This window comes from Plectropomus leopardus, chromosome 15, assembly GCF_008729295.1.
Source record: "Plectropomus leopardus isolate mb chromosome 15, YSFRI_Pleo_2.0, whole genome shotgun sequence".
NCBI lineage: Eukaryota > Metazoa > Chordata > Actinopteri > Perciformes > Serranidae > Plectropomus > Plectropomus leopardus.
Genome location: NC_056477.1, coordinates 4,133,852 through 4,205,940, shown reverse-complemented (window position 1 = coordinate 4,205,940; position 72,089 = coordinate 4,133,852). Strand labels below are relative to the sequence as shown.

Below are 72,089 nucleotides of genomic sequence, written 5' to 3'. Positions count from 1 at the left end.
GTAAAGTGCTTTTAATGCTTGAATCAACAGTTGACACCTGTCAGTCAGGTACTCTGTCACTGTGTTTACATGCACCGTTTTAAATATGTCAGTATTTTTTATTTAAAAGTCTTGTAAATGGCACGTTCAGCGACTTGTATCAAATGCAGATTGTTTACTGTTTTTTTGGAATTTTTTTACCGAATCAGGCTTTTTTACAAGCAGACAAAAAAAATGGAAATACAGATTTTTGAATGAATTGCATTTTTTATTTTTCGGTCATGTAAACAAATGTAAAATGTTAATGTAAAAGAAAAAGTGTCATTGATTTACAAGCAGACAAAAAAAACCTGGAAATACAAAGAAAAATAGGAAACCTGTGTGTCTGTGTGAAAACAACCTGATTTGCATATCTGAAAAGGAGTGGGAACAAGTGCAAACGTATTATTATACACACTTTCCGATGTAGTTGTGTGGAATATGCTGGTATTAGTCCGGTTTTAGGAGCTTTCTATGTTAATGTACACAGGATATGCAGAATATGTGGTCATAATTTGGATTTTTTAAATCGTAAAAATGTGTGTGTCTGTGTGACACACCTGTGTGTCATGAACAGGTTGTGTATAAACCAACAGATTGCAGACTGAGTAGAGATAAATGCCAAAAAAATCCCTCGTTTTCAGTCGGCTGGAGAAACACGCCTGCTGTTCAACATAATGGAGAGTTTAAATATCGATCTTTTTGATGTGCACTGCAGCACCGACCTTTTCGAGAAGGTGGTTTAGGGAAGAAAGGAGTTGACGTGATCCAGCACGGCTGCAGCAGTGCTTTAGGATCCAGCACAAGCGGCTCCAGCTGCTCCACTTTTCTAAATTTTGACATCATAAATGACGTGACGTGGCGCGTTAATCAGAGTATGACTGCTGCATGTTAACAGGATATCAGTGGGATTTTAAGTTTTATCAGCCGTGTAAACAGCTTAGTGGGAATATTGTCTTTTTTTGAGTAACGGTCAGAGCCGGGCTGGTTCGTGCACATAGTCAGAGTTTTTCTGCCTGTGTCGTCCTCTCTGCAGGTATCCCTCCTGATCAGCAGAGGTTGATCTTTGCTGGAAAGCAGCTGGAGGACGGACGCACGCTGTCCGACTACAACATCCAGAAGGTGAGTTTGGGGCTGAAGATTACACGTTTTTGTCTCAGCTGAATTAAATCAGTTTTGAGTTCGAGCTATTGTTCGTACGGTCATTAAAAACCTGGAATAGTAATGAAATGAAGCCTGGAAACGTTTTGGAAAAATGACGGTAATCTGTTTCACAGACTTGTTTGAAAGACATTAATGATTGCCAGAAATTAAGGAATTTGGAAAATGTTTCTTAAAAAAATCGCCAAAATCTTAGTAAAGAAATGCAACATGTTTTTCTTCAAAAAAATGCAAAAATCTATGTCAATATATATGCCAATATATATATTTATATTACAAATATGCAAATATATATGTATATGTATATATATCCTTAAAAAATTTGACAAATTGCCTTTTTTAAATGCATTTTTTTTTTTTATTTATTTAATTTTTTTAATGGCCAAAAAAAATTAAGAAAACATTTCCTCCGAAACCATGTGGAAAGACATGCTTTCTTAAAAAATCTGCTGTAAGATAAAAATATAAATTTGGCCATTTAAGTTGCGTGTTTCCTCCACAGTGCTTACTTTTTTTTTTCATCCCCTCATAAATAACAAACAGTGCCTTAGTCATAAATATTTAGTTCTAATCCTTGTCTGAGTTTCATTTATTTTCTTTATATAATTATATATTTTTAAAAAGCTATTATATAATAATAATAATAATAATAATAATAGCTGTTAAAGAGTATCGATTAAGGTCGCGATCAGAGAATGAATGATCTTAAAAATTTTCCTGCGAGTCGTGGAAATGTGTCGGTGAAATATCTGAACCGTGTCGGCAGCTGAAGAGCTGAATGCGTCTCCTCTCCTCTGCAGGAGTCGACCCTGCACTTGGTGCTGAGGCTGCGTGGAGGTGCTAAGAAGAGGAAGAAGAAGTCTTACACCACCCCGAAGAAGAACAAGCACAAGAGGAAGAAGGTCAAGCTCGCTGTGCTCAAATACTACAAGGTACAAATACCTCAGTGCCTCACGTGTGTGACGGCGTTCAGTATCGACGTTAAACGTTTTCAATGTTAAAGAGCCGAAAATGCCGCCAGAGTTAAAGCGGACTAAACATCCAGAGTTAAATCAGAGTTTATTAAATTTTAGCCCAAATTAACTTTTGCTTCTGTCCTAAACGACAGTTTACATTTCCACGCTTTTCTTTAATTTAAATAATTTTGGTTTTTATCAAAAGCGATTCAGAGACAGAAGTATAAAATATCGTCACCTCGTTTTGCTGCAGCAGCTTGAAAACGTTTCTTTTCTCTTCAGGTGGACGAAAACGGCAAAATTCACCGGCTGAGGCGCGAGTGTCCCGCTGACGAGTGCGGCGCCGGCGTCTTCATGGCGAGCCACTTCGACCGTCACTACTGCGGGAAGTGCTGCCTCACCTACTGCTTCAACAAACCCGAGGACAAGTAGACAGGGACAGACTGAACGGCGCATGTAATAAAGACGAAACTGTTTTGACAAAATTCACAAGACTGCGTGTGTTTTCTGACGGAGAAATGTTTTCATATTGTGTTAAAGTGTGGAGTTTAAACTTTATATTAAATTTATGTTAATAATACGTTCGCTGTTCAGGCTGCGAATGGCAGCAGCTGCAAGTTTTTTTAATAAAGGTTAAATGTGTCAATAAAATATTTTAAGAAGGAAGGCGTGTGGAGCTGCAGAGTCGCTCCGGCCTGCAAACCGTGTTTCCAGACGGAGCGTGTTTGAGACAGACGCCAGCAAAATAAAAATATAAAAATAAGATATATAACTGAAAGCCTTTGAGCTCTATAATAGAAACAGTCTGTCTGTTTCTGCATTATTAGATATTTTTACATCTTAAAATATCTTAAAATGCTTCATATCCCCAAAAGTCTGCAGCCCAAACATGATGCAAGTCAACATGATGGTGTTTTTAAAAAAAGAAAAAGTTGGCCATTTTCATCAAATTATGTAAAATAAATTAAAAAAACGAATTAAATGAGCATGAGTCATTTTAGTGATGAACATTATTCCGTTTTGCATATAAACGCTCGTCTTCATGAGCAGACTGCTGAGTCATCGTTTCTCTGGCGCCGCCTCGTGGTTTAGCACCGCGCGATCCCGCGAGATGACGTCATCACAAATGTCCAAAATAATGACACCAAAGACACGAGCCTCGACTTTCTGCTGCACGAGGACAAATGTCTCAACTTCTGTCTTTTTGAAAGAGTTCAAACATAAACTCAGTATACTTTGTTCAGGGGACAGCCACAGCAGCCCCGTGTCTCTGGGATTTTAGGACATTTCAGGAATTTAAGGACATTTCTGAGGTTTTAGGACATTTCAGGGACTCAAGGACATATCTGAGGTTTTACGACATTTCAGGAATTTAAGGACATTTTTGAGGTTTAAGGACATTTCAGGAATTTAAGGACATTTCTTAGGTATTTCTAGAACTTAAGGTTTTTAGGACGTTGCTCAGATTTTAGGATGTTTCTAGAATTTAAGGGTGTTTCTGGGATTAAAGGACATTGCTCAGATTTTAGGACATTTTTGGGGATTTTGAGATGTTTTGTAGGACTTTCAAGGATTTCAGCTTTTTTTTTTTTTTTTAACTTAAGGGTTTTAGGACGTTGCTCGTATATTCGGATGTTTCTGGGACTTTAGAGTATTTCTGGGACTTTAGGATGTTTCTGGGATTTTAGAGTATTTCTGGGACTTGAGGACATTGCTCAGATTTTAGGACATTTTTGGATGTTTGTAGGACTTGAGGACATTTCTCAGGTTTCAGCATATTTGTAAAACTTTAGGGTGTTTTATAGGATTTTAGGGCATTTCTGGGACTTTAGGACATTATTCAGATGTTGGGACATTTCTAGGATTTTAGGACATTAGAGACTTAGCAGGGACATCTGTTGGCCGTGTGGAGCGTCCTCTGGTTACAGTTTATAGTTATAGTTTTTGATAAACAAACTTTATTTTGATGTTTTTGACGTTTTCTGGCAACTTATACACACTTAAAGTACTAATACAAGACCCAGCGTCAGTAATACTGCGTTAGCCACGACCCAGTTTAATCTGAACCACTGACCCCAAGGACAGCATGAGGACCTCAGAAATGTCCCCATAAGACCAGATGTCCAACTATCTCTGAGGACACACACACACACACACACACACAGAGATATACACACTCAGATACACACACTCAGCAGGTCACACAGAGGAGCCTTTGTGTCGGCTGGAGGCCTCAATCTGTGAATGACTCTACACACACACACACACACACACACACACACACACACACACACACACACACACACACACACACACACTCACACCAAACCACTCCCACCAGTCCATCAACAGAGGCCGACTGTTTACCCAGCATCCTCTCTGTCCGTCTCTTCATCATTTCTGTCTTTAGTCGCTTTTTTTTGGCGTTGACTCGTTGCTCGGACGACACTCAGACGGCAGCGTCTCGGTCTCCAGTCGCTTCTTTCAAACTGGTTTCTGACCCTTTCCAGTCCTGCTGGTGGTCCTGTCAGATTTAACCCTTTGAAACCTGAATCGATGCCAGTTTTCTTGTTCTGTGTTGAGACTCTTTTCAAAAACTATTTAACAGTTATAAACCTGAGCAGATTTTTAATTTTATTATTTATGTAATGTTTATTTAAAAGGGACACTATTTTTACAATTACTATAATTTTAAATTTTAAATTATGTTACGGAAAAAAAATAATTAATGCATTTTTTTAAAATGCATTTTTTGGCAGTCATTTCTTTGTTTATTCTTGCCTTATTTTTTTTTTTTTTTTTAAACTATTTTTTCTTTTTTATTTTAAGGTAATTTTCCTGGGTTTTTATTTTATTTTACTTATTTTGTTATTATTATTTTTTATCAATTTCTTGCTCATTTTTGGGCCATGTCTTGTTAAACTGTTCATTGTCTTCTCCCCATGTTTTTGAAAATATTAAGACCAACTGGTCCAGGTTTTAAAGGGTTAAAAACACAAAACGTAATACAGAACTCCAGATTCTGCTCAATCATTCGAGAGAAAATGTCGAGTCACTGTACATTAACGAAAAATGCGTTGACCTTTGCTGAGCCTCCTCGACACTCAGCTTCGGTGTGATGATGGAAATAAACCAGCAGGTGTCTCTGTGACTTTCAGCAGTTTGTCTTTTCGGTTGTCCTCTCACAGGAAGTCAGACTGCAGACACAGCTCTGTGAGGAGGGACTTTCAAAGGTCGGCAGGTGTTTTCAGCATGTTGCATTTTCAGAGCTCCTGATGCGCAGATTCATGAAAGTTTCTGCAGAAATAAAGATCTAACAGAGGTAAAACATTTTTTAACATGCTCTATAAAACGGTTAATTTGGCCTTTAGTGACGCTCAGCTGATGACATTTATATTGACTGTTTTCTAAGAAATAAAAAAAAACATCTGAGTATTCATTGTTGTTAATGATACATTTATTGTTATACATTATATATATGGTGGAATATTTTTGTAAATTTGATTTCTAGCTTTCCAAAGTTATGCTCAAAAAACAGCTGAGTTGTCCCTTTTGTTGTAGAGGCAGCGATGCAAAGATGATTCATTTTTAATTTTTATCAAATTTAAAAAAGGATGTTTACACTATACACTGCAGAAAAAATTACCAGTGTTACTGTTATACTGCAATAAGAAAGCTGATGATTATCATACTGTGTACATTTGCTTATCTAAGATATTAAAAAAAAAAGAGAATCTAACAAATATTTTAGTTATTTTCAAAAGGGAGACTTTTTACACATAACTGCATAAAAAAATGCTTTAAAGTCTTAATTATAGTGATAAAAACATTTGTTTAACCAACCTATTTTTATGTCTTTAAGGGTCTTTCTGACTGCTAACAATAATTCAGTAATACCCTGAAAACGTGATATTTTCTGAGACGGTTATTTTAATGTGAAAATCTCATGTTGCAGCTGTAATTCACTGTTGTTAATATCATTTATTTAATGTTATTTCATTTCATATTTGATGAACATCAGAGTTAATTTATCAAAAGTAGTGTATAATAGATATCTAAAATACATATGTGGAAATAATACTACTAATTCTACTACTAATACCATGGTTACCACTGATTTACAGTATGTTGGTATACTAACATATCACAAGAATTATAACAGTAAAATTGAATGTTTTTATTGTTTTTTTTTTACTGCTTTACAAAAACCATTAACTCAGTTTTATATGTTTAGCACTTAGGGTTGCAAAAGAGTATTTTTACACTGCGGTACTGCTACTTTTACTTCAGTAAAAGATCTGAGCACCTCTCCCACCGCTTAAAAAAATAGCCACCTCTCGTGTTTTAGCGCCTTATTATTCAAAATGTCACCAAACAAAGTTCTTGGATAATTTGGATGCACACTATATAAAAAAACATAATTACTAAAGTAACTCAGCGGTTATATTTACGCTTTAATGTTTGTGTTTTTAAACTGTCGGCTTTGGTTTTGTGAGGAAAATAATTCTGTCACAGTTTTGGATTAAAGGAGCAGAAACGAAGAGAGAAAGATGCAAAGATTCAGTGCTGACTCACAACCGCTGGCTCCGTCACGGCATATTGATCTCCTGCAGTGTGTGTGTGTGTGTGTGTGTGTGTGTGTGTGTGTGTGTGTGTGTGAGATGCTGGCCCAGCATGACACAGCTCCTTTGATTTTCAAACCTCATCTTTTCTCCCAGGATATTAAAAAAATACCATCATTGTTATTCAAGTCTGTCTTCAAACGATACGTGATGATATCAGAGTGAAACAGGAGATAGATCGATAGATAGATAGATCGATAGATAGATAGATAGATAGATAGATAGATAGATAGATAGATAGATAGATAGATAGATAGATAGATAGAGATAGATAGATAGATAGATAGATAGATAGATAGATAGATAGATAGAGAGAGATAGATAGAGAGATAGATAGATAGAGTATTTTGATGACAGTACAAGATCTGAATTCTTCTTCTGCCACTGGAATTTGCGTCATCGAGTGTGTTTACATGGTCATTAATAATCCGTTTCTGATCAGTTTTTTTGGATTATCCTTTTTGTGTGTTTGAGCATCTAAACACTGTTTTCTGTTTATGAAAAACCTGAATACAGCCGTCAGAGGATTTGAAAAGTATGAATGAAAGAAAGAAAGACGGACTGTAGACGGGTGTCCATGACAGATTTGCATAAAACACAACTGCGATTTGACTGCGTTTCCACTGAGCGATGTTTTGCGACTTTCCTCTCGTGATAACATCCAGTAACCATGGCGATGGATGTTCAAAACATAAGCAGGTTTATTTCTTTTGCAGCCGATCAAATATCGCCGTAATTTCTTTGTTTCTCAGACTTAGGAAGATCTCGGTCTCTTCCTCAGTCCACTTTTACCGAGTCATGATTGTAGAAGGTCGTGTGACTTTGTTGGACTTTTTCTTTTTCTTTGCATTTAATGATGTTTTGCATCCACAAAGTCACATCGCTGCCCCCCGGAGTTGCACATCTTATGAGCTAAAAAGCAAAAAAAGTGTTTCTATTTTGCGAAATATTCAGATCACCTGATTTACCACCTCATGCAAGCGGAAAAAAAAGATTTTTTTTTAGAAATTTGACATAAAACATAAATTATAAACATAAGAAATTGACAAAGCATAAATTATTTTACTCTTTTTAGTAGTTTTTATCAAACATTTTAACGTTTTAAATCAGGCACTCGATTACATTTTATAAGTATTGCACTTTATTGTCTGTTTCATTTGTATCTTTTTAAACTGTCGCTGTCTTTTAAATATCTGTTTTTATTTGTTTTATATATATTTTTTTGCACGCTGGTCCAGAGGTGTGTTATTTCGCTCCACCGTACGTGTTCTCGCATACGAGGATGGAAGGACAATTGATACACTTGAACTTGAACTATTTGTGCATTTTGAGGGTTAATGGAAACCTGCAGAGTGACTATTGCTGTGTCACTGTGGTGTGAACCTTTTCCTCACGTAAACAATGCATTAACACACACACACACACACACACACACACACACACACACACACACACACACACACACACACACACACAGAGTCATGCCTCGCCCACCAAAGAAATATTTCCCATGAGCCTCAGGGCAGCTCTGCAGAATATTTTCCACCAAACCAACAGCAGCAACACCTTTAATCCATGGAGATATCAAACCAGAGTCATCAACACACACACACACACACACACACACACACACACACACACACACACACACACACAACAGATGCCCATTCCTGATGTAATACGCTCAGTCAGTGTGTGTGTGTGTGTGTGTGTGTGTGTTATAAATACTCAGACAGCAGACATCAGTAGAGAAAGTAAAAATGCTGCGTAATCCTCCCCTCCTCTGTCTCTGTCTCCCAGTGCTGAAGCTGAGGTGTGTGTGTGTGTGTGTGTGTGTGTGTGTGAGTGTGTGTGTGTGAGTGTGTGAGGTCCACTTTGACTGTCAGACCTTGAGAGTGAGGACATTCAGGGTTTAAAATCAGGTTACAGTTACAGTTATGGTGCATGTTTAGGAGCTGATTCCTCGGGATAAAACCTGAATATATTTGGTATTTCGAAGCCTGATTGAAATATTTTTAAGTATTTGATATTAAGGTTGACAAAAAACTAGAAAAGAGTTCACTATTCCTACTTTTTGTGCCTTTTTTTGTTTTTGGACATAATTTACTAAAACAATTTTTACATCATAATTTTGGATTGTCTTGATGCCTTTTTGACTGTATTGAACATTGTTTGTTTACGTTCATCTTGTTCTTGTAGTTTTACTCTGAACCATTTATGATGTTTTTTAATCTGTGTGTCGTCGTCTGGTCAGGTTCTGGGTTCAAACCCGCCGCTCAGCTGAGGCCCATCTCCCCGAGTCAGCGTTGGTTTTTTCAGGGTTTGGTAATACTGTTAATTTATACTTTGTATTAATACCTGACCCTGTAATATAACTAAAGCTGTCAAATAAATGTAGTGCAGTAAAACTACAATATTTCTTTCTGATATGTGGTGGAGTAGAAGTATAAAGTAGCATAAACTGGAAATACTAAAGTAAAGTAACTTAAAACTGTACTTAAGTAACTGTAGTAAATGCACTATTGTATATGTTTGTATATGTAAATGAGAACAGCGAAATGGTGACTCTGCGTGTGTGTGTGTGTGTGTGTGTGTGTGTGTCTGTGTGTCTGTCTGTGTGTGTGTGTGTGTGTGTGTGTGTGTGTGTGTGTCACAGGCTGATGACATACAGAGTTATCTTTAGTCATCCAGCAGGGAGGCTGAGGATGATTGCAGCTGCTCGGTTGCCTAGCAACGGTTTGTTTACAGTATGTTTCAGTGGAATTAACCTTTTGAAACCTGGAGCGACATCGCTCTTCTTGTTCTGCTTTCAGACGACTTTCACAAGTATTTAAAGCTTTGAACTATGAGCAAATTGGTTCAATTTGTGTCTCTAAAAAACACAAGGAAAAAGGCAATAAGCAGCATGGATAGAAATGTTATACAAACTGCAAAAAAATAGTCAAATTACAGTTTAAAATAAAGGGGAAATGTCAAGGGAAAAAAGAAAACAGCAAGAGAAAAAACAGTTATAGCTAATTATCATAATTACATATTTAAAATTATGTAAAAGAATCATTATTTTTAAGCACTTTTTGCAGGTAATTTCCTTTTTTATTTAATTATTTTTTAAATTAATTCAGTTTTTTTTCCACAAATTTTCAGATCATTTTTTTGTACTTTCTGCTAATTTCTTGCCATTTTTGGCTCATTTCTATTGCTGCTCATTGCCTTCTTCACAAAAAAAAAAAAAAAATCTAACCAGTTGCGTTTCAAACGGTTAACAGAAAACAAATCAGCAACTATTTTGATGAGTGAAGTCAAATGTGAAGATTTGCTGCTTTTCCTTTAAATAATGTTAATCATTGTCATGTTTTAGTAATAATTTAAAAGTTTAGACTGTTGAGTGAACAAAAAACTTTTTTTTACTACTTTTACAATCTTAACAATTAACTGATTAACAGAGAAAATAATCAGCAGATTAATTCATAACGAAGATAATTATTAAGTTTGAAAATGAGCTCCAACTCAACCAACTGAAACAGTAAAATGCTGCTTTTACGTTAATTCATGAGTCACAAGGGACATTTTTTTTTAACATTTTCCTGAATACATACTTCTATTAAAGTAACATCTTTAATGCAGTACTTTTACTTGTAACAGAGTATTTTCACAGTTTGGTGTTTATACTTTGGATCTAAATACTTCCTCCATCACTGCAGCGAGTGAAGCAACAAAGACAGAAAGCGTCCGTCCACTGACAGTCAGTCAGCTCGTCCGCCCACATCCTGTTTATCACAAACATGTTGTTCTGAATATTTTCATCTGAATGATGATTAAATTAACTTGCAGCAAATATTCAAACAGGCTTCAGCCTTCGCTTCTCTCTGAGCCTTCTGTAGGTCATATGCTAGAAAAATAATGAATCATTATGTAATTTCCACTCTTACAAGTCTGTTTCCCAACTTGTTTCTGTCTTTATTTATGTGCTCGTCTATTTATTTTTCTTCTTCTTTCTGCTCTCAGGCTTTGCTTTTTTGTTTTAAGGTGGAACTGCATGTCAGCTTTCCTCTTTCGAGTCACTGATAAAAACCCAAAAACATACAAAGGAATAAATGAGCTCATCCTTTACCAGCTGCAACGTTAAAGAGACGGATGCATCCGGCTAATGCAGAAATAAATATAATCCAGTACATTATTCTGAAATTGGCCATTCTGCATAATGAGTCCTTAACCTTTGGTACTTTATTCTGATCGATGTTAATACTTTTGTACTTTTACTGGAGTAAGATGTTCAATGCAGAAATCTTATTTGAGTATTTCTACACTGTGGTATTAGTATTTTTACTTGAGTAAAAGTAGTCCGGTCACTTCTACCGCCACAGTTAACCCTTTGAAACCTGGAACTGCATCACTTTTCTTGTTCTGTGTTCAAACGCCTTTCACACGTTTTTAAAGCGTTTAACTCTGAGCATATTTGTGCGATTTCTCTCAGCAACATGGGAAAAAAGGCAATGAGCAACTTGGTGAAAATGTTCCACAAAAAGCAAGAAATTAGTAGAGTTACAAAATTACCAGAATTATGTAACTGAAATTGTGTAAAAGAATTATCTTTATTTTTAAGCACTTTTTCCTGGTTATTTGCTTTTTTTCAATATTTATGAATTAAATTTGATTTTTTTCACAGATTTTCAGATAACTTCCAGGTCATTTTTCCTTCCCCTAATTTTCAGGTAGTTTTCTTGTACTTTAAAAAAAATGTTTTTACTCATATCTTGCTATTCTGGGGTCATTTCTGAAAATAGCCCTTTTCTCTAAGGGTCTCAAAGGGTTAAAAAAAACTCATTTAAACACCAAGTTGTTTTTTTTTTTTTTTTTTTTTTTTTTAAACTTTTTTAAAGCTCTGTTTTGGGGAGAATCTGGACTGAATCTGGACAGGTCCTAGTGTTGACGTCCTCTGAGACGCTGCAGAGTTGGTATCAGCTGATCAGAGTGTTTTCTGAGTGTTTGATAGAAGGTAAACAAAGCGAGCAGCAGCAGCAGGATGGACACGCTCACATGTGCAGTGACTCATCAATGTGCTAAAAGTGACTCAGTGACGGTGACACTGCAGCGTCCTCCGGTCAGGTGACAGTTTCCAAAACGACACAAAAAACGTCTGCTGCAACACAGAGGCAACATCAGTCCGCTCTGTTTACATCCTCTCAGGGTCACAAATCAGCTCATAATATTTTACATTTTATACTGTACTTGATATCTGCTCCGTATGACGGCTGCTCGGTACTCCACTCTGAGTCCCGAGGGTCCAAACACAACGTTTCAGAAAATGAAACATCAACATCATCAGAAAAAAAACACAATTCCCAAAACAAACATCTCAGAAAACAAAACATTTCCAAAAACAAACAACATTTCAGGAGCAATAATTCCCCAAAACACTATAACCTTTCCCAAGACACTACAACTTTTCAGAAAATTAAATATTTTAGAAAACAAAACATTTAAGCAAAACAAAACAATATTTACCAAAACATTACACCCCCCCCCCAAAAAAAAATCTGAAAATAAAATAACATCTCCCAAAAAAGCTGCAACATTTCCTACAACACCACAACATTTCAGAAAACATAACAATATTCCCTAAAACAGAACATCCTTTCCCAAAATACGACATTTCCCAAAACACCACAAAATTTCTCAAAACAAAACATTTCAGAAAACAAAACATAATTTCAGAAAATACTACATTTACCAAAACAAACAGCACTTCAGGAATAATAGATCCCCAAAACGCTATAACCTTTCCTAAGACACTACAACTTTTCAGAAAACGAAACATTTAACCAAAACAAAGCAACATTTACCAAAACATTACCCCCCCACCCCAAACAAAAACCCCAAAATATTCAGAAAATAAAATAACATTTCCCAAAAACGCTGCAACATTTCCCACAACACCACAACATTTCAGAAAACATAACAATATTTTGTAAAACAACATCCTTTCCCAAAACAAAACAACATCTCAGAAAACACACAATGATGAAGCGTTTTGGTAAATGTTGTTTTGGAAAACCTCGCAGTGTTTTCTGAAATGTTTTACTTTGGAAAATGCTGTTTTGCTTTCTGAAATGTTGTCTTGTTTTCACCCTCAGGGCCACCATGCATCTCCACACCTGTTGTCCTCCACCTGTCCACCAGACTCCTGTCAGGGGACAGATTTGTCCTGCAGTCTCTAAGTTGAGTATCGCAGTAATGCAGTGTTGCATACAGAAAGTATTTGTTTATGTTCCTTTTTAACGGACGTCTTTTGTTCATTTGTGTGTCAGCTGTTGAGTCTTTAAGAGTCTGCAGACCAGGTTTCACCGCCCACGTGTTGTACCCTGATTGAAACTGTGACTTGTACTACAGTACCCATGATCCTCAGCGTCCCTTGATGAGCTGACTCAGTCTCGGCTGGATGGGAAGTTAAAACCTTGTTAACATGCTCCCAGTTTCTCAAGCACGCTCTGAAACCTGAACGCTGCAGAGAGACGATGGAGACATGTGACACCAACCAAATCTGTCCACATCTTAGATTTCATTTCCTGTCTTTAAATAAAAAAACTCAGTGTGAGACACTGGGAGACACGAGTGTCCTCACAGCCAAGAAGCTTCAAACTGTCCAAAGTTTCAGAGGCTGTAAACTGGTTTCAGTATTTCTAATCTTTCAGATTCTGTCAGTTTTTTTCTCTTTGAGTCACTAAATATAGTTAGGGTGTAAACATGTGTCTGTCCAAGCAGTTTCCCCTTTTTTATTTCTCAGATATCAGTTTCACTTTGGTGTTTCATTGTTGCAATAAATGCTGCAGTTTGACTAAGTGATGCAACCAAAATCAGTTATTGCCACAAAGAAAAAGCTGCAGCTGACCAGTTTGAATAATAAATTAATAAAATATAATAAATAAAAATAAAAATATAATAATATAATGATATAATAAAATAGGAAAATTGAATAAAACAACAAAAAAAAAATTAAAAATAAAATTAGTAAACATGGCTCCCGGCTCCAAATATAAACCTTTGTGTTTTAAAAAGAAGGCCCAGTAACGTCCCAAAACAGCTGCTGTCTGTAGTTCAGTACTCTGCCAAAATACTCCACTAAACAAAGGTTATACAGTAATGATACTAAGTAAAAACACCTGAGTATTGTTAGCAAAATGTACTCAAATGATTTAAAGTACTAAATGCAGAAAAATGTCCCCTGTGACTATTAAATTATTTAAAATAAAATAATTAGAATATTATGATTTAGGGATTCACGTGAAAGCGGGATTTTTCTTTTAAAGACATTTCTAGAATTTTAGCACGTTTTTAGGATTTTAGGGCGTCGATGGAATTTTAGGACATTTAGGGGATTTTTAATGTGTTTATAATCGTTTTTGGACAACAACGCTCTGAGGCGCAGAGGAAGAAGATACATCAGACTTTTACACGCACAATACGTGTTAGTAGAGACACATGCTGTTGGTTCATTGACGAGAAACATCACCAGACTCATCTTCGTCTCCCCTCCACCTCCTGGCTGTCCCTCCCTCACATGATCATGTTGGCCGGCTCCATATATACTCTCAGACATATATATTTACATGTTATATATAGACTCCGGCCTGTCATCAGTATGCTGTGTTACTCTATCTCTCCGACTGAAGTCCGGCTCCTCTTCAGCTCAGAGCTTCACATTTTCACCTTCAACTTTCTCTGAAGAAACTTTATTGACCTGAAAAAATAAAATAAAATAAAGTCATTTGTAGAGCATAAGACAAAATATAGTGTGAGACCAAAACGTTTTGATTTTAGGTTTTAGTTTTCAGCCACGCTTGTGTCGTGGCTCTATGTCTGTCCTTTGGTCGGCGCACCGCTTTGGTCCACACTGAAATATCTCAGCAACCACCATGATCTGACTGGTTAGATCTTTATTTCTAATGTGCCAAATAAAAAAGGAGACAAAAGTCAAATATAAGCAAGAAAAACAGCACCAAAATGCTTGGACATGTTAAGTAAATAAATGTAAGTATTTTTTGTCCAAAGTAAATACTTATCAAAAAATTTCAATTTTATAAAAAAGTTAATTTTAAAAATACATATATCTAACTGGCTTTTCTCATGACTTTTCATCCAGCGCCACCAGTCAAAATTTTGTATTATTTTTGGAAATTCTCAAATGAACTGACGAAACATTTTGTATACGTTCATGGTTCCCAGAGAATGAAGCCTAGTGAAGTCACCATGAGGCTGTCATTTGTTTTTATTGAAATATTAAAACTGCTGTTGGATGTATTGCGATGAAATGTGGTATGAAAAAAGCGGTCCATGTCAAAACTGACGGCTGTGTGCAAATTGATTTCTTGTGATCAATGGTTTGGCTTGTGATTGGTCAGACAGCGTAAACTTGATACCACTAATGCACAGACTCTGACTCCAATTTTTAAAAATGTATTTATTTATTTTTTCAGGGACTGTATGATAGTAACATTTTATGCTACCCATTACATTACATTTATGATTGTACTTTTCATGCCACATTTTTTCAAGTTTTTATTTTATTTGTAATTTATGCAAATACCTTTGGACTTTTACTTAGATTTAAAATGCAGAACTTTTACTTGAGTATTTTTCACAGTATGGTATTGCCGCTTTTACTTAACCTATAAAGTAACACATTGAAATACTGAAATTGTAGACTACTTGAGTTCGTTACTTGAATAAATGTACCGAGGCCTAGTTAGGCTTAATTTCACCACTGCTGAAATTCAGTTAAAAATCACTGGACTTAAGAATGAGCTGGTGTTTGCAATGAAAAACTTTTGTTTATAAAACGTATGTATGTAAGTATGATTTTTATGATTTTTTTTACTGTTACTGAAATATTTGAACTTTATGGTATTTCAAAGTTAAACTTTTGAGTACTTCTTGCAGTGCTGCTTGTCTTTGTATGACATGTGTTGACTGGACAGTAGGAGGGGTTGGAGTAAAAAAAAAAAAGTTTCAGTTATGTAATAAGTGCCCTGCTGGAGCTGGAGTTATGTCAGTACACAGTGAACTTTTAGCGGAGGTTTGGTGGAGGAGGTGTCCCATTACACCTCCACTCTGCTGGGCGGGGTCCGGCTCCACCTTTACGCGCTCTGATTGGCCACCGGTCACGTCACTCGGGGGTCACACGGCAGGTGATTGGTCAGCGGAGTTCCCCTTCTCAACTTCACAGAGTCCATCTCAGACTCGGGTCCGACTCGACAGTCGTGTGGCGCACTCGTCCAACTTTGCCCGGTGTCAGGAGCAGACGTACCGGAGGAGGCTACCGGTGCTGTTTCACGGCCTTTTTCCTCAGTGCAAGTTTTTTAAACGAGGTGACTGAGCCGAAAACTTGCCTGACTTGAAACTTTTTTTCCACCTCAGAAGACAGTTTTGGAAAAAAAAAAGAAAAATGGCAGACAACGAGCACGTCTCCTCCACCACTCCTCTGTTCGGCGACGAGGTGCACCACTACCAGGCCGAGCCGGACCCAGAGCCGGACAGGCCCAAACAGGACCTCTTCAGCATGGATGATATTGTGGACTTGGTCGGCGGTGCTCAGGACGCCTTGGACCGCCACTTTGCTGAAGACAGTGCGCCACGCGGCTTCACAGAGGAGCCAGAGACGATACCGGAGCCCGAACCGGAGCCAGAAGTCAAAGAACCGGAGCCAGAGGTAGAAACTGCCATCCCAGACTCCACCACATTTTCTTTTGTTCCTGACACCCCTTCTTTAATCGCCGAGGAGCCCGAAGTTGTCGCCCCCAAAGCTGAACCCGAGAGCACAAAGATCGTACCGGAGCCACAGGCTGCCCCCGAGCCAGAACCTTCCCCGGCGAGCGACGCCCTCCCCGCGGCTGAACCCCGGAAAGCAGCCCCAGCCCCCGCAGAGGCAGCAGAGCAACCTGCGGTGACAGAGGAACCACCGGCTCCAGCATCTTGTGAGTATTTGACGGGGAAACATCATTTTAAATCAACATGGAAGCGAGGTTTTAGTCATTTAAACAGATTTTCAGATATATTTCGACTATTATTAAGTGTGAAATTTTGCTAAAACGGCTTTTAACGGTAATTTTCCATCTTTCTGTAACGTTTATTTGAACGAGGTTAGCATCGTGTGCGTCAAGACGCCGACATACAGATAAAAAGTGGGTATGAATTGCCAAAATTGTCGGCTTTGCAAACTTATTTCAGCATTAAATCGTTTAAAAATGAGTTTTTTTGTTGTTGTTCACATTTGACATTTTTGTTCCGTCACGGTGAGGTTAGCCGGTTAGCGGGCTAGTGATGCTACTCCTGAGGGGAGCGGATTCATCATTAAGCTAACCTGCGTTATGACAGTTGGATGTCCTGTGAATGGACAAAACACATATTTAACCACACGTGTTCATACAGTGTGATAAAATAAGCACCGTCGGGTGATTTTGTGCAGATTCACGCTGAATAAGCTAACAGGTTAGCCCAGTTTTTGCTGTGTTGTAGGAATGCGGCCCACCTGTTTTGACAAATAAACGGCAGGAAGCATAATGTGAACTGTTGCCTGCATGAGGCGGCAATAATGCACCATTTTTTTGCCTTCAGCCTTGTGTTAACAACCTGCGCATTCAACCTGATACACTTTATGTATTAATTTAACATTTTACATTGATATATTTAATTTGTTTCGCCGTTATTTTTGTCATAACTGTGTCAGACTCAGCAGCGCCCATCTGCTCTGTGCCGCTACCCGCTGCGTGACCGCGGTTGCTAACGCCAAGTTCCATGATCGGACACGGCGTTATAAGTAATTTTTGTTAGTTTAAGTACAAACAACAAATAATAAAATAGTCATAAAAGGGTATCTGTCACCCGGCTATCACTTCGATGTAACACAAAGCTCAAAAACAGGGCAAACACGCCCGATGATGTGATGTTTCTCTTGACTGGTTGTCAGGTTGACTCCAGCTGGCCAACTTAACGTAATACTAAAATTTACCAGAAATCTGGTGATTTTAATTGAAGTACCTGCAAGGCTATGCAAGACGGACTTTTACATTGTGGTCGGTGAATTAAGTTGGTAAAAAGCATGACGTCGGATGAGAATATGTCCGATAATGGAAGCACCGGGCCGTTAGCACAGAGCGGTGTACCAAAGCTGTAACCCGGAGATTAGTCACAACAAAGGAATCCGCTCTGCGTCCACTCCCTGTCGGCTTCCCAGTTTTTCCATATTACTATCAGACTAACTTCAACGCCTTAAATCAATGTTGTATTTTTTGCTCTGTTGCCGGCCTGGTTTCAGTCATTCCACCCCCCTCCATCTCCACCCAAAACCAACACCCTAAATCCGGAAAACAATGTAGCCAGTGAGGCCTGTGAGCCTCCTTGTGTCCCCTTTTAAGCTGCTGTTCAAGTCTGAATCTTCTCCAAGTGACGTTTTTTTGTAATTTAAGATTAGAAGATGTGCATTTTAAGATGCTGCTGCTGTTGTTATTGTTATTTATTGGGATGTAGCAGGTAAACAGGCCTACCTCGCCTCCTCCAGGCATGGGAAGCAGGCAGCAGAGGCAGGGTGGGGCTGCTTGGCAAGGCCCACTGATGGAGGTGGATAAAGCATGAGGTTCAGTTAATGCATCGCAACCACAAGTCTGAACAAAAGACACAAACTTATTCACAGTTTCCCACACTAAAAGGATTATTAGTCAGACTAAGTTTAATTTTTTACATTTCCTCTTTTCCATCATCTTTTATCACTCTAATACATACGGTTTCCCCTTTTACAAGTAACCCCATTTGAGTGGGGTTTATTGGACTTTTTAAAATTCTTGTGGTCATGTATAATTAAACATTATCTTTCATTCCAGCTGCCCAACAGACATCATTTAAACGTTGTCTTCAAGCTTTAGCCCTGTTAAAGACCAGGATTTATCGACTACATATAGCTAAATTTTAGACCATATTTTAAAATAATTATTAAATATATTATAAATACATGATAACCTGCAACTAGTTAACAAAGCAAATTTCATACCCCCGCATTTACATTCTGAATGTTTATTTTTTGTCACATACTGATTGTGTTTACTCTGTCAGACTAGACGATGACTAACTTCTATCAGCCTCGAATAACCGATTTCAAAATCTAAATGTTAAACTTCTTTTCTACGATAAATTGCTCAATGGGTTGTCTCTTCATGTTATGCTGTGCCAAATCTGAGGCTAATAATGTGACCAAAAAGTGTCGTCATAAGATGTAAAAGCTGATTTCATTGATTTTTGTCCACTAACGCCCATACACCGAATCATAAATTCACCTTTTTAAATAATATTTTCCAGAATTGTTGTCTTTATTAAGTAGTTTACAGTTTAGATGCAGATAGTTAGAGATTAATTGATTAGTCCATTAAAAAAATCTGAAACTATTTTCATAATCAATTTCTCGTTGAGGTCGATTTATGCCGAAAATGAAAAACATTTCATGCTTCCAAGTTCTCTCAGATGTTAAAGTTAGCTGCTCATGAATTGAATGTTTTAGGGTTTTGGACTTTTGTGTTGTAGAATATCTTGACGGGAATTTTTCACTGCTTTCTGACATTTTATAGACGAAATGATTAATGGATTGATGGTGAAAATAAGTGGATAATGATAATAATTACTAATGCAGAAAATGACAGTAATTAGTCATTAGTCACATAAATTACTGTCTGTCATACATTGACAATAAGTGATTTAATGGGAATTTAGCTCGACCTCAGTGTCAAAGACCAGTAAAATAGCATTGTGTGTGTGAGGACAATGACTAGGATTCTTCAGCCGGATATCAGCCCACGCACTTTTTCTTCTTCTCGTCTTTAATCTGTCGTCTCTTCTCAGCACACGAGTCTGATCCGATGAGTCCCGCTGTGACTTACCTTCACACAGATTCACATCGCCACCCTAAAAAAAAAAGGTGTTCAAAGTGAGTTTTTGTCCCCACCCTTGGTCCGGTCAGACGGCGTGACTGACATAGTGGTTAATTGATGCTCACCGCCGGCCTACATCTTATTTTTGGGTCACCTACATCCGTCAGTGTGTGTTTGTGCAGAGCTTGTGATGTGGTCAGGTGGATTAGATGGAGAGGGGAGATGTCAGACACACAAGTCACGGAGGCTTAAAGCTCACAGCGTGCTGTCCACTGTTGTTGTTTTCCCTGTATCCTGGTGAAGGCTACACATAAGTGGGGTTAAGTGCTGCATAGTCGGACCCCCTCCACCCCAAAGCATCGACACCAGGCCGCTTCACTCTGTCGTTTTCACTCCGCTAACACAGCAGCTGGCTTTCAGTCTAAAACTCCTGAATATGTTGACAACCACATGCTAATCTGTTTTAAATCTCGCCTCTTATCGCTGTGATAAGCATAGATATTTCCACAGCTGACGATACTTACCCGTGTTTTGCCGATTCATCACATTAATGCTGATTTTAGGGCCTTAAAGAGTTGTGCGAGAGGTTTTTAAGTAAAAAAATCAGCCATTTTAACATGCAGTGAAGTGAACTAGTGCATTGGTGGAGAAGGAAATAGCTTGTCAGGTAAAAATGTCTTTTTATGTTGCCAGAATCGTTAAGAAACTCTGTGATTTTGTTATTATTGTTTGAAAACGTCTTAAGCTGGAATGATTAGTGAATCTTGAGATTTAGTCATTTTTGAGCAAAAACTGTGGGGAAAAAAAACCCAAATATTCCCCGGTCCCTGCTTTTTCCTTGTTATTAGATAATTTTCTAATTATTCTCTCTTGCTTAAAAAAAACAGCTAATTTTCAGGTAATTTTCTTCACATTTTACAATTTTTTGCAATTTGTGAGACATTTCATGCAAAGTTGCTTATCGCCTTTTTGCTCATTTTTTGGAAAGAAATCAATCCAGCTCGTTGACGTGTCTATAGTTGCTTGTATATGCTTGTGAAAGGCATGTCATGCAGCACAAGGACTGTAAAACATTTTTTGATAATGGTGTCCTGAAATGAGGTCATTAAAAGCATAGATATGTGAGGTGAGCAGAACATTTTGTAAGTATAAAAAAGTGCTAATGTAACAGAGACACTGTGCCTAAATGATCTCAAACATATCTGTGACATTTCTAGTTTCTCATTAATGGACACATACTGTAAGTTGAAACAGATACGTTTATAATTAGATAAAATCAGATATGATATCTGCCGTATCCGTGCGGTGCAGAGCTTTAGTTTTTAGCCTAGCTTAGCATAAAGACTGGAAGCAGAGGGAAAGAGCTAGCCGAGTTCTGTCTGGTTGTTTTCTCTTTCAGAGGTTGACTTTATACATGGATATCAGACTCAGCCCTGCTTGAATAACGACAGAGAAACTGATTATCGGGTCATGTCAGCAGCTAACAGTTATTACAGGGTGGACGTCCAGACAACATGCAGCGGTTTTGTTTGGTTTTAGCTGGAGGCCAGTTTCCCTCTCGCTCTTTGTCCTCTGTGTTGACAGGAACAGATTAAATTAATGGAACAAAGCTGAATCAGAAAACACACGGCTCTGGTTTTGTGTGCTTTCTTTTTCTTTTTTAGCTCGAAACTGCTGAACATCACAAACACCACGGACCCCACATTTTAGTGGGTCTTTGTTAAATGTGGTTTTTAGCAGAATTACATAACTATTTTTGTAGGTTTCGCAGAGAGACTGCAGCAGAGATGGTGAAGTCATGTGTCTCTGCAGATGTGCTGTCCATCATCGAGCTAACCAGAAAGAAAGTAACCTGCTGTGGTTAACTGTTAACCCTTCTGTAGATAATGGAGAGAGACATGTCACATACTTTTGGGCTCTTGTGTATTTTAAACTGACAGGAAGCACAGAATCGTACATTGAGTTCTTTATTATACCAGATGGCAGCAGGTTAGTCGCTGGCCTGAAGTCATATCAGTGTCAAGCTGTAAAAGCATTCCTAGAGACACTTATAGCTCAACGAGGAGACAAATACCTCAGCGTGAGGAGCAGGCTCTTTCATCTGCAGGCCTGTGGGCCGACTTTGGCCCGCAGATCACGCCAGGCTGGCTAGCTGACCATTTCGTCAATCCATGACGAGCTGAGGAAAAAACACATTTTGCCACAATAAATCCTTCAAGCCAGGAGAGCGCTTTTGTACACTTGGCCTTTCGACCCCACTACCCATCGGGGTTTTAAAGGCATGCTTTCTTTTAGGTTTTGCCAAAATTACACCATTTTGTCACTGGCAGAAACTGTAGAAACAGAAATTATTGTCAGATTTTCACATATCCGATGCTTCTGAAATGTGTGATCATGTGTGACAAACACTGTCTTCAGGAAAGATCTCCAAATTTAAGCTTAAAATAGTGATTTTTTTATTTAAATCACTAGCGATGCTGGTAATATAGGCACATTATTGGTAAGGACAGATATTGGCTTTAAAATAAATATCGGGCAATATCACAAACTGATATGTATTCTTTTAATCAATAAAGTGAACATATACAAAACATCAACCATAAGTTGAAGTTGATTTTTTTTTCACAATGAATAAATAATACATGCATTGTATTTTATTCCCCCATCTGCTGGTGGGCCACAGTGATAAGAATAAGCATAATATGATGTTAATTCCTCTACAGAAGAGACTTGATCACTAAGATTAGGTGGGAAAAAGTGGATGTATCAATATCTGTATCGGTAGTTCTTATCTATCTGCGCATCAGATATCAGCAAAAAATCCAATATTGGGCCTTTCTAGAATTAATCAATGAAATTACGCTGCCCCTTGTGTGTAAATGTGCAGAGCATCTCTCTTCCTTTTTTTGTGTAAATGTAGGCTGGCATTAAATTATTCACCTAATATTTAATTAAATGCAAAAATGCAAAGTTTAGGTTGTAATGGAGAAATTAGAAGTTTTAGTTGGCTGGTGACAAATTTCAGTAAAAACTAATTTCTGGGATTTATCTGTAAATACGTGCAAAATGCCAAAAGCCTGAACTGTAGGTTTTAACTCCCTGCAGCTTGAAGAAGTGTCTGTTGTTCGCAGCTATGTTTAGGATGGCATGTGATGTTAACTCTAATCTGGTTACATTTGCTCAGGATGGCCCAGATCGTGCCCTTTAGTGTTACTCTTAGGCTGTTCACTGTGAAAAGGGTATACGCACCTTTTTTGTTTGATGACTCTCAAAAATATAGAGGCATAATTGTGACCTGTAGCAGATGTAAATGCTACTCTTAATTATTTGAATGTCTCTTTTTCAGATGACTTTGCCATAACATGCAGTAATCCTGTTAGATTTGATTATGTGCCAGTGTATCTAGAAGTTTTTATAAAAGCATGATGGAGTTGAGCTCATCTTCTCTGGTGTTTGTACCTTTACAAACATCTGAAAATGAGCATCAATGCAAATATGACTGATAAGTTTGTGTTCAGAGGCGACCTGTCACATTAGGACTGAATGTAAAAACTCAGAAATAGATGTTGTGTTATACTGGAACAGATATTTGATCCTATCTTTGAATCTCACAGTACTTCAGTGTTAAATGTGTTTTATTGGTTCAATCCTGCAGGTCTTCTTCATGGTTGGAACATAAAACTTGACAGCAGAGGTAAACCAAACAAAACGGCCGATGTGAATAATCAGTTTAGCCTAATGATTAACAGATTATAAAATCAGTAAGAAGCTGTATTAAAGACTAATATTCTGTGTTCTGCTGTGCCAACAAATTTGATGATCAGCTGAAGAGGCACTGTTGCTTATGATTTATGCAGATTTTTGACCCTGATTGTCAAAGCTTGATTTTTCTCCGTCACTCTTGTAATGTGATGAAACTTTGTTCAGAAGACGTGTATTTGTGTCACCCTGATTCATTATCACAGCTGCTCAGTGCAAACAGAGCGCTCTCCTGTTTACTTTCGGCAATCTAGTGCTTTGATATGAATATAATGACCTTCTCAAAACATGTAAATTGCATTGAATCTAAATTTATGTACATCATGTCTGTTGTGTTCATGTTTGACTGAGTTATGATACCAAGAAGTGAAATTTCACCTGTGCAGGTTGAGCCCCACCCTCCCTATGACGTATATATCTGAAGAAGAAGAATAGAGCCAGTACTGTGCACTCTTACTGCTTACATGAGGAAAGATGTCTAACCTGTTTCAAGAATGTTACTATCTTGCTTATCCTCTGGTAACATGCCCAACAGTCAGTTTTTTTCATATCTTGAAACTTCTCATAGTTAACCCTTTGGAGCCTTAGAAAACTGGCTGATTTCTTACAAAAACATGGGAAGAAGGCAAAGAGCAACAAAAAAATAGTAAAAGAAAATTAGCTGAAAATTGGCACAAAAAAGTAAAAAAAAAAACTGAAGAAATTGACCCCAAAAGTGCAGAAAATTGAAATGTATGTATTTTTTCTGTAACATAACTGTGAATATATAGTTATAATGATAGTAGTTTTATGGGCATATTTCCATACTTTTTGGTAATTTTGTAATAATTGTCACCCCTTCTTTAAAACTACTTTGCATTTAATTTTCAGGTCATTTTCTTTGTCACTTTTTCTAATTTCTTGCAATTTGTGGGAAATTTCTTGCCAAGCTGGTCATGGCTCACTTTACTGCTAGTAACTCTGGTACTAATGAAAAATCACATCTAGACCAGGTTCATTGAGGGTTTCTCAGATGTGCTGAGGTGCTCTGTTTTGCTTTTGAGTTAAAGAAATCCAGAATTTGTTTTGGAGCTGAGGACTTTTTGATCGGTTAAACTGAGCAAAGCGCTCTGTGATTTGGTTGAAATGCACTGTTGAGTTGAACCACGATTATTTTGTGTGTTTGTGTGTGTTGCATGGTTTGTTTGCTTGTCGTTGGAATATTTATGATGATAGTTTTCCAAGGCTCTTAAACTACTGAGAATTTAGTGTATCCTTTGTACTATGAAAACATTTTTTTGTTGGATTTGACACAAACTGGCAGTCTGGAAAACATGAGACTACAGTTCCCTTAAATAATAAGATTGTGAATAAATCTGAAGAAAAAAGTTCTGTGTGGTTGAAGAATCTTTGTCCATAATGTGTTTGAAGTATAAATAGTTTTTTCATTGGCCTTTCTCGTCTCTGACTTTGGACTTTATGGATTTATTCTTCACGTGACACATGCAGTTTTGTTGATTTTGGTAAAAGAACCTTTTTCTGGTTTCAGCCTGTTGTCCTTAATTTGATTCAGTTCATTTGCTTTCATGAGCCATCTGTTTTTTGGTTGAGCTGACAGAGCTCACGATGAAGTTTCCTCTCTTTCTTTGGCAACATCTCAGATCATGTTGACTGACATCATGTTGACTTGTCAAAATGTGCTTTCTTGGTTTAGTAACTGCTGAAACTTTGATAGTGTACCACATTATTTGGATTATATGTTTTCAGTTTCTGCTCAGTAACATGTTTTGTATGCAGCTGAATCTTCTGTGTGCCCCCTTACTGCACACTTCTGTGAAATGTGAGGATTACAAACCACTTAACATAATCACTTCCTCCTGATCAGGGAGGGATTCTTTCAATTCTTGTGTCTCATCACGACAGCTGTCCTCTTGTATGCTTCTAGTCTTTATCTTTCTTCTTGGCAAACTTTCATGTCTTGCTATGACACTGACGCACTCTCTGTTCTGTCCTCCCCTCACTACCAGATAAAGCCTTTAACAAATATTCAAACACCTAAGATAACTCGAATAAGCAAAAACAGTATCTCTTTCAACATCCTATGAATGTTATGCTTGTTAAAAAGTATTAAGGCTTGATATTCAGCCTTAGTTCTGTTGCAAGTGTTTTCTCGGATGCATTATTTTAAAATTAGGTGAAGAATACCCTGCAGGGACCCACGTGTCCCCCTTTGGGTTTCCTTAAATACACACAGAAGCTTTAATTAATTAGTCTCAGCTGAGATTTACTGCAATGTACCGTTATGTTAGTTAAGGAACGTGGTTTCCACATTAAGCAGGATTTCTACTTGTGCCTTGATGCGGTACCTATGGCGTAGGCTCTGTGTAATGTAACTAAATGTAACTAAAGTTGTGATAAAGCAGACCTCCTGTTTATTTTTAAAACCTAACCATTTCCCTCACTGGAAACTAAGCTTTTATTCACTTTTATATCTTCCATGCCACTCCATGGCGTCCAACATGTTGAATGCATATTTCTTTAAAAATCACCAAAAATGTTAAAAGGGAAAATGGCCAAAAAAGTCTTAAAGAAATTACCAGAACTTTTAAAGGAAAAAATAGCCACAGAGTTTGAAAGATAATAAAATCTCCCAAAACAAATTTAAGGGAAAAAAAAGAAGTTTGAAAGAAAAAAAAACTCCTTTGGTAGCCAAAAAGTTTAACAGAAAAAATGCCAAAAAAATTTAAAGAAAAAAAAAAAGCCAAAATGTTTTAAGATACATTTTTTAAAATAGTTTTTCATAAAAAAATAAAATAAATAAAACTTCGCAATCACATTTTGCAAGCCTCAAAAGGTAATAGAATTAGTAAAAATACTGATTAACTGTTTAACTGTTTAAATATCCCGTAGTTAACCCTCCACATAACGTAACAGAATTTATTTTCGGCTGCCACTGTTGTAATGTTGCTCTAAATGAGTAGATATGTAATAGCACTTTGTTGACCATTATGCATGTTTCTTAATTTTCTCCTTGCATTCTGTCTCTTTCTTCATGTATGCCAACTAGCAGAAATTATGTGTGAAATATATCATGGGTCCTTGAAAAGTCATGAAAAAGTCTTGAAATTCTGTCCATGAAAATGTGCAGGAACCTTAGCCTTAGACAACGGATGTCTCAAACCCCTTTTCTTTTTAATTGAGATGCTATCTGTCACTTTCCCTGGTCTTTTCTCTTCTGGGCTGCCTAAACTCACTTTCTGCTGCTTTCTCTGGTTTCCTCCACAGATGTACCTTCTCCTTCTAAAGCTCAGCCTCATCCTCTGATGCAATTCCCTACAGGCAAGTTCTCTCTGCTCGCTGTGTTTCCCCGTGTCCTCCTTTATTTTCTTTCACCACTTCTTTAGTTCACTCCCCCTCCGTTTGTCGTTTAAAGTGGCAAAAATAACCCTTTGCATGCAAGAAGCTGTAGATTTTTGTCGCCTACAATAGCTTTTACACAGGATGCTTGTGGGTTTGTATCTTTAAATACTAAATTGGATGTTTGACTTTGCTTGTGTTGCATTGTGACTCACATGTGATTGTTGTTGTAGAGTAGATTGACATAAACTTACACAAGTAGTATAGTAGGAATAATGATTCTCCTCAGAGACTGACTGAAACTATTTTTATACTTAATATTTGTTAAAGTTCTTTGAGAGGAATCATTATCTACCATCACTTAACAGTTTGTGTCTGTAAAATGGACTGGGCATGGTTTATTGGCGCCAGACCTGGGGCAAAAACATTTGACCACCATGCATCAAGCCAGGGTGGTCAATACAGACGACCAGACAAATGCTGCCAAATCTTGACTGTGGAAAGTAGGCTGTGCTCCCAGACCGCATTGGAAACCATATATTGTAGTCCTGTTTGATTCCAAAAAACATAGCTGACTGTAAGAGCTGTGGCCTAAAGATAAATTAGCTTCCCTCCAACCTTTAAAAGTTAGCTCTGGAAATTTTGTGTCACCCTCACACAGCGTCAGGCTGCCAAAAGAAGAAGAAAAAATGGTTGGGTTATTAATCGAAAAATAAGGCCTTAAATAGTAATAAATTGACTTAAATTAATCTTTCAAAAGTCTTAAAAATACCCAGACATGGGAAGTAAGATTTTATTCATCGTTTTTTTCTGACTTTTCATTGTAAAATCTCAAAATAATTGGCAACTTCAATTTTTTTTTCTGTTGTTAATAATTTAACCGATTCCTTTTCTTAAATTCTCCATGATGGGAATCCAAATAGTGGAATTTCACATGCAGATTGAGAAACAGAAAACTGCCCAAAAAACTGAAATGCCAGATATTTCCCACTTGTGTTGGTAAACTAGATATTTTTATATGTACATTGTCTTTTTGATGTAGATGATCTAAGTTTTTCTTTTCAAAAGTCATATATTATATTACAATAAATCTAATTATCCTTCTTCAAGTTGTGTTATTAGAAAAGTGGCCTTCAACTCAATTCTGAGTGGCATTGAAAATGTCATAAAAAGTCTTAAATCTAAAACCCCGGCCTATGTTGTAGCACCAGGACTTAACATGACCTGGATGACTGACAGTATTCACTATCATTATATCTTTCTTCACATGTGCTCAAAAAAGGCTGTAAATTGACTTTTAAATCTGTGGCCCCTTCGAGGGGTGCTGTGTTCAACACCCATACTGATTTTTTGGAATAAACAGAACTGGTCGGTCATTTATCAGTTGGTGTGAGAACTGTCTACCAGCCACAGCCAACCTTTTAGCAGCACTTGTCTGGCCTTAATCTTCCTGAAAGTATTTGTAGTAACTGTTCTACCCAGGTGTGGTGGGCACTGTAAGGAATGGAGTATGTCTTTGATATGTGCTGTATTGCATTCTCCCTCCTCCCTCTCTACTCAAGCACTTGGGCAGAAGGGTGATTCCCCTGCTCCCATCTCTCCTCTCTCCCCTCTTCACTCCCCCGACTCTCTGGAGGAGCTCTCTCTGACCGAGAGTCCCAACCAGCCCCCTACTTCAGGATTTGCTGCATCCTTGGGCTCCTTCTCCACTGAACCCCCCACTACTCAATCCAAGGACATGCCTTGGGTGGGTGAAGAGGGTGACTCTGGACCAGGCCGTAGTAAGATTAAGGAAGACCTCCTAGATCCGTTAGCAGGTCCTTACCTGAGTTTAGGGAAAGACCCAGGGCCTCATAACCCGTGTGAAGACAGCGGAGTGTCCTTTTCACCTGAGGAGAAGCTGATTAGCTCAGACAGGTCCTCCACTGGCCCCTCCCCTGTGAACCCCCAGATGAAGGTCCCTGAGTCTCACCTTGCCTCCTCTAACCCAACAGAGCACTGGGATTCACTAGCATCTCAAGACAACTCCAAGGTCTCCATGGATAACTTCTCCAAGGACACCGCTCCCATTAGCTCTTCCAGGTATGAGCCAGAGCCGCACGGCAACCAGTCCGATGAAGATGATGACCTGATGTATGAGATGAAGAAGAATAACAACCCATTTGAGGGATATTCCCCACTGGCGGACAGTGGATACTCCCATTTCGGAGAGTCCAAGTCCGATAGCAGGGCCTCAAAAATGTCAGAGTCCCCCACTCCGGATCTGGTCCAGTATGGGCAGACTGGAGAGTCCCAGGATGCCCCACCATCTTTCTTAGACGAGGGGAAAACATTTGAGACGGGCAAGATGGCCACTGACTCGCTCATGCAGTCAGTGACTCAGTTCTCTTCTGGTCTGAAAGACGAGGATGAAGAGGAAGAAGAGGATTCTGCTCTGCCGCCGTCTCTTCCAGACATCCTGAAGTCCTCCCCGCTCAACCCCGACAAACTGGACTCCGGCTCCTCAGAGGGAAGCCCGGAGGAACAGAGTCCCATCCTTGAACGGAGGATGATGGAGTCGCCCAACCCTCCGATCAATCTGTCGGCTAACAACCCGTTTGCCTTTGATGCAAAAGTGTCCCTGCTGAAAGAGATGACCGAGGAGATGGAGGTGAGGGCAGCCGACAAAGCAAAAGTTGAAGACGACAAAAGCTTTGGCGCCTTTGATCTCGTCAAAGAGGCAGAGGAAACCACCCCCACAAAGGTCAAAGAAGAACAGCCGGTCAAGATTGAACAGAAAGATTGGTTTTCAAGCCACGATTCTCCAAAAATGACAGAAAAGTTCGAGCCACTTGACTTCAAGAGCAAAAAGACCCCCGCTGAGGATTCAGATTCAGAGTCGCCGACAGCGGACTCTCTGTCTCCGGTCCTGGAAGCCATGGCCAAGAACCCTGCCAGCTTCCAGGTGGAAACAGAGAAGATGGACCAGAAGATGGAGGTGGAGGAGCCTGAGGTGGCCGAGGAAGTCTCTGAGCATGAAGTCTCCTCTGAGGAGTTTGAGTTTATTGAGCGACCACCAAGGGGCGTCATTGACGAGTTTCTTGAGGCTTTGGATACTTCCAAATTTGCCTCCGCCAAGCCCCCAGAGATCCCCATGGATGATGATTTAATCTTTGGGCAGAAAGATGCAGCTCCACCTGTGACAAAAGCAGCCACGCCCCCCAAGGTTGAAGAGGAGGCTCCAAGTCAGAGCTCCTACCGCCTCCTCACCCAGGCCTCCCCCCAGAAGAGCAAGGCCGAGCTGGAGAAGCTTGACATTCAGCAGCCTCCGCCCCAGGCTCCCCTCACCCATTCCCCTGTCCGCAAACCAGAGGAGGCGCTCGCTAAGAAGAGCGTGGAGGGCGGCAAAGGGTTTAAGCTGCCAAACGTGAACATAAGAGCAGGTAAAATAAACCAGTCCCGGCATGGAAACCATCCCTTCCACATCCTCCTCAGTTTACACTGGCACTTCCATGTTCATCGACGTAATTTCCATCTTCACTCTTTTGTTATCCTCAGTTTTTTTCTCCCAACCAGCATCTGGTATTTTACTTTAGATCCCACCTCTTCCCACGTAGTGTCACCTTTCCTTTCTTGCATCGTCCCATTACTTGCATTTGCATTTTCTTTGAAAATTAACCCTCGCATTTTGTAACGTCTAATTTAATTTGTGTGGTTATGTGGTTCGGCCTTTTTGCTTTTGTTGCATTTTGTGCATTTTCTGTCTCATTAGAGTAACATCATTTCCTGTACCCTGATCATTTTATTTTTGCATTTTACATTTTAAGATGTGGTAAGTAAAATGTGATGATGTTAAAGCCTCCAGATATAACTTTTTAAAAAAAAAAAAAAACATTTAGTTCTGAATTTAATGTTGATTGCACAATTTAATGGCTATAGAACAATGAAAAAAGCATTACAATTGGTTTGCTATTAGATTAGCCTTCACTATACAATTCGGCCTGCCTCTGGGAACAATTTACGGCACAAATGGGAGCGCGTCAACCATTACACAACAAAAACAAGAAGATAACTGTGCTGTTTGTTGACTCAGGTCCAGCACTAACTATCTGCAGCAAAGGAGTAATTTTGCAGTGAACAAGTGATTTTTGCAGTTGTCATTTTTTGTCTAAAGTAGAATTGGAAATGGCAGAAGGTGGAACAAGTAAAGTAATTGCAGAAATTCTGCACAGGAAATATGTAAAGAACGTCACATTATATGAGCAATTATTATAATGTATGCCATGAATGTTGGCAAAGTTAGGTGAAAAACTGCCACATAGCAAAAATCTTGCAGAAATCCCTACCCTGCAATTCAAACCTATATTTTGTTATTTCTCAAAAGAACTGAATGTAGGCAACAGAGTCCTTAGCAACGGTCAGAATCAAGTAACGCTAGGTTTTTTTTATTTTAAAACGAGTAAAATATAACTATCTAAAATGATTACAAAATTACTTAACCCCTTAAGTGAACATGTTTTTCCTTCTCTCTTCAATGTTGTGTGTGTTGATGTTGTTTAGTGTTGATTGCACGTCTGTGAATAGTTGCTAAGCTCTGAGGAAAACAGAAAGTGATCCCGCGAGTCTTTGCGTCAGTGGTGTCAGCAATAATACCACTCGGATATGCTAGGTTGAGTTAGAATTGAAAGTTGAAAACTTGTTGCTTTCCACTTAAATTTTTTATTTCTGTTCGGTTGGAAACAAGAGTCCCTTTTCATTGTCTGTTTCTTAAAATCCACTAAAAAGAAGTACAATTTTTAAGATATTTTATGCGTGGTATGGAGAAATAAGAAATTGTGGGATACAGTCAGATGTACCATGTAACACTCGGACAGCCGAGTGTTTTTTCTTTGTGGAGTTGGATTACCTCTCTGTCTGCTTTTAGCTTCTCTCTGCTCTGGAAATAACTGCCAATCTGAAACCCAACACCCACCTTGTATTCCCCAACACCCACTCACAATTGCATACACGCTCACACACCCAGAGCTACCAGCCACGCCCTGTTACTGGTTCTGATTTATTTATGTGGTTTGCAATCTCTCCCACACCCTGTAATAACTGATTGCATCAGGTTTTATGCACCTGAGGCTAAATACTGAATATCAACCTCTGTGCCAAATAACTGGAGCTTTAATGATTTTAGAGGGTGTTGAGCTTTCCATCCACCATCCACTGTAAATATTTACCTCGGGGGTTATTTTGCCAATAGTCTTTTTTAAAACTGGTAAATTTTAACTTGGTTTTATGTAATGAATGACAGATTAAGGTTTCCAGAGATCAAGTTTACACTTGTCCATTAGTTTGCAAGTAGCATTTACCTTATAAGAGACTGGAATATCTGGAAGAGCCTGACACGAGTGTAACGAGTCACATTAAAAATAACACTCAAAAGCACAATTGGTGCTATTGATGCACCAGTAAATTCTGTCCACATGAGAGGAAATTTGTTTCCACGAAATGTCACACTTCATTTAAAGCACAAAAAAAGTTAAAAATCTCCCCCCAAAAAACCCCAAATGAGCCAAAACCAGTTTTGAACATTTGAACTGGTAGCGCTTCGAAATGCAGGGCATAAGCAATTTGATCTAATGGAGTACCGTACTAAAAGGAAGGGCCTCTTCTTTTATTTAATCTCATATGGCGTTTTCTCTTGAAAATGAACTCATTAGTTACCGTTTAATGGTCGCCAGTCTTTCATAAGTGAAATAACTTAAACTGACATCCCTGTTAGATGGACAAAACAACATTTGAATATGTAATTGAGCTCTCAGAACTTGTAAAAAGCACTTTTCTCTTTGTTTTTTTAAAAAATCATGAAAATAATAGTCAGTCGCAGCTCTAAGGAGGATTTATGTGGGTTTTTTGGGAGGAGTACGTCCTCTATTGTGGACATAATTCATGTGGCTGATAGGAGACCAATTGATAGCTTTAATGATGCTACCACCCTTTCCTCTTTACATCCAGGGCAACATTAAAAACTTCCTCTGTTGGTATGTTGAACAGAGTGTTTGTGGTCGATCTTTATTGCACCCTGAGGTGGCTGTGTGAGAATAAACACTGATGCAATGATATTTCAGAGACAGTTTGTCAGACAGATGCAGAGCTGCCCTCTTCAGGGCTTTTAGAAAGCGATGAGCGGCCCAGGAGGCTCCGCTGTGTCTCTGAAGGCAACAACCGCTTAGTCTTCATTTTAATGGATGACTCAGTTTTATTTAAACTGATATTGATCAGTTAATACACACACCATCCATCGTGTTGCAGACAGCTACTGTGTAACTGGAGCAGTAGGACTTTGCTCTTTGGGACGAGCTGTGTGTGTGTTTTGAGGGATCTCCTGTTAATTAAAGCCTCCTCCTCCTCCCTGCATTGCGACACTGGCAGGCCCACAAAGGGTTCTCCGACCCAGAAACGACTCAGCAAATGTTCTTCATTATACAACTTGAGGTGCAGAGCTGCGATCTGAACATAAATCTCCCGTCATGCTGAGAGCAGCATGTTTCATTGGTTGAGTTTTTCTCTGCCAATCTGAATAAGATATCCTACTGATACCAGAATTATACTTATTTTTAAAACCTTTTTTTTACTTCTCTAATATTTTATGTCTTAAAGTTCTTCATTATGGCTGTTTTTCTGGTGTAGTTTTGTCTGAAACCTGAAGAGATTCACTTTACAGTTATATGAAACAGAAAATAGCAGTAAATATTTGTTGACATTTGTGCTTGAACATCAAACAATTATTGGATTATCACAATAGTTTGTCAAGTGGATTCGGCAATTAATTAGGACAATAACTTGATAAATCAGTTCACTTCACCTTAATGTGGAGTTAACCTTATTAACTTGAAATGACAAACAATAATTATTTTTAATATTAACATAATCATTATCATTACCATCATTTGCTTAGTCATTAAGATTAAGCGAAAAAAACAAAGAAATATTAAAAGTCCACAGTAACCTTAATGATATTTCAACATTTTACCTGATGAATTATTGTTTTGCATTGATTTATTAATTAACTTTTAGTTTCAGCAGACTTAATTCAGACCTTAAAATTGACCCGTTGATGAATTTTTAAGTAATAAAGAGAGCAACATGAACAAATCACTTCAAATTTAAGCCTGAACACCTGCAGAAAAGTTCATTTAAAACATGCTTCTCCAACCATGTGAATGATAAAATAACACGCCCGAGGTAATACCTCATTATTAGTGAATCAGCCATTTAAGGTGAAGCAGTTATACTGATTTGACATGGCAGGATTAAAAAAAGAAGGCAAATCAACATTCAACTTAATCATATGTTCAAATGATTTCATCAACATGCAGTTTGACATTTTGAATTTTCGGGGAAGTTGGGACATGTTGTGTAGCTTCTGCTTTTCTGAATGCTTTACATTAACTTTGGAAGGCAAAACTGTGATGAAATTCATCAAAAATATGAAAAAACTGTCGTCTAACTGTAGTTTTATGGTGTGAATAGTGACTCTGGTGTGTGTCATCAGCAGTGCAGAGCAAAGGTATCACGGTGAAGGGTCACTTTGTCCCTCTGAGGACAAAGCAGGACAAACTTTGTACTTCTCTTTTTATGTAACCGCCTCTTTCTTTCGCCACCAAAGTTCAGCCTCTGCAGCTTTGTTTGGAGCAGGGCACCAGATAACAGAGCCAAGAGGTCAGATGGACACTCTGTCCCAAATCTGAAAAATCCCCACTAAAGGCTACAGTTAGTAACTTTTATGGAAATAACTTTTTTTGCTATATTTGCTGAAACTGTTACTATGTTGAGAGAAAGTCATGTCTTTCTTCCTCTATCTCCTATGGCATTCGCTAGAATCTGCGGTTGAAGGATAACAACCAATCAGAGCCGGGGAGTCTCTGAAGCAGCTGTTAGTTTTGTCAGTCACTGCTGGTGATCTGAGGTCAAACTGCCAAACTAGGCAGCTCTCAGTGCGTTTACACGCACAGTTCAGTAGAGCTAATTTTATAACTCGATTAGGCCGTTTAAAACATAATGAATTGACTCTGACATGAAAATTTGCTTCTGTTATGTTTCCATTCATCATATTATTGTAAACTGAATATTTTTGGGTATTGGACTGCTGTTCAAAACAAGCAATTTTCTGTATTGTCTGACATTTTACAGTCAAAATCTGTTGTAAAATGATTCACCAGGTAATCAACAATGACAAGCATATTTTATTGCAGCCCTAAAAAAAATCTGACTATATATTTAACCCTTTTGAAACATGGATCAACATTAATTTTCTTGTGCTGGGTTCATATGCCTTTCACAAGTATGTAAGTCTTTGAACTTTGTGAAAATTGGTTTGATTTCTTTCGACAACATGGGAAAATAAGGCATAGAGCTAATAGAAATTAGTATATTTTGATTTTTAAATAAAAAAAAATTAAAGCTGGGGGAAAATACTAATTCAACAATATTTAGAATGATCAGAAATATGTATTTAAAAAGATGTTACAGGATTATTTTTTCTTAAGCACTTTTTTCAGGTAATTTCCTTTTTTGTACTAATTTAATTGAGCCGTGATTTCAGGGTTAGCTGTGAAATGAGAGTTTGGCTCGACTGTCAAAAACGTTCTCTCTTTACAGCTAAACAGTATACTAGAATATGTTTCTGAAAACTGCAGTTCATGAGCTGTGATTGACACGATAGCCAGTTGAGTTGAAGACTCGACTCTGATTGATCTCTGAGGCCATTAAAGGTGCTTGAAGGCAATAGAGAAGGCCGAGGATGATGGTTTCTTTTCCCACAGATTATCTTTTATCATTTAGTGCCGTGTGAATAGGGTGAAAGTTTTAGTTAAAGGCTTGTGATTAGATGAAATGTGCAGACCCAGATCTCTTTAACTCTTTGCTGTATGTTGACATGTCCCCTACTTCTTGTAAAAATCATAAAAAAATGATGCATTTCATTTCTGTTTTCTGTCTCAGTGAAATATGTTTTCATGAGCAGGGGCCTTTGAATTTGTTTAGAGGAGAGGAAGAGGAGGGGAGGCAGAGCAGTTTATAAAATGAGGCAGGTGCCCTCTAGTGGAAGAAGTCACTGATTACAACTTGGATGATGAGCTCGCTGTTAATGACCGTTTAATCAGGCAACTTTCAGTTACGTTTCTGTTTGTTTTGCACTACGTTTATTCAGCCTGTAAACAAACACCCTCTTTTGTCGGTTTTCCTTGTATTTAAGATGTATTGCTCGTCAAACTGAGCTTTCCTGCTCTCCGGGTTGGGAAATGACTGTGTAAATGCCCGGAAATCTTGGCAGCAGCTTGAAAATGAGCTAATTTGGCAGTAAACCAGCCATTATTTTCGGTTTTCTTTATCCCTTAGCTGCATGTTGGCAACAGTGAAGGTGACTAGACACAGCTTCACTGTGGTCAAGGTCTTTATTTACGAAACATCTATTCAGAATTATAGTGTCAGCACCACATACAAATTATTCTGACCGTAATGATACCTTACACTTTAATACAGATTTTTATTTAACAAAAGTTCTAAGATATTAAATATTTTCAATGTAGCAGTAATAGTGCAAATACACTTTGACTAAATTAAACAAAAAAAGGACCTATCTGATCAGGCAATTAAACAAATTTGATTATGTTACTGACATAATAAATTATATCATTGTAAATTGAATATCTTTGGTATTTGACTGCTGTTCAAAACAAGCATTTTTCAGTATTGTCTGACGGTTTACAGTCAAAATCAGTCGTAAAATTAATCACCAGATAATTGATAATTACAATCAAATTCATTGCAGCCCTAAATAAGATAGGTCTAGATATTCAACCCTTTGGATCGACATTAATTTTTTTTGTGCTTTTGTTCAGATGCCTTTCACAAGTATGTAAATCTTTGAACGCAGAGAAAATCAACATGTGAAAAAAGGCATTAAGGAACTTATTTCATAATAACTTTTTTTCAGGTAACTTCCCTTTTACTGTCATTTTTGGCTAATGTTAAAATAATTTTCTTGGCTTTTTTTTAGCCTTTTGTTTGTTCTAATTTTCTGGTAATTTCCTTGTACTTTTTAAAAAATAATGTTGGGTTTTTTGTCCTCTTTACATGTTTTTTAAAAAAATCAACCCAATTTGCTCAAGTATCATAGAGTTATTTCGGCACTTTACATTTGATACTCTGTATTATTGACATGCTTGTGTATACACATTTGGCACTCGGCCCTGCAGGTTATCAGTAGTTAGATGGTGAAATGCAGTACTTTCATACCTTTTTTTTTTTTTTAATATGCTGGTTTCAGTTGCCTGGTAGAGTTAATATAACTAAATCGGTTTCACATAGATGGGCAGAAATCACTCATTTGCTCGGTCTCACTGCTTCGTCAGCAGATTGGAGAAAGCAGAAGGAGGGGGGATGACGAAGGAAAAGCAGGGGGGAGATAAAGCATGAAGAAAGTGGGGAGGGTTGGAAGTTAGAGGGCGAAAAATGAGGGGGAAGGGAAGGTCAGACTGGGTGGTGGTGAAGAGGAGGAGGAGGAGGAGGAGAAAAAGAGGAGAGAGAGAGAGAGCCAAAAAGGCTGAGCAGAGAGGGAGGGGGTGAGGCAGAGACGTTTATAGTTGCTGCGTCAGACCGCTGGCAGCAGACAGTCAGCTGACAGGAGTTCATTCGCTCGCTGCAGTCGTCTCCCCCACAGGAAGCCTTGCTCGGGTTCTCCCCTCCCTCCCTCTCCTTCTTCTTCGTCTTCCTCCTCCTCCTCCTCCTGCAGCCGAACACACATTTACTGCCTCCTGCTTGGTCCGTCTCTGTCTGGAATGTGTGTTTGCTGATCGGACGGCATGGAGAACAACTCTGTGGACAACAAGGAGTGCGAGCCTGCTGCAAAGCACTGGAAAGAACAGGGTATATACCTCCACCTTTCTGTCTTTGTCTTGTTGGAGCGTTTCTCCGGAGCAGGACAGTGACACCTCCACCCTCGCAGTGTGGGAGGTGTTCACTGCTGCAAGGTGCTTTGGGGGGAAAGGCCGTCCCAAATTGCTTATTTTTTTATTTTTTTTATTTCACTGCTTTGGCTCATCTTTCATGCTGACAGAAGGAAATGGAGATTTGATGTTGATGCTTAAACAGAGAATCGATTGGTAAAACAGACGTTGCAGCACATTTGGCTGTCACACTGCTGGGTCCATTGATTCAAACGCTGCAGCTTTGGAAACTTTGAGACAAAATTTAACTAAAATGTCAGGATGAATGAAATATTTTTATTTGATTTCAAGGTGCGTCTTGAGTTTGAATATTTTACTCTGCATTACTTTTCTTATGCAGCTTCAGACACCTTCAGACACCAGTTCTTAAACCTTTGAACCTTGAGCAAATTATTTAATTTCTTTGGAAAAAAAATGCAATTAGGCGCTTGGTAAGAATTTTAAGAATTTGCAAGAAATATATAAAATATTTAAGATTATTTTTAAAAATGTTACAGAAATATTGTAATTTTTAAGCACTTAACAGGTCATTTTCTTATTTCTTTTTCTTTTTGCTAATTTTAAGGCAATTCCGTATTAGTAATTTCTTGCTATTTTTGAGCAGTTTCTTCACAAGTTGCCCTCCTCCCATGTTTTTAAAAGGGTTAAGAGAGCAATCAAGGTTTGACAAATGTTTTTAATCTTGCTTCATTTATCTGTGGGACTACTTTTTGTTGACGGTGTGAGGTGTACGTGATCTTTAGTCCTCTGCTGTTTTCTTGCCTCTGGAGTCCCCACAGATAACATGATTGCAGGTTTTTTTCTGGACTGCACTCAGGTCTGCAGCAGCTTCAGAGGACCTTTGGACAGTCAGCCAGTCAGCTGCTGTGACCAAAGGTAGACAGTAGAGAAGAAGAGGAAGGGATTTGTGACGTTAGCTGGCAGTTTAATGATTGGCCCGTGTGCGGAGGATATGCTAACGAGCTGGAGGAGAGTCAGGACGCAGCTTTCAGAGAGCTTTTTGCTCTGGACCGTGTTTACTGAGTGTGTGGTAGACAAAACTAACATGTTTGGTGTTTTAGTGGACTCATTATGCGTTTCTGCCGCTTGTCTCATTTTTAGAGAAAAAAAAAAGAGAATTGGTGACATACTCTTACGTTGTGTTTTTAGGGATGAAACCGAGGATCATTGTCTTTATCAGTCACTTCATCTCAGGCCTGTCCAACATAAAATTATTCAGGAACTATTTGGGTAATTTTTCAAGCAAAAAAGTCAAATATTTCACGTGTCCAGCTTTTTTGGCTTTTCTTGATGCAAAAGGAATTTTTGGAATGAAACAAGCCGTCTGTAATAGCCACTATTTAACATTTTAAAAATTTAATCCAGAACTTTCTTTGTAGGGTTGCAGGGAAATATTGGCACGTCATCGTTGTTGGCAGATATTGGCTTTAAAATAAAATATCGGAATTGGTCATTATGTTTTCTGCCGATATCACAAACAGATATTTTCTTTATTTACAGAAGAAACATGTACAAAACATCAACCTTAATTTTGACATTTTTAAAATTATTTTTCTCAAAGAATGAATGTAAGACACATTGAAAAGCATTATATTTCATGTCTCCATCTGCTGATGATCACTAAAATTAGGTGGAGAAAAATAAGTGGAGGTATCGATATAGCTATTGTTTATCGGCCAAATGAGTTGTCATATATCGGCATATCAGATATCGTGCATCCCTATTTATTTATCCTTTTATATTTACATCTGCATTTACATCTGAAAGGTTTTATTGATAACATTTTTATGCAGATAAATAATTAAACAGCATTTAGAAAGGTTTAGATAAAAGTATTGCTTTTCCTATAAAAAACAAACTTTATTTTGATTGTAAATTATTCATTTTAAAAATGTAGTTGTGTCTAAAATGATTTTTTTCGATTACATCTGTGTAATCCGTCAAATAAGGCTTGTGTGCCAGTAGTACGATGACGTGTCACGTGGTATCTCGGTGTTGTCAACAATCAAGAGTCTTCGTAGTTGCCAGTTGGGGCAAAAGGTCACTTCAGCCTCAGCCCTGTTAGCACAAGCTAACATCAAACACTGAAGCGGCTCTACTCTGTCATATAAAACGTCAATAACCATTAGGTAATAGCCGTGAGATACTAACAGTTAACCCTGTAATTGTGTGTGCAGGTGAATCACAGTAGCTAATGATTAAAGAATAATTTACCACTTTTAATCATTAAATAATTTTACAAATGCTCCTTATAGTGATGGGAATCACCAGAGGCCCCGATACGATATAATCATGATACTACGGTTACAAAATTATTAGGATTTTAAATGTTTTGCCGTATTCTTAGTATTGCCATAATGCATTATCATATAAATTGCAACTCATTACCTTTTTTTAAAATGCGTATTAAGAAAAAACTTTGTTAATATTTGTTTATATCTTCAGTGTGTTCAAGCACCTAAATCATTTTTATTGCAGCAACATGTTTTGCTTACTTAATAGAAAGAAAATAATCCAATAATGATGCATCTTCACTGAGTGACTGAGTGTTTCGCACAGTCTGCCTGTTGTCACCACTTGTTGCCGCAGCCATGGAGTTTAGTTTCCGGTTGTAATGATTAAGATAATTCTTGATTAAATTCGTTGAGTTGACTTTTCTCTGCTGCTTTGAGTGTGTAGAGAGCTTTGTTCATTATGAGGTGGATGCAGCTGAAGTTCAGGTCACTTTGCATCATGGGAATCAACCTCTCATCTTTTTATCTAAACAAGATGGCAGTGATATTATATTAACGTCCCCTAACGTTGAAGAACTGTTTGTTGTGATTATGAAACGTGGAAGTTTATCATAAAGGACAGGTTTCCCTCAGTGTGCCGTCTTTTATCTGACAGCGTGATCACATGTCGTGTGCTGCTGTCTGCTGATCTTCATGTGTCCTGCTGTCGGTGCATCATAGTGCTGCTGTCGCGTCACATCTCAACACTGAAGCCTTTGTGCCGTGTGTGTAATTGTGTGTGTGTGTGTCGACGCTGTGCTTCATAACAGAGTGTCAGCTCGGCTCAGTTCATCGGGCCGTCATTCATTTAGCCGATAACGAGCGAGGACCGTGAATTGTTCGCAGATTGACTGAAAGAAGCTGTTGTGTTTCTGTCAGGACGGTTTGTGTGACACCACAAGGCCGAGTTGCACAGTGAATAAGCAGTTTTTGGTTTGTGTGTGTGTGTGTATATATATAATGGACTCAGAGGTTGCTATAATTGTGAAATAATCAAGCTTTATGTTGCAAGTTTAAACTGAGCAGTGTGTACACTATTGTCCTCACATTTTCACTGACAGAATGACTCACCTTCTTTCTCCTCCTCCTTCCGCCTTCATCAGGGAAGAAAAAAAACTGACTGTTCGATAGTCAAAGCATGTTTGTTTAAGCTGCATAACAGCAATCAGTACATTGAATGACACCTCAGAAATTGCTGGTAGTTGCTAGAAGTCCTGCAACTTTCAAAACTCTGCAATCCTGTAGGATTATAGCAGGTTCAGTCACTTTCTCTGTGTAGAGAGCTTTTCCATTTTTGTCCATCTTGTGAAATCCCGTAATAATTAAAGCAAATCTGTACTTCTTGTTTTTGGCAGATGGGATGATTGAATTTAAAATATAGTTTGAGACAGATTCAAAGGACCTTGTTTTTGCCTGCAAAATGACCATTTTGTCACTGCGTTATGTTGAATTTGTGAAGAAAACTCTGTTTTTCTCACCTTCACAGTGAAGGTAGAATGTAGGAAATGGGATTTTCATAAAATTTTCATAAATTGAAGTAAACGTGGGCCAAATTTAACAACAGTAAAATTATCAAAACATCCGCTCAATCTCTCACACAGCTCATGCAGCATAATCCAAAGTCTGATTTATTGGGTTGTAAACTCAGTGCCTCCAATACATGCATTTTTGCTGAAAAACTACGACAATTTAAAATACATCCGTACAAACAATCTCGTGCACGGCCGGGAAGCGTGCCTGGGAACAGGCATGTGACTCAGGACACATTACTCGTAGCCTGACGTGTTTTATATTTCAATGTTTTTTGGCGAAAAGGTTGTGTTTGGGAAGTATTGAGCATTGTATCCATCATTCATGAGGAGCAACTTCTTAACCAATTTTTTAGAGGGACTGATCCATTGCAGATGACTTCCAGATCAGGCATCTGAAGCGTTAACCTGCTGGCTAAACTGTTCCAGTTTCACAGGTTTTATAAAATAGATTCAACGTTTGTGTGTCTGCCTCAGGTCCTGCAACCTGTGGCAGTTTAACAGTTCAAACAAAACTTCTGCGTTGTGTTGCACAAGAAATACAAGACGTTAGACTGAGAGCAGTTACATGCAGTATAATGTTAATTATCTACAATATTTAATATTTAATTTAATTGGTAGTACTGAGTGATTACTTTAAGCCGGGGATACTCAACTTGCTTTGCTTGGGGACCACTTTTGCAAAATGTCAGGAGGCCAGGGGCCAGTTGCAACATGTTTAAAGGATTTTAGGACATTTCTTGGATTTTGGGACATTTCCACGATTTTAGCACATTTCTAGGATTTTAGCACATTTGAAGGATTTTTTGGACATTTCCAGGTTTTCAGTACATTTCTAGGGTTTTAGCAGTTTTCTTGGATTTTAGCACGTTTAAAGGATTTTAAGACATTCTAGAATTTTTGGACGTTTATTGGATTTCAGGACATTTGTCAGTTTTTCCGATGTGAATTGCAAAATTAATGGGGGCTCCTCGGCAGCCTATTGGGGACCAGATTTTGCCGGTAGGCCGTAAATTGAGTGTCATTGCTTTAAGCTCTATAAAATCCCAGGATGCTGTTTTGGCTCCAGAGATTATAGCCATTATTTCAGTGTCATGTTTAAATCATAAACATGGCTGTTAGAAACTGCACATACTGCTCACGTATCATATCATTATTAAATGAAAACAGACTGTAATCAGGCTTGATTTTTAGATCCTAGTTGTTCACTTTGTTTTGGAGCCAGTGGCTCTCCCAGCATGCACCTGGTGTTCCTGGACGGCTTACAGTTCCTTACATGGTTTTTAAACTGATGTGCGGTCTCTGGGTTGGATTTGAATTCCTGACTTTTATCTTTTCTGCTTGGCATCTTTGGAGCTGGTTTTCCTTTTACAGCCGGGTTATGCAACACACCTCCACCCTCCTCCTCCTCCTTCTGCTGCTGCTGTCATAATCCTTTTTAGAAAACTACTTTCTTCATGATAACAGACGGCCTTTCACTTATATGCACACCTCTGTGTACCTTGGTTAAACTTTGATCATCAATAAACACTTATGATGCATTTCCATCAGCTTTAAGTAATAAACACTGAACCTACTCTTTGTCTAATAGTTAAAGTGGAACGTATTGACGGAAATGCACAAAGGAAGTTTTGTGCAATCAGTCGACATTTACTGTTTACTGTTCAGGTGATTTTACTTTGTAATAAGAATCTGAAAAGTAACCATAGCTGTCAGAGCAAAACATACAAAAATTCCCTCTGAAATGTAGTGGAGTAGAAGTATTAAGTACCTTTAAATGGAAATGCTCAAGTAAAGTACAAATACATAAAAATGTATTAATTTAAACGTTAAAAACCAAAAAGCTAACAAAATTATTATTTTTAAGTATATTCTGAGGTCATTTCTGTAATTTTTTAAATCTTATTTTTATTTTTATTTATTTATTTTTTAAATTTTTTTTAAAAATTTTTTTTAAATTTTATTTTATTTTAGTTTTTTTAATTTAAATCTTCACATGACTTCAGAAAAAAAGTTGCTGGGAACTTGCTGTATATGATGTTATCAGTTTCAGCTTCAGTTAAATATTCCAAATTCTAAATATTGATAGATTATCATTTTTTTAATCAATGCATATCGTTTATTGGTCTCATTAACTACTAATTATCGGTATCGGCCTGAGAAAACTAATATCGGTCGACTCTTGTTTTTTACTAAGTTTGAGTAACTTCTTCTTGCCATTTTCTTATGTTTTTTAAAGAAATCAATCCAGTCTCAAGCTTCAAAGGGTTAAATTAAAAAAGTTCAATAGAGTCTAAATTTGTAGTCCATCCATCCAGAGTGAGGGAGGCCGAGCTGCGCATGTCTCCCTCCTCCCTCCTCTTCCTCCCCGCCTCTGCTCTCACCTCTCAGCCAGGCGGAGCCGCCGTGCTGCTGCATGCTTAACGGAGGTTCAAGATGGACGCCAAACAGGGTTAGTCTGGTCATAATCTTTTGTTTACCGACCCTCTCTCTCCTCATTTACATGCCGCATTTGCGTACGGTTATGTCGCCGGTTTAGTATTTGCATGAGCACCGGGACTGAGGCTGGATCCAGCCCGGGGAGGGAGGGAGGCGGGCTGGGGCCGCCTGCGGAGGTCATGCCGGACGGTTTGACGTTTTGTCCCCGCGGTGAGCACCGGGCTGCCGGCGGGGGGCTTGCAGACGGCATGCCGGGGGGGATGATAAAACTGTTAGGGACGGAGTTGAAGAGAGGGCTGGTGATTAAACTCGGTGAAACGAGATCAGCGGGTTTAGCTGGCCCTGATGCGGGTCTATTTTTAGCCAGGCTTCGGCGATGCTAGCACGCCTGCTACCATATGTAGCCAGGCAGCCACATTTGGACCGCGGACTCTCCTCCTCCTCCTCTTCCTCCTCCTCCTCCTCCTCCTCCTCCTCCTCGTGTTGGCTGCTCGGACCGTGTCTCTACATCCAGACACTGGCTCTCTTGTTAAATCTGCTGCTGTGGTGCTAACAGAGCTAACATGCAGTTAGCATGTTGAGCCGTTTGATAATAAGGGGAGAGCTAGCTGTCAGCTAACGTGCTAACGAGCTGTCAACGCCCACATGTTCGCTCCGCTGTGCTCAGTAAGACAGAAGCTTCCCGAAAATGCAGCTGCTTTTTCTATCGATCATTGTGTTTAAATAACTGTCAGTGAGCCAGCTGACACAGTGTTTTACAGCTGTTTTAAAGCAAACAAGAGGCCTTGTTTTATCTGCTCTGGGATCAGCATAAAGTTTATGTACTTATTTAACAGCAGCAGCAGTAAAATCCATTTTAAAAAGCACCGTTTTTAACATAACTGTTAAAAACAGATGAGCTGATTTTACAATGTGTGGCAACAGTCACAGATGTGTGTCTGTCAGTAACATGTCACTGATGTCAAACACATAGTTAAAGCTTCAGTGATGGTTATTTGTAGGGGTTGATAAGAGATATTTGAAACCAAAATGAATTTACAATAAAAATGTTAATCTTTTGTCAATATTTAGAATTTGAAATATAACAGACTCGAACTATAAAACTTTGTTTGAATGCCTTTGAGCTAAATAATGGGAAATTATTGATTAAAAATCTACTAAATGTAAAGGTAATATTATATAAGTGTTTAATAATATTAACGATGTTATGACATTGGGAAAGAATCAGAAAACTTAGTCACTAAAAAGTTTGAGATTACACAGTTAACTACTGAATAATGCAGAATTTACAATAAAAGAAATCTGGGTCGACCGTTATTGGTTTTTCAGGGTCGATATGTCTAGTTAATAGTATTGATTTATTCTGCTGACCTAATTTTCTGCTGCTAAATATCCAGAAATTGTCCATGATGCCCATCATAATTTCCCAGACATTGAGATGTTTTAAGGTGTCTTATTTTGTCGGACAACACAAAAAACAATGATATGCATAATTCTAGTAAAAACTTGCAGAATGGTTACCGGTGCCACAGATGAGCTGATTAAACATTACACTGAAATGGTCTCTTAACATATGTAAACTATGATGTTGCGTTAACCCTTTTAAACCTGGAGCAACACTGCTTTTCTTGTGTTGCTTTCAGATGCCTTTCACAGGTATTTAAATCTTTGAGCCCAGATCAGGTTGGTGCAATTTCCTAAATGTCTTGGAAAAAATACCCTTAAAGCTAGGGGAAAAACTATACTTATCACTGTTCGTACATTCGTGCCAGTTTCTGAGAATTATTGTAACATGAAAAGCTCGTACTGCTGCAACCCTAATGTGTGACGCTGTTTCATTAACCATCACGTTTTTTCATTTTCTCACTGCGTACCGTCTCTACAGCCATGTGTGCCAGCTATCTGAAATTATGTCTGAATAGAGTTTTTATCTGATTTGTTTAGAAAACACCAGGCCAAAATGCCAAAAAAGTGTTATGGTCCTTGGGAAGTCATGGAAATTTTTAAAATTTTGTCCGTTTAAATATGTGGGAACCCTGAATCTAACTGATGTACGTAGATTACATAGTTACGGTAGATTTGCTGTACATTGGTGGGCTTCAGTGCTGGTTATTATTGTCATATTTTGTGTTCCAGTCAGAAAACCGGCAGTTGTTTTGAGTTGCAGAGATGCGTGAAATCAGCCGCTCATGTCTGCAGAATTACGTGCAGGTTTCCTACAGTCGAAGCAGTCAGTCGGATTTGTCCACTTGGCAACAACTTATCGCAGGAAATCTGATTTGAGGTTTTTAGCCCCTTAAGCTCATTTATTGGCTTTTGAATATTTTGGTCAGCTGCCAAACGTATCGCGGCCGGTCAGTCGGCCTGTGGTGCTGACCAGCATTCACCTGCCATTGTCTCTCTGTGCGTCGGCTGCGGCCTCGGTTTGCATTTTAATGCTGCTTTGCTTATCAGCAACTACTCTTTATCTCTGGATGTATCTAAGACTGTGAGACTTATTGTGTATTGCTCTGTGATGCTGATCGTGAATTTAAAAGTGAGCCCTTAATTATGACGGCTCTGTAGCTGTAATTTCCGATAAGCCAGGCAGAAACATTAAACTGTGAGATTCCAGCGTGCAGTTGGACACGCTCTCGTCATTCAGAGCCACAGAGTACAGCATGTGTCGGCTGTGAGCGACGTCAGCCTGCAGGAGACCCAGGACTCCTTCACTGCTAATATTGTCCGCTGACCTGCCTGGAATTCCCTGGTGAAATATAAGCATGCTCAGCGAGCGACTCAGATCATGAGCTCAGCTGTCTCTCAGGAGAGTCCGACCCCTCACCCACCGTCTCCTTCACCTCCGCCACCCGTTTATATGAGTCCTTAGAGAGTGAAGGAGCTCCCTGCAGCACCCATATGTCAGAGAGACCCCAAAATAACTGCTGCCACTCATTGTGTTTTTGGCTGTTTTTCTAAATAATTTCATAATTAAATTGATAATTTCCTAAAAATAGAACCAGATTGATGCCAAAATCAATATTGGATGTTTTAGGAAATTCTAGTATTTTTTTTTCAGTCATACCCAAGTTTAAATACATTGTTGGTGTGGTAACGGTGCTGCCTCTGAGCTAACGACGATATTGCTGATTATTGATAAATATGGCAAATTTTGCTTTAATTTTGTAGCACAGGTGGTGCTTCAAATGTTGAATATTTCATAATCCATTAAGTTTTTTAAAATAAAACATCAGAAGGTGAAACATGCCCACCACAATCAGGTTTGTCAGGTTTTACAAAATTAGAGATGGAGAAGTAGAGAAGTAATTTCCATATTCAAGGACTCGTGTTAAATTATTATCGAGTACTTGCAAAGAAAAATTTTGTGCAACAGTAGGGTCGGAAATTAACACCCAAACAAATACTGGGGAAGGGTTTGGGTTAGCTTACCTTTCTGGCTGCACAGACTGTAGAGATTAGCTATGATACATGCAGATATTCATAGAAAGCAGTACTGGATGTCATCCAGAAGACGTAAACTTTTGATAAAGAACATAGTCACCTAACTTTTCTATTCATTATGTTTTTTTTCCCAAAACAAGAAAAAAAAAGAATACTCTGTACACTAAACAAATACTGGCATACACATCAAGTACTTGAATACTTAAGCTCATCCCTAAACAAAACTCAAAGATATATCAGCAGTTTTACTTGAAAATGTACTAAAAATAGTTGCAGATACATTTTCTGTCAATAAATTAATCATTGCACCACTGGATGGAAATCAGCCAGCAGTACATTAGCAGTTTTTCACAGCCACTGTGCTTCATCACAGCAAGACATGCTGACCGCGCAGCAAACCATCCACAGGCTTTTATTGTGAAGCAGTTTTAGAAATGTCGACCACCAACACTGCCAGAGCTTTTTTAGAAACGCTGCTGTTCAGTGAACATTTTTGGTGGCGTCTGGTCGGTGGATCCATTTAAAGGTGATAGATAACTGACTCTTCCTGTGGTTTGTGCGGTTGCTAAAAGCCCCGCTTTAAAAACATTTGATGACGTAGTTTATTTCTGTAGCGTTTGTATCTTTCCTCCATGTTGCTCTGTGGCATATAAATGCTTTTTTAGCAATTTAATATTTGCTGTTTTCTAATCACAGGTGCAAAATGCAGCCAAAAAGTTTCAGAATTAACTTCAAAATCTCAAAGTCCCTCTTAAGAAATGTATTTTCTTTAAGATTAACCGTTATTGTTTTTCTCAAAAGTTTTGGAGGCAGTTTTGTTCTTTATCAGATATCTGGCTGAAGGAGTCAGCGTGTTTATCCACAGCAGTCTGAATCAAACCTGTCATAACATCAACAGTGAGCTTTGGTGGACTTTTTGTGATTTTTGGACAAAATAATAAAATAAAGCTCAAAAGTCAAAGCCGATGACCTCCAAAAGTGCCGGCGGAGCTGGTGTTACGTCACTTTGAAGCTGTCATTGTGGCATCAGGATGAAAGTGGAAAAGTCCAGAAGGCGCAGAGATGAGGAAGTTTGTGAGTCAGGCTGCAGAGAGGGATGACAGTGTGTGACCTCTGACCTGCAGCAGAGCCGCAGCACAAACTTCACTGATGGAGGAGACACGAGGATGCTCCACCTCCAGACCCTCACATGCACCGACCATGTGACGGTCGGGAACTGAGGCAGAAAATTTGACTTGAGTTTTAAGCTGTCAGAGTGAAGGCAGAAACTGTGTTTGAAACAGATTTTCCCCGAGGACACTTAAACTAAACACTGATTCATTTGAGTCTCACGGCCCGCGACCATCTCGTGATCTCTGATCTCATCGTATGTATTCGACAGAGCGCGTACACGGTGCTTGAATTACACACTCAGAAATGTAAGTCCTGAAAATGAGAATACTTAAATATAACTGAGTGGACAGCAGAATGATGAATTATTTTATTAATTATAGTGGTATAGTAGTAAATAGTTGGCGCCTGGATGTTTTGCTAGCCTGAAAAACGCTCACGCCAGTGTAGAGTCAACACTTGACTTAATGATTCGTTGATTTTAGGCTCTGGTGGCATTTACAAATTTTTACAATTTCCTTGGAGAAAAAAAATCCATACATGAAAATAGAAATGAAGTTCACTGATGTGCAGGGCTGAGCGATACATGGATTTTATCGAACATTTTTAAAATGAAAATCTAGATTTTGTCAATAACTTGCTTCGCCGCTCTCTTTCAGCTTCCGTAGTTCATAGTGGGCTGCACCCTCCTCCCAAGCTTACCTCTTAGAGACACACACACACACACACACACACACACACACACACACACACACACGACAACATGACAGGAAGTGTCAATGTCAATGAACATGGAACTGACGTTGGACGACGGTTGTTGGACTTCAGAATTGGCCATTTTTAAGCTGGTTTAACTGCAAAACTCTACAATATGTGATCCTGATTTGAAGCCCTCCACATTTTTAAGTTTGCCTTTTTTAATTTTCATTGCTAAAATCAGAGCATAACATGTTTTGAGGAATTCTTTGAGGGGAAAAAATAGATTGAAATCGTAACTCGAGTTTGGTGTGAAAAAATCAGAGATTTTATTTTAAGGCGATATCGCCCAGCCCTGCTGATGTCAGCTCCTTAATAAATTGTTGGACAAGTTAATAATAAATTTTTAACTCTAACAATGACAAAAAAGCATGTTTTTCCATAATTAGAAGTTTTTATATCCATAATAACAGCACAATAAAAGTAATTTAAGTATTTGAGCCACAAATAAAATATTTCTGATAATAACTCAATACTGCCTTAAATTAAAAATGCTCCGACTCCCTTTTGTTGCAGTTTAACAGCCAAAACAGTTCAATATTAAACGTAGCATTAATGCTGCACAGACTCCAGGCTTCGTCCTGTCTGCATGATTGACACTAACCGTCGCTCCTCTTCCTCCTGCAGTGGTGGATCTCCTCTACTGGCGTGATGTGAAGACCACGGGCGTGGTGTTCGGCGCCGCCCTGCTGCTCCTCCTCTCCCTGACGGTTTGCAGCATCGTGAGCGTCTGCTCCTACATCGGCCTGGCTCTGCTCTCAGTCACCATCTGCTTCAGGATATACAAAGGCATCCTGCAGGCCATCCAGAAGTCAGATGAGGGACACCCATTCAAGTGAGTGCCAGAGAGAGAGAGGCAGGAAGTTATCAGCGTCAGGACGGCACCGAATGATTTACTCCTCTTTAAAATAACTTTATTTTACCACAGACACCTAGTTTTATTTAGCCTTCCTTTAGCTGTTAAATTGATATTTTTCCTTCAATAATAACTATTTTAACCCTTTGAAACCTGAGCAAATTGGCTTGATTTCTTCCAAAACATGGAAGGAAGGCAAGGAACAAGGAAAGAAGAAATAACCCAGAAATTAACAAGAAATTATTAAATAGTACAAGAAAATTGAATATTAAAAAAAAAAAAAAAAAAATCCAAAACAGACAAAAGAAAGTGAATAAGTGTTTAAAAAACCAGAAAATTTCTTTAACATAATTTAAAATCTGTAATTATGCTAATTTTATCAGGTATAATATATTATGTTATTCTTTACAGATATGGGTTATTGGACAAAAATTGATTAATGTAGCTCTTACATCTCATGTTGACACTTTTTGGTCACATTGTTAGTCTCAGAAATACTAATGCAAGAAATAAGTAAAAAGTACAAGAAAATTACCTGAAAATTAGTTTAAAAGAAAGAAAGTAATATAATATAATATAATTTTAATATGGAATTATGATAACTATAAATACAGTTTTTCCCTAGATTTCAAAAATAATGTAATTATTCTTTGCAATTTGTGCAGCAATTTTTAACCAAGTTGCTCAGTGACTTTTTCACCATGTTTTTTTTTTTTTTTAAAGCAGGTTGAGCTCAGCCAATCACATCACAGAAATCAATGACCTGATTAATCCTAATTATCAGTCGATGCTGCAGGCAGTCTGCTGATGTTATAATGTGTGTCAGCTCCAGATTACGTGCTATTCATCTCTAATTTTGTATTGTGATGGTTTTAAAAACACCCTTCAGCCTCGAGTTTATTTGGGTTTTTAGCAACACTATAAGCAACTACATCTCTGCTCCGGCAGAGTATTGAGCTGCTTTACCGAGCGGCTGTTGAGTGATCCTGCTGGTTCCACGTCGTGTTGGTTAGTTGTTGGTTTGTTCATCCTCCCTCTGGCTCTTTTTCAAACCCTTCTTACTGCGTGTTTTTTCACCTGCTGCTCTGCAAACTGACCTCGCACATCGGAGGCCAATTAGCTCAGATTAACATAAGCTGGAGAAAATAGTGAGCTCAGAGAGTCACATTACAAGCCGATTTCTGCAGATTTTACAGTTTCTGAACCTCTTTGAGAGAAAGGAAAGCTGCGTAAAAGAAGCAGGAGAATTTGTTTCAACATTTCTGCAAAGATCTTAAAGTGATTTTATCGAACATTTGGCATCATTTTGGAAGTTATGTTTTGAGGTAAAACTCTTTGTGGTATATGCTAGGCTTGTATCAAGGTATTACAGTATACCAGGATATTTTTAATAATAATAAAAACTTTATTTAATAGCACCTTTGAAAAACAGATGTTTATATCGTGATTTCACAGAAAAAGTAATGACAGGAACTCAGGAAATAATAAACATCAACAAACATGCCAACAAGAGAAACGTCTAGAAAAATCAAACAAAAAGACAAAAACAAAATGTAAACACTAAAGTCAACAAGAATAAAGCAAAGAAAAGTCAAAAAACGGGCAGATGTCACAAGGTAATTAAAGTAGTAAATGAGTAAAGCTTTAGAAAATATAAGCATAAGAGCAATAAGGGAAGACAAAAATAAAATAAAAGAGAAGATCACATCAGTGGGGATAAAACAAAGATAAGAAGATAAAATCAGATGAATAAGAGATAAATGAACAAGTAAATAAATTAAAACATGGATATAGAAGGATAAAGAACAGTTAAATGGAGTAAGAGCAGCAAAAAGAATAGAGAAATAAATAAATAAATGAATAAATATTTAGAAATACAAACATTCAAAAATACAGAAGCAGACAGATGAATAACAGCAAAACTGGTGACTTTTATTCTGTTTTTGTCAAGTTTGAATTAAATGTTTTACCATGAGTTCACAATGTAATTAAGTGTGAAAAAGTGAGATCTGATTTCTGAAGGAGTATGGTTGTTTTTTCTGATTAATTAAGGAAAATAAGAATATTAAACATAAGGAGGAGGAGGGCTACTCTGGTGAAATGTCAGCAGGTGTGAAAAAAATGGCGCTTAAGCCAAATGTAAACATTTTTAACTTGTGTTTGATCGAGACATTTTCCACGCTGATAAAGTCATCGTCGTTGTCTCTGCTCCTCTGCCGTCCCCCGCAGGCAGTACCTGGACCAGGAGGTGGCGCTGTCCGAGGATATGGTCCACAAGTACAGCGACATGGCTCTGGCCAAACTCAACAAGATCATCGGTGAATTGAGGCGCCTGTTCCTGGTCGAGGACCTCGTCGACTCCATCAAGGTGAGAGCCCGTGGACGGACATTTTTACCTGAAGTCGTCTCTGCTCCAGTCCTCTGTGTCTCCCCTCCCAGGATCTCAATCAAACTCCAGAGCCCTTCATTATTTTTGGGGGCTTTTTCAGTACAAACGCGCTGAATGTGCTTATAAAAAGTGCTAGCAGCCGGATGGCGTCCATGTTTGTGTTGGTAATAGAGCGCAGTCGTCGTTCTGCTGGTGAGGTCGTCCTCCACCACAGCGTCAGTTTATGCTCCTTTATTTATAAAAAAAAATCTATATTTTAGAGCTGTGCTTCTTCACTGGTCTCACGATTGATTGGATTACAATTATCAAGTCAGTGATTCGATCCCATGATGCATCACTCATCAATATTTGATATTAATGCACCTGGCTACTTTTTCATTATAGATACATGCAAAAATAAAATAAATATGAATCCCCCTTTTTCAATTCCAAAAACAAAACTGTCTCTGCAGTCTCGCTGCTAGCAGCTGTCTTCTGCTCTGAGAAAGGACACTGAACGTCCTGAACGTCCTGAACGTCTCAGACTTTTGAACTGTAGAACTTTATTATCCAGCCGCGGCTGGAAAATCAATGTTGCGCGGCTGTAATTGATCATGTGCTGTCGCTGCATCGATGCACAATCGTCAGCGTTCACATCGCGATGCATCTTAGAAACGATCATTCAACACGACTACTGTGCCGTCTATTAAGTGATTTTCGAGAAACAACCGTGTATCAGCACAACAGACGAGGAACAAAAATATATACAAACCTGCAAAAAACTGCTGAAGCAAACTTTAGCTGCTGCACAGGAATTAATGAACCATAAACGAAAGATGTATTTAAGAAAAAGATCAAAGAAAATAACCGTATTGTGACCTAAAACAAACCTTAACCTCGCCTAACTTCAGTCCCAGAGCTGGAGTGTCAGCCCTTCAGAGTCCAGATCCCAGAGGGCCCCCAAACGCTCATCAACTTTCCAGGTCCTTTAAGGTCACAGAGAAAACTCTAAACGCTGTTCTGTGTTTCATGGCTTCATACGATCATATCAGTGTTTATCAGTTATGCTCCTTCCTATTAAAATATTCTGCCGTCTGTTCTCGTAGACGTGGAGCTGCTGTGCGTTCAGTTTTTTAATGTCTCGGCCGTGTTAATGGGCGGCACCTCCGGCGGGTTAATGTGTCTGTGGATCAGAGTCGGTAACAGACGAGCTCTCGGAGCTGTGCAGCTGTCAGAGGCCTGTCGTCACCTCGCTGCCTCAACCCCCCAAACCTGCAGTCCAAATACAGACCTGCGAGTATCACACTTCCCTTAGAGGGTAACGAGTGTGATTCTTTAATCCCATCAGCAGCGAGATCGAGCCTCGGGAATGTTTTTCAAATTCTCCGCAAATCACAGGCGTTTATGTCTGGACGCATTCTGCAATATTCTGTTATTCTTTTGCTTGAGATTAATTTCCTGTCATCAGTTTATAAACACACCAGCGGCTCATTAAAAGGTCACGATCCTCGGTCACGAGCCTCCAGTCAGAAATCTAACTGTTTAAACTGTCTGGTCTCTAATCTGGCAGCCACGTCGGCTCGGGGCTGTTTCCGTGTTCATCGTCAACATGAGCAGAAAACTGTCGCATTATGTCACAGCGAAGTAAGAGCTCATATTAAAACTGCTTCAGGGATTAAATCTCAGCGTCACACAACAATCAGATGTGTTTCTGCATCCTGATCCTGTTTCAACCCGCAGAAACAAACCAGACGACGGTTTCAACACCAAAAAACATCATTTTCTGACTGGACTCAGAATTAAAGTCCATTTATTACTAGTTTTTTTTTCAAACGTTACTCATCTGGATCTTCGAACGCTGTGATGTCGCCTAAAAAATAGGTCCTAGATTTAGTGCTGAAATGATTTTTTGTTTTCATGAACTGGTTATTAATGTTTAGATAATAGACTCTTGTTTAAAAACATTTATTGAGCCAAAACTTGAAATTATTTTCAGGCCTTTAGTGTGAGGGGTTCTGCTTTTCTCTTTTTATATCACACTAAAATTAATATCTTATCAGACAGTCTGAGGCAAGTTTTAAAAGATGATTTAAAAACTAACAAAAAAAGTACAGCGCAAAATAAGAGCTGGACCATGTGGCAAAAAATATGAGGGGTTTTTTTTTGTATATTTCTAAATATTTGTATTTATCCCAATATATATTTTGATAATGCTGCCAGTCTGAGGAGTTTTCTCTGAGGGATTATCGGTCAAACTTTAGAATTTAGTTTATTAATATATAATATAAAATCACGTAAACATTTAACTGTGCAAACATGGCTTTGGTTTGAATTTATTTTGGGATAAAAAAATCACTGAAACACACGTAGATGTAAACATCTGACTTAATGTAACGATGATGGTGTGGATTAACCCTTTTTACACACTTTCCATTCTTCATTTTTTGTTAATTTTGGCTGCGTTCATACATACGCTGTAACGTTTGGCAAAATTGTGTATTTTTGTTCAGTCTTTCCAGCTCAGCTGCTACATGGAAACAGTCGCTACATTCATACTGTTAAGTGCCAAAGAATCACCATTGAAACCCATTCAAAGTGACGTTTTTCATCCCAAAGCCATCAAAGCATAAAGACGTGACTTGTGTTATTTCTGGTGTCGTTCTGGGCTTTTGCTTTGAAATTTGTCATTTTTATTAGCATTGCCGCAAGTGTAGTTTTATCACTGAGCCCAATACTAAATAATCTGATGTCAGGGGTTTCTCAGATCTCAGCCGTGAACTCTGTGTGTGAAATTATTTTATAACCGAAAGAAATAATCAACAATCTGTGGAAATAAAACACAAGCTGAAATAAACATTTGCACAGAGCTCTAAATAGTTTTATTAGCTATCAGTATATTTAAAAGAGGGATGAGCGCAGTCGTATAAATAAAAGTATTAAACACGGCCGAGATATTTGATTTCAGATATTTTTGATTGTTTATAAAGAGGAACAGGCGGCTCGTCTCAGAAACATTGATTCGGTCTGATCAGTTTTTAGATTTGCTCTTTTAGTGTCTCGGTGTGTTTCCACGGTGACTGATTTTTTTGAGTTTTAATGCGTGACTCATTTTTTTGTCACAGGAATATGAATCGTGGTGCTCTGAGATGTAGTGGAGTTAAAGTGTAAAGTAAAATTTAAATACACAAGTACAATTTTGAGGCACTTGTACTTAACCTAAGTATGGTACTTTTACTTTACTTACTACCACTGGAGACGAACTTTACTGATTAACAGCACTGAAGAGCTGCCTATTAAATGCTGCATTTATTAGGTTTAAACCCATAAAAAACACAATGAAATAACAAATAATTGTTTTTATTATCAGGTTTTTTCCATGCTGTAGAAATGCAGCTTTTTACAATCGTAGCACATTATTACTACGTTACTACAAAACTAAAAAGAGAAAAAATCAAAGCAAGAATACTTCTCTGTAAATAAATGGTCATCTATATAAAATGAAGTATATTCATTGCAATAAATGCAAAAAATGACAAGTATTTAAAAGAAGAAAAAAAACACACAAACTCAAACTACATGTTCTGCAAAAATTCACTTGATGTGATGAATCTTAATCCTGTTCATAGTTTATAACGGGACTCCGTATATTTCAGATGCATGCTGCTGATCCTTTAATGTCGGTTATTCTGTCTAATGGACGGCTTAACATCCGTCTTATCCGTTATTTAACGCTCGGCCTCTTAAGGTTTTTCCATAAAAAGTGAAATCCACTTTTTCACACTTTAATATCACATCCTTTATTTCAGATCGTGCTGTTTTTGATGTTAATAGTGAATTTGTTTGTTTTCCTCTGCAGTTTGCTGTGTTGATGTGGATTCTGACCTACGTCGGCTCCTTGTTCAACGGGCTCACTATTCTTATTCTGTGTGAGTGTCAACATCAGGCCTTCATTTCCCATCATGCTGTGCAGGTTTTAAATGACGCTAGCAATTTAAAAATGTCACCTTTCTTCCTCTGGCTCCATCTGCTGGTGAAATTAGGAGCCACGCTGACTTGTTTTGGCTGAAGAGTCGTTTGAAAGAACATGAAATGTGAAAGACAGTAACTTTAAACTGTGATCTGTGTTTTAGTTTCTCTGTGATTTAGTGTTTTTATTCCGACTAACAGGAAGCAGCAGGCAGTCAAACATCGTTTCTTCTTCTGTCTTCTTCAGGTCTGATCGGAGTGTTCACCTGCCCGATCATCTATGAGAAACACCAGGTAACAGCCACACGCCTCGCCGTTATTTCAGCGTTTCCTGATGGTGTTTTTACACAGAAATGAATAAATGAACCTGTTTTTGTTTTTGTTGTTGTTTTTAAGAGATGTGTTTAAATTAAGCTCCCTTTTCTGCTCGTTTTCTGACAGCTGTGTGTGTCTGTAATGGGTCCAGGTGGACTCTAGATTCAGTTTAATTACACTTTACACACAATTATTTTATATTATTTTATTTTATCTGTCTGTTTATTCACACAATAAACTAAAAGAATGACTTTTAATTAAATGTTATTATTTGTCCCAGAGAGCGAGCTGTGTTAAAAAACAGAAAAATAAAATTAAAAGCACAAATAAAATGACACAGAAACAGTCGACATTGATCTGTGTCCACACTGATTAGTTTAAAAGTGAAGAGTTCAGTCTGGTCATTGTTACACTACTGCACTTATACTGCACTGTACTGCACTGTACTGCACTGTACTGCACTGTACTGTACTGCACTTATACCGCACTCTACTGTACTGTACTGCACTGTACTGTACTGTACTGTACTGCACTGCACTGTACTGCACTGCACTGTACTGTACTGCACTGCACTGTACTGCACTGCACTGTACTGCACTGTACTGTACTGCACTGTACTGTACTGTACTGTACTGTACTGCACTGTACTGTACTGCACTGCACTGCACTTTTACTGTACTGTACTGTACTGTACTGTACTTTTACCTTACTGTACTGTACTGTACTGTACTTTTACCTTACTGCACTGCACTGTACTGCACTGCACCGCACTGTACTGTACTGTACTGCACTGCACTTGTACTGTACTGTACTGTACTGTACTGTATAGTACTGTACTGCACTTTTTCTGTACTGAAGTAAAATCCTGACGTTTGTGCGTTTGTGTTTTCAGGCTCAGATCGACCACTACTTGGCTCTGGTCAACAACCAGGTCAAAGACATCGTTGGGAAGTAAGTATTGTGTCCGTCTGTCCTCCAGAAATGTTTTGAGTGGACACAAAAACACCAAAATGATTATTAATAACCTGCTGAGACCAAGAAGAAGCAGCCAAACAGCTGACCAGATGGTGGCGCAAACGAGCCAACTGGTTTTAAACTGAAAGGAGACAAAAATCTGTGAATGTGGACAGAGACGTCTGAACAGCTGTTTTTGGTTTTTCTTCATGACTGGTCCTAAAGGTCAAAACGTTTTTTTGCTAATTACTGCATATTATTTTTATTCACGTTTTACACAACGTCACAACTTTCTTGGTGTTGGTGATGTACGTTTACTTTTACTGTAGTAATGTATGAAGTACGGAGGTAAATACATGGCTGAATTTAGGGACTAATATGCCATTAAATGTACCAAAATAATATTAAAAATGAATTTAAGCTTTAATTGTTCAAATCTGACTAAAATGTGAAGTTTAAATTACATAATTAAATGTAAAAATGAATAAATATAGATAAGTAAACAAGAAGTTTAATAGAGAAAAAAAAGCAAATTAAATCTGAAATATCAACGTTTGCACATTCTGTCTGTTAATTAGTGCCTACATTTATTTTAATACCATTTTTGGTACATTAAATGGCATACTATGTCATTTATTTATATTCATTTATTTAGTCTTTTTTTTTATTTTGGTAGGCTTTGTCTAATTTTAATAATTCTTTATTTAATTTATTTTTAATCTTTATTTTATACCTAAATTATTGAAGATTTTAAAGATTTTACTTCTTTTTAAACAATTTCTGTCTTTGAATCCTTTTTTTTTTTTTTTTTTTTTTTTTAACTTTCTGTCGTTCTGCAGGATTCAGGCGAAGGTTCCCGGGATGAAACGTAAAGCAGAGTGAAGCAACGACAAGTCAGAGTTTGGATTCAGGACGTCCTGAGAAGGAAGAAGGGTGGAGGGGAGGAGGGTGAGGGCAGGTGAGGGCGGGGAGGGGGGGTGGATATGAAGGAAGGCTGGAGGCGGCGAGGAGGGGTCTGGCGTGGACGCAGCCCTTCTAACTTTATTTGTCAAAATAATAAAACACTTTTTTTCCAGTTCAGAATTCCTTTTTTTTGTGTTTTCTGGAAATGTTGAAGCAGGTCGGAGTTCAGCTGAGGTTCACGACACCGAGGTCGGCTCGATGATGCACCTTTTTTTTTATACACTTCTAAATATCAAGTTTGAAACGTTTGTTTCTGTGAGACGTTGAAACTCACAGAAACACGTTTAAATCTTGAGTTAACCCTCCCTCTCCCCACCCAGTGCATTGTGGGAGTTCAGATGCTCCCTCAGTTGGCTTCGGGTGTTTTTTTTTTTTTGTTTTTGTCTTTTGAGCCGGGCGGATTTGTTTTCTTCGTCTGCTGTTTTTGAGAACGACCTGAGCGAGCAGCAAACAGCACCTCATTTGTATTTTCTCTTTTTTTGGGTATGATTACTGAGTTAGAAGTATTTTGTGATTTTACTGTTTAACTGAAGCACCGTCGTGTCCCTCAAGCTTCGAGCTCGTGTCCTCGCTAACCTGCTGCGTGGTTTCGCCTCGATGTGATGAATTTGTGAACGACGTCTTTGACTCCTGATGAGGCGGCGGGGGAGAGGTGGGGCAGAGGGGTGGGGGCTTGTACTACCATTTAAAAATGTCATCGCTTCTGAGTAACTCTAGCTAGAAACATCTAGAAAACCTTTGCCAGACAAATAAAACACATTAATTACATAAGTCGTTATTTCCATGTCATTTGCAGCTGTCTAGTAATGAAAAACTCTGGAAGAAACACGTTTACATTCATCCACATCAGATAAAATACAGAAAAAGTTAAAAAAAGAAGAAAAAAAAAGAAATGGGATTTAAAGAAAAAAATAACCATACTGTCTGTGGAGCCAATATCTTAATAAAGTTGCAACTTGATGTGACTTTGATAAACCTTCGAGCATTTGTTTGTTATGCAAGTATAATTGTGAATGATAAACTTCATACTTCAATTGTGACGATAAAAAGCTTCCAGCCGGGAGCCGTGTTTGTGGAATGCATTGTGAGATGTAAACAATTATCAATAAAGCTTCTAGAAGAAGAAAGTCACGCCCCCTCATCTGTCCGTCAACTTCTGTCCGCGATATATGGAAGCCCATTTCCACCAAAAAAAAAAAAAAAGATGAAATGCAGAACAGATATTATGAATATGAAGTAAAATGTGAAACGGTCTCAATTAGTAAAACTTTTGAGTTAAGCCAAAATTATGACCACGATTTTGAATTTGTCGTTCAAAATATTAAGGCACTAAGTTAAAAATGTCATTTTCATATTTGTCAACAAAATTGAAATATAGGATATTTTTGACTTAATGCTCTAAAATCAAGATGCTACATCAAAAATACAAGAAATTTGACTATTGGAGCATGAATTATGAGGCATTACAGCAGAAGTTTTACTGATTATGAGACTGGTGTTATTATGACAGTATGGTGATGAAAATAAAACAGAATATTTAGTGATGCTTGGCTTTCTAAAATTGTCAGATTATAAATTAAAATTTTTGCCTAAAATACAAAAGTATGCTCATTTTAAGTTTTTCATACTATCTCAAAGTATCGTTTAATATTTCATTAGTTTTCAGATTTTTTGACATTCATAACATTTCTGTCAAAAATGGGCTTCCATAATTGAAGGCTTCTTGCCAGATTTTAGTTTTCTGCTGTGCAGACGAGACTTTAAGTTGGTTTAAAACTGTTAAAATCTGCCTTTAGTCACTGAATGATATTTTTATTTAAGGGGAACTACACCTATTTTCAAAATTCATACTTTATTCCACTTTGGGGACGACACATTTGCAATTTAGTTATATTTGCATAAGGACAGTGAAGTTTTTTAATCTTTAACATTTTGAATGCCAGCTGCTTAAAAGACTCCCCTCCTTTTACATTTTAAAAAAAGCTTTTAAAATGTTGTCTTTTATACTTTTTTACTGTTGAGATTTTTAAACTCAAATTGTAATTTGGCAACAACTGTTAGAATATGCCAACATTATTCTCTGTTTAGCAGACCCCAAAGGTTTTTGTTTGCGTTATGTTTGTGTTAATCATTTGTTTTGCAATTTAATTAATTTTACATATTTTTTTATATAAAGAAATATATTTTCTAGAATTTTTATATATGAAATCTGAAGCTCATATTGTTTTTTTTTTAATTAACAGATTTAAAACAGTAGATTCAGTGGTCAGTACATTCAGTTTATACATAAAGGGGCAAGTCATGACCAACATTTACAAATGTAAATAATGAGCAATTCACCAATGACCAATTAAATCAGATTACTTGGTCGAAGCTACTTGTTCTATAATTTAATTTATTAATTACGATCCACATTTCTCCAGGTATGAGCAGTACAGAATATATTTGGTCATTATTTCAGTTAAATTTTGTATTCATAAACAACTCTAAAAAAAAAAGGATTAATATTATATATTATCTTAAAATAATATCAAACTTAAAAATATGTAATGAAAAAAAATAACCAAAACTATTAATTTATGTAAATCTTACAAATCTATAGTAATCTGGTAAACCTCTGTTCATACTTATACTTGTGTCTGTTATTTATTTATTGTCTTTCTTGTTTTGTACAATTTTGTTTGTTATATATTTATTTCGAACATGACAAATAAAATAAGACAACAAAAAAAAAAAGAGAATAAATAAATAAAAATGCCAATCGGACACATATTTTAAACCCAGCAATCTCTTAAAAGTTATGCGCACGAGTTAGAGGGACTAGAAAATGTCCGTTGCTAGGTCGTTACTAAGGTCCGACCTACTTGCTGGACTCGAAACCACGTTTCATTTCATACAAGAATTTACCGACCTGATTGTTTTCCAGGAATTAGTCAGACTCCGTGTGTTTCCATAGAAACCGGCATAAAAGTCACTTAAAACTTTTATTTTGAGACCAGGTGCCTCAAAACATGGAATATATTTTGATTGAACATTTTTATTTTTATTTGAATAATCGCAATATTACACGAGAGGGCGTGGTCAGATGACGTAGGAGCATTAAAAACCTCCACCTGAACGGAAGTGGACTGTTTGAACAATATGGCGCCAAACGTTTGCGGAGACAACAGCGGCGTCCCGTCGCTGTGTTGAAAAATGTCTCTAAACTTCAACAAAACTGATGATCGCAGCCTCTGGATGTCTGGATTAAGCCGTCCGAGTGTTTTTGTGCCGTTAATCGTTATTTTGGTGAATGTTTTGCCGCTGATTGTCCACAAAGCGACCGAAGTTTAGCATGCTAGCTGCTAACGGACGGACGTTAGCAACACGGCGCGAGCGAAGTGACGGTTTGATGGAGATTAAACTGTTTTTTGGGAGAAAGAGTGTAGATGTTTGCGTGGAAACGACGCGGATGGTGTTAGATTATTTTTTTGAGCACGAAGAGGAACTTTCTGGATCAAAAGAGGAGCAAAACAACAACAAAAAACTACCGGACGGATGTTTTCATCGCTCAGCTTCAGCTGCTGCAGCAGGTTAGTTCACTTGTTTGTCTCACTGTTGACATGTTTGTATAATATCTGAGGGCGGCTCTATTCTGAACTGTACGGTAACTGAACGGCGATGAAATGGTTAAATGTTTCTGTTGTTTGTGACTGTTTATTTATTTATTTCTCGTGTTCAACAAACAGCCATTTAAAGTTTTCGCTGACAAAATATTGCATCTTGGTGCAAGATTTTTTTATTGAACTTTATTAGTAAAAACAAACAAGTTACGTTAATATTGACACTGAGATTATACAACTATTACCAACAAAATAAAAATGTATGAACGGAAACGTAGGTCGGACCTTAGTAACGCCCTAGCAACGGACACGTTTTTCTAGTCCCTCTAACTCGTGCACATAGCCGACTTTAAAAAGGTTTGTGGGGTTTCCCAAACTGAATAAATACAGCAGATATAAACAGAAATGCTTAGCCTGCTCAGTCTTGTTAAGACTAAGATAAAAAACATTTTCCATGTACAGATTTAGCGATTAAACCTGCAAACTTTACTTGTAATTTTAAGCTAGTATCGTGTCAGAGGATGACAAGCGTTTTTAATAATTCGATGCGTAAGGTAAAGTCCAAAAGTCAAAATTAATGATAAAAAATGGAGGTGTTGTCGTTTCCAAAATTCATTAAAATGTTATCTAGAGAAATATTCTGCTTCTTGATGCCAGCCGATCTTCGACCGAATCACAGCCGTGACGATATACAGCGTAACACACGACCTGGAGTGTGATAATGCTTTTATACAACAGTTCTACAAGCGCCGTTCATTCGTTTATAGTAACAAGCCACAACAGATTATGATTTTTTTGTCAATTTAATGTTTTTTTTTGGCTCCGTGGACACAAATAGTTCAAATAGTGGACGTGACAGCTGTTGCCTAGCAACGGGTAAACATTTTTCTGCATGCTGCTTGCTAATTTTTGTACGTGAAATCAGAGTCGGTTAACAGACGCTTTCTGTGATTCAGATAAGTTTAGTTTCATCAGACGTTTTGTCGCTGCAGCGCGTCCGCCCACTGCCGTGACCTCCGTCACCTCGAATCCAGTATCTGTGTGTGTGTGTGTGTGTGTGTGTGTGTGTGTGTGTGTGTGTGTGTGTGTGTGTGTGTGTGTATATAGACGTAAACAATGAAAACAAAAAAGTGAGTCTTGCAGCCAGGTCTGCCTGTCTGTAGCCCCGCTGTGACCGCCGAGTCTGTACAGAGTCGACGTGTCTGACGTGGCTCGGTTTCCGCTCAGATACTCGGCCACCGTGTATTGTCTGTTAGCACCGATGTTTGCTTTGAGTATTTATGATAGATGTCCAAAAGTTACTGTGAGTAATGTAACTAACAGGTGTGAAGTGGAGTGATACATGCAGAGTTAACAGTCCCAGTGATGTTGTACTGTATATCAGCACTCATGGCCTCTCGACCAATCAAATTGCTCGGTCAGATAACCGTATAAAGCATATTTGAGCACGCTCTAAAGTCAGGTTGTGTGGTCGGTGTTGCGTGTTGCCCGGTTGTGTGTGTGTAATTGCGCACAGTGTTGTTGTTGTTGTTGTTGTTGTTGCTGCTGCGGCTGTTTGCTATCCTCCTCCTCTCCCCGTGCGCTCCCTCTGCCCTCCTGCCCGCACACGTGTAGCCAGCTCCCTCGTTGGAGAGCGCAGGTGAGGAGGTGCGGAGTGAGAGGACGCTCCCTCTGAGGTGCGTGCCGCACGGGCAGGAGGCAGCTGGGCAGCCGGGTTCGTGAGGTTTTCTCTTTTTGTTTTGTTAGTTGTCTTTTTCCCGGCATGTTTACGTTGCTGCGTTTTGCTATTTCAGTTTGTGTTGGAGGTTTGGTTCAGTTTTCGGTTTTGTTTAGGGAGGAGGCCTGAGTGTGACGGCCCTTTGTGGCCGGCTCAGCGACTTTCCACATTTTTGTTTCTTTCGTGCTTCCCTCTTTGGCTGGTCTGTTGATTATTTATCTTGATCTGTTTTCTCTTACAGAAAGCCACCGAGAAATGTTTTCAACACCATTGATTGACAGTAAAAAATAAAAGTTTTTGTGCTTTTACACTTTTAAAACTGTCTCTGGCGTCCTTCATGTGTTGCTGTCTCTGCTGAGCCTTAGTTAGGTTTTAGAGGCCGTAACAGTCAGAACTACTTGTACTGTTTATCAAATAGTTTCTGCCTCAGGTTGAGTAAACGTAAAAATAAACACAAGGATAAAATGCAAACAAATTAAACAAAAGCAGGAATTGTTGAGTTTCAGCTCATTTTTCCAAGTGTTCAATGTGGGTTTAAAATATCTGCATTTATGTTTGAAAAACTTTAACAGTTACGACACAATATTGAGAACAAAGTCCGCGTCTCTGGGATGCACGATATTTTTCCCCCTAACATTTGAAATGCTGATTTTGACATCGTGAACTGATACCAACATCGATGTATGAGAAATGAAACTGAAGGCACCGGACGAAGAGAGAGGGGGAGAGCCGGCATCAGGGCGAGGCTGACCCGACTTGGACCGAGAGCTGTTCCTCTACCAATCCTTCTTCACTCTAAAGTCCGCTCGCGGGAGGATAAAGTGGATGCGATGAGACTGAGGCTCACTCAGCAACAGGAAATCAGACACTGCTATATGTGCACATCTTGACAGAGACATGGTTAACCCCTAACATCCTGGATCAAGCTGTTGCACTGGATGGACGGACCTTGTTGGGAGCCATAAGGACACAAGACTCTGATGCAAATTCAAAAAAATGCACTGCAAGAATTGAATGATGTCATCAACAGCAACATACCCAAAAACCGGACTGAGTCGTAATAATATCTGCTGCTTTTAATCACCTCAGCCTTCAGCTCAAAAATACAGCAGGATGCGTTGATACCAGGGACGTAACGATCATCGCGAGGCAGTTAAAATCGATACAAAATATGTGAGATTGATGAGATGTTAAATGAACCACAATCCTTTTTTTTTGAACAACAGAGGGCGTAATCTGCTTCCTGCAGCGAAAGCATGTCTTTCCACACCAGACACCTCTGTCCAAAATTAAAGGCTGTTTTTTTAACAGCAGGAGACATTGTGAATGTCCAGAAGTGCATTCTTTGTGTTTTAAATTATACTCTAAATTAATAAAGGATTCTTTGATTTTAATATAGAAAAGAAGAGAAAATGCAGTATTTTGTATCATTTTTGTTTGGAATAATTAATAGAATATTTTTCAGTTGTAATTTTTTCTGTAATCTCATTTTGTATTTTAAAAAATCGTCTTAAAAAGTCTTATCATGAACCCAGTATCGTGAATCGAATCGTGAGTTGAGTGAATCGTTACATCTCTAGTTGATACTGTTGAAATTGAATATTTTATTAAAAGATAAACTCCCAGGAGCTGGAGGCCAACTGGCTCTCCGTAAAAACCTCACAGTGCCGGAAAACAGAGGAACTCTGGGAAAATGAGACGCTCCGGACACCGTTTGAGGAGCTCTGCTGCAAAATCCAGCTCCTCCTTCAAAAAACACTAATTTCCTGTGTTTCCTGAAACCAGCCGAAAACAGTCAACAGTCAGCAGGAGGCCGTCGTCCACACGAACCGGGCCCTCGAGAGGAGAACCAAACGGACCAAGATCCACAAACGCGAAGAAAAATGAGAAAGGGGAGATTTTGGATAAAAGAGCGCTGACTCGACAGTGTGTTCAAGAGCGTCTGCAAAACTTCAAAACAAGCGCAACAAAAAACGAATGAACAAAAAAAGCATAAAAACTGACTTGATTTATTTTCAACACTGTGTTGATGCATATTTACTGCCATAATTTTATTTTTATTCTTTATTATTTTAGAGAGATTTTCCAAATATTTTATAACAGATAGTTTGAAAAAATCAAAAAGTGGTTTTGGTCTCTATGGCTGATTTCCTGTTCATGACAGATTTTATTTATATATTTAACTAAAAATTACATTTTTAGGGCTTAAAATCTTTGAGTCAGATTCACCATCGCTCGCTCTCTCATCCAAATATCGTCTTCTGCCACCAAAAAAACCAAGATGGCAGCAAAAATGCCGAACTAGAGGCGTCAAAACGGCCGTCCACAAACCGATGGGTGACGCCACAGTGTCATCCATTATTTTATTTTAATTTTCATTTTTCTGTGTCCATTATTTTAAACAGTTTATGATTTTATAGTAATATCTACTATATTAATATTACTGACTAAAGTTACCAAATTCCAATAAATTACAACCATTTTCGATTATTGTTTGTGATATGAACATTGTTGAAACTAAACTGAGACTAAAAGTTTTATAAGTTATTAAAATATATATATATTTTACATTTTAAATAAAAAATAAATAGTTAAAAAAAAATATAAAAGCCACTAAACTCCTAAAAAAGTAAAGTTTTTATGATACTTTTTGAGATGAAGTTTGAGTTGTTGGTCACATTACATGAAAAATATTGAAAAAACTGCTTATTTTTTTATTAAATAAAATAAATTAACCATACTTTAATAATGAAAACAAACATGCAACATAAGATCAATGCAGTAGAATTTTTTAATCCTTATTTATTCTAATATTAACAAATTGTTGGTTTTGGAAAATATTGTTTTGTGTAATTTCGAATTATAAAATTATCGATAAAGCTTTCTTCCAATCAGACCACAGTAGACGAGTTCACGATCAAAAACCACGACACTTAAGATTCGTCAGACCTGGAATAAACATGTTAATGCTAAACTCCAGAGTCTAAAAGTTGATATGTATACATATATATATTTATTATTTATATTTATTTTCTCCATTTAGACCAAAGAAAAAAAAAAAACACAGCAAGTTTTTAAAACCAAAACCTGGACGAGCTCAACGTGAGACTGAACTTTAAAGTTCTGTGTTAGAAACAGGGAAAAAAAGTTGATTTTACTGCTTTTTTCCTTCTGGATCACATAAATAACAGATTAAATAATCAAATAAACAACCACAAACTTTAAAATGTATTAAAGAAAAAAGAAAAAAACAATACGAGAGGAAAGCAGCCGTTTTTCTTGCACGAGTCTCATTTAATCAGTTTGTACACTTGGCTAACACACACACACACACACACACACACACACACACACACACACACACACAATCACTTCGGTATAAAAATCAACCGGTGAACATAATTCACACCATAAAATCATCGTCAGTCTCCACAAACATTATTCCGTTTAAAAATAAATTCATGCATCTGATGGGGTTTATACATCTCCATGTACAGTAGATACAAATACGCGGAAATGAAAGAGCGACGCGACCCGACGAAAACATTTACAGACTAAAACTGATCTCAGTGCAGCATTTTACATCTTCAACATCTGCAACGTGTATTTCTTCTTTTTCTGTTTTTGTCGTCGTTTCTTGGCCTCATCTGATAGATTTGTCTTTTCGTATCTGCGGCCGTCAGACGGCTTCTCTCCTTCAGCACCGTCCACTTTATTTTCAGACTTTCTTTGGCATCTTTAAGATGTCGGTTACGAGTATTTTGTGTTTTCTAGGTGACAGGAGTTCGGGTTATAGCATCTTCAAAGTTTTAGACACATTTTGTCCCATAAAATCCTTTTTTTAATAACTACAGCAGGACAGAAAGGACAAGTGAGGCAGTATTTTAGACTGTTTCAATGCGACCACAAGGAAACTGTTTTTGAGGTTTTTTTACTGTGAACATGCTGGAAAACTTTGTTTATTATATTTTGATGTCAAGAAAACAACCTTGTAAACCTGAGCAAATTGGTTTGGTTTCTTTAGAAAACACGAGGAGAAAGCCACGAGCAACTTAACACACGGTCCAAAAAATAGAAAAAAATAAAAAGTTACTCAAAAAAGCAAAAAAAAAAAAAAAACACACAGAAAATGACCCGAAAAATTGCAGAAAATTAAAAAAATATACGTATGTTTATTTTTCTGTTAAATAATTTTAAATATATAAATATAATGATTATAAATATATATTTTTTCTGGACATTTTACCCCCCAGTTGTTTGAACATTTTCCTTTTTAAAACAAAATTTCAGATCATTTTCTTGTCACCTTTTACTCATTCCTTGTGAGACTTTTCTTGCCAGGTTGCTCATTGCCTTTTTCCCCACGTTTTTGAAAGAAATCAAACTAATCTGCTTACAGCTCAAAGGTTAAAAAGCTTGTGAGAGGTGTTTGAAGGAAGCACAAGAAAACTGAGGCTGAAACAGGTTTTAAATGGTTAAAAAGGTATTTTGAAGGTACTTATCCAGCGTCAGTGTGTTGTATACAGTCGATGGCGTTCGGGATGTCCTCAGTTTGGAAGTAAGCGATGTCGTTTCAGAGTAAACTCTTTTTTTGGCGTTTATTTTTCCGTCAGACGGCCGGTTTCGACGGGGAAACCGCGGTCAGGGCCTCCAGACCTCGCTGAGAAAAACTGTCGTTTCAGCCGAACACGGCCGCCGCTGTCTTCTGCCGCCTCCGTCAGTCTGTTAGTTTGAGTTATTGTGTGACTTTGGTGAATCTGAGTTAACCCTTTAAACACCAACGTCACATATAACAACAGAAAGCAGACTGCGAGGCGGCGGCCGTCCAGCAGCTCCCGTGTTCAGCGATGTGAAATCTCAGTTTTTCTCGGTGGAGTCCGGTCTGAAGAGATTACCTGTTCACCAGCTTCAGCTTGATATATAACGATAAAAGTGTCGGGCTTTTGGAAAGTTAGGCCACTTTCTTCCCCGAATCCTATGACTGAATGTTCTGCGTATTTGTGTGTTTGTTTATTTTTTTGTTATAGATTTTCTTTTGCTTGGTTTCTTGTCTTTTATTTATTTATTTACCTTTTTATTTTCTCACCTGCTCATTTGTCATCTTTGTCGTTTGTATACTGCATTTTTACTCGAATCTTTCAGATATGTTGTTTTTTTTTACCTGATCCTTTTCTTTTGGAAACATGAAAAAAAGGCAGTGAGCGACTCAAATGTCCCGCAAAATGCAAGAAATTAGTAAAAGTTGTCAAAAGAGAGATTGAGAGAATTATTTGTAAATTATCGGGCCTCGCCTCTCTCACCTGTCCTGTCTCTCTGTTACTGTCCTCTAAATAAAGAAAAAATGCCCCCAAAAATAATCTTTAAAAAAAGAAATGATCAAAAAAGCTACAAAAAACTAGGGAATAATTCAAAGAGAACTGCATTTATATTGATTCTATATTTAAAATGATGTTTTATACACATTACACTTATTTTCTTATTTTTCTTGCTATTTTGGGGCGTGATTTCCTGTAAAGTTGCACGAAACGTTCTGATGTAAATCAGGCCATTTTGCTCAGATTTCGAAGGGTTAATCGAACTTTCCTCACGCTTCCTTTGAGCTTGTTTTGCTGCTGATGCGTTCACAGCAGTGCTCAGATTTTCGGTTGTTTTTCTGAATGTGCTGATCTTCTGTGCGTAACACACTGAGTATGAAGAAGCATTAAAAAGTCTGAACTATCCCTTTAATTGAATCACGACAAAATGAGAATTTCACGAATCGTCGAATGACCACGGTGTGACGTAACACATTTCAGGCCATTAACAGCTGTTTTTTGGGTTTGATATGATGTCCAGGAATAATTTCAAAGTGCGTCATCTATCGTGTTTTTTCCTCCCACAGAACAACAGTCGGCCTCTGTGATGACGCCTGTGACCTCTCGACCTCTCGAGTGCATCGAAGATGAACGGGTCAGTCCGGTGAGTAATATCTGCAGCTTTTTTTCTATCACACAAACTCTTTTGACACTTTTTCACAACAGTTAATATTCAGACACAGAAACCCATCCACACCGTAAATGAGGCATAAACAACATTAAGAGATTTCCGTAAATGTTCCCTCCGTTTCCTCCGATGTCCGGTTTTGTTTTACCATCACGATGCTTTGGATGTTTTTTTTAAAAAACAAAAAGCAGCAGCAAAGATATTTTTCGGTGAATGAATAAAAGTTTGAACATTCTCAGTGTAGCACCAGACAGAGTACAAAATAAGTCGAATCATGGGTTAAATAAAAACAAATCAGTGTATGAAAACAAACATAGAAAGATCCAGAAAGGCACTTAAGTGTGATGATATCCGACGACAGACACAGTAAAGGCTCTTCGAAATGAAAAGTGATTTTAAACCAAATCTTTTCTCAGTGACACACGAACCTCTCGATGAATATGACACAGATCTTCTCTCCCAGTGATCCCAGTATGTCCCAAATCATTTCTAACGGCGGCGTCATCTCCGCAGCCTCGTCAGACCAGCTGTAAAAGCGTCAGTTTGTCCTTTAAGTGCTGCGACACATTCGGTAAATGCAGCATCGGCAGCTTTATGAGTCCAGGAGGCAGACGTGTAAAAGCCGTGTGAACACAAACCTTTGGACACAATCGAGTTATACATTATTCATTTAGGTTAAATACTCATTTTATGTCCGTTTTATTATTTCTTTTGTTTATTTAACCAACTGATTTAGACTTTAAGTATTTACCAGTGGTGGAATAACGAAATACCTTCACTCAGGTGCTTGAATACAAATTTAACGTACTTGTACTTCAGTCTTTTCATACCACTTTCTGCTTCGACTCTGCGACATTTATCCGCCCGATTTCAACATTAAAAGTAGACAAAATCCTCGGAGAGTTCGTAAAGTGGTCTCTTTAGTTCTAAATTAAACTCCCAACAGTGAAACCATCAGTCCAGTGATCAGTAGTTAATTGACAGACGTAATTTTTTGTGTAAAAACATTTCATGGCTCCAGTCCTGCTTCACTTTTAAAGCTTTATTAGTCAGTCCGGCTGATTATTGAGGCCAATATTTGGCATTTTGCCGTTTATCTCTATTGGTGTTTTATTTTAATGATCGCCGATAAAATTAACTAAAAAGTGCAAAGAAACTGTCAGCATGAGAAGAACTTTTGCTTTCCAAAACCTCAGGAAGCTATTTTTTAATTTATTTTTTATTCAAATCCTCACTTGACTTCAAAAAAAAGTATATGAAAGTTTCAGTTTTGATTAAACATCTGCTAAAGACGAGTTTGTTCTGTTCCAAAATCTAACTATTATTAGAGAGATTTAAATTTTTGATGTAAATGCGTATCGGCTCCAAATAACGTTTATCTGTCTCATTAACTGCTGATAATCTGTATCAGTATTGGCTCTAAAACAGTATCGGTCGACCCCTGAAAGAAACATTGTAAAGGTGTCACTGAGTTACTGCGACATTTCTCACTACTTTTACCTTTTTACAAATCAAACAAATAACGGAGAAAATAATTATCTCTTTGTGAAGAGAACGTTATGGAGTCGTTCTCTCAGACATCTGACTGCATCCAGTCAGTCTCTGTAGCAGGAGACTCCAATTTTGTCAACAGTGACGGACATTTAGGCTCGTGTATTGTTTTAAGAGACTTGAAAAAATGTGAATTGTCCTTTTTACGGGCGTGTTCATGTTTATTTGAGGTTCACACTGGGAGGAGAAAAGAGGCAGGTGCAGCTTGTTCCACAATGACGGAGATTCATTAAACATCAAACGATCACACACTTGACAAATGCACGTTTCTGTATTGTGTGCACACAGTTTTATGCATCTGGCCCCTGGACTTTTGCTGTTTTTTTTTAGGAATGAAAACCCAAAATGTTTAACCTTCTTTGTCTCTGACACTCTTTCTGTGACTTCAGATCTTCAAGGCGCGACTACAGTGATGACAGCTGGGCAAGGCCTTCTGGGTACGAGGTGGATGGCGGCTGAGCGGAACAACGTGACAGTAAGTTGAAGCTCTCCCTCTCTGCGGTGGTGGTCGTGTAAAGCCCGGGCTGG

General features: G+C 38.1%; 2 protein-coding genes across 3 annotated transcripts in view; both read left to right on the top strand.

The window, feature by feature from the left end:
* Positions 1-2,620, top strand: part of rps27a (ribosomal protein S27a) — a 3,555-nt gene extending 935 nt beyond the window's left edge. The window contains exons 4-6 of the mRNA XM_042501940.1: positions 1,055-1,140; positions 1,980-2,111; positions 2,418-2,620. Coding sequence (XP_042357874.1) covers positions 1,055-1,140; positions 1,980-2,111; positions 2,418-2,567 — 368 coding nt within the window. The 3' untranslated portion in view covers positions 2,568-2,620. The remainder of the gene's footprint in view (positions 1-1,054; positions 1,141-1,979; positions 2,112-2,417) is intronic.
* Positions 2,621-15,987: 13,367 nt separating this feature from the next.
* Positions 15,988-59,836, top strand: LOC121955015 (reticulon-4-like). Of its 2 annotated transcripts, none has more exons than XM_042502790.1 (9): positions 15,988-16,728; positions 26,692-26,745; positions 28,326-30,185; positions 49,915-50,122; positions 52,373-52,511; positions 56,368-56,437; positions 56,725-56,771; positions 57,685-57,743; positions 58,586-59,836. In XM_042502790.1, the coding sequence occupies exons 1-9, from the start codon at positions 16,200-16,202 to the stop codon at positions 58,626-58,628; spliced, it is 3,009 nt and encodes a 1,002-aa protein (XP_042358724.1). In that variant the 5' UTR covers positions 15,988-16,199; the 3' UTR covers positions 58,629-59,836. The 2 variants fall into 2 exon arrangements, with proteins under 2 accessions (XP_042358724.1, XP_042358725.1); XM_042502791.1 differs by having other exon boundaries at positions 15,989-16,728; positions 28,758-30,185.
* The last annotated feature ends 12,253 nt before the right edge of the window (positions 59,837-72,089 follow it).

Excerpts from the sequence above, each read along its gene's own strand:
- LOC121955015 (XM_042502790.1), top strand. The coding sequence starts at position 16,200 with ATGGCAGACAACGAGCACGTCTCCTCCACCACTCCTCTGTTCGGCGAC. Across the intron at positions 26,746-28,325 it reads TCTGATGCAATTCCCTACAG|CACTTGGGCAGAAGGGTGAT; the intron begins GCAAGTTCTCTC and ends TCTCTACTCAAG. Across the intron at positions 56,438-56,724 it reads GCTCACTATTCTTATTCTGT|GTCTGATCGGAGTGTTCACC; the intron begins GTGAGTGTCAAC and ends TGTCTTCTTCAG.